Below are 72,089 nucleotides of genomic sequence, written 5' to 3'. Positions count from 1 at the left end.
AGGTAGTGTGGCCTGAATTCTGAGTACTGAGTTCACTGAAGTTCCTCCTGTTGACTCTCTTTTGGAACTTTCTCGTACAGCAGGCAGCCATAGCCTTTTCCTTCTGGCTCACACACGTCGCTGCTGGGGCCTCCAAGCCTTAGTTGGGAACAGAGCATTTACAGGTGCTACTTCCTCCGGTTTCTGCTGCAGGAACGTCAGTGTCCCTACAAACTTGGAGACCGGAATCCCGACCATGTGCTCCAGGTAGGAGTGAGCCTTAACTCTGCTCATCCTCCAGCTCCCCTTCTCATGTCCTCACACTTCACCTTCCCTTCATAGACTGCCCTAACTTACCTCCTCCCGACCACAGGGAGCAGCTCCTCAGCAGTCAGGTTCAGAGGTCTCCCTGCTGGCTTGGAGTGGGAACTGCGTTGTGTGTTGGTTTAACTGCTAGAGAGATCCTTCGTTGCTCCCAAGCATGACATCACAGTCCCTAGGAGGAAGGTAATGCCACTGTGGCGACCGTACTCCTGGGGGCGCCACAAGTGCACTGATGCCCAGCCACTGCTCGATGATTCTGCTTGTACATTGACCCAGACCACTACATTCCCCTCGCACTCTACGCAGCCAGAATCTGACCCTGATGAAACTCAGGTTCCCCTTCCCGCATACTATACCACCTTACACGGTGATAAAGAGGAAAGTGCAGATGAAAGTGCAGGTTCCTTGAGCAGGTGGGGGGCATACTCATGGGCGACGGCACTGGCACAGGGCCCCTCATAGCACGCAAAAGTGTCTCTGCCGGTGGGAGGGTGTCTCTGCCGGTGGGAGTGGGAGTGGGAGGGCCCACCCCCACCCACCCGCCGTCAGACACATCGCCGTACTATGAGGGGCCCTGTGCCAGAGCCATTGCCAACGAGTGGGCCCCCCTGCTTGCTCAGGATCACAGCACTTGCAAAGTTGAAATACTTACCTCTCTCTGCTCCATCGCCGTGACATCTTTCGCGTTTCCTGACAGTGACATTCTGGTCAGAGAGCGCGATGACATCACGTCTGTATGCCCTCTGCCTAAACAGTCCAAGTGCAGTGAGCTGGAAGATGGGGACGACGAGGAGTCCAGACTACTACAGGGATTCCCTAGCGAGGAGACTTATTTAATTGTTTTCAATGTTGGGACAGCTATTTTTTGGGAGCACTAAACTCTGGAGAATGATATATGAGGCCCACCATACACTGGAGCATTCCAAAGGTGGACATCAGACACTGGAGCAGCATTTACAGGGCCCATTATGCACTGGAGCATTAGAAATGGGGCCCATTATATATGGAGCATGATTTTGGCCCATAACACAGTGGAGCTTCATCCATGGGGACCAACATATACTGTAGCATTATGTGGAGCTGGATGGACGAATCATCGTTTACTCTATTTACGACCTCCGGCCGGATGTTCTGTGATGATCCGGGGTTCTATTTCGTGGAGATAAGCCAGACCAATGATATCCCTTAATTAAAGAAGTAACAGCAGCGATTATTTAAGCATTTTGGGCAACCAAGTGCATCCTGTGGCTCAAGCACTGTTCCTAGAATCATAGAATCGTAGAGTTGGAAGGGACCTCCTGGGCCATCTGGTCCAACCCCCTGCTCAAAGCAGGATTCGCTAAATCATCCCAGTCAGATGTCTGTCCAGCCTCTGTTTGAAGACTTCCATTGAAGGAGATCTCACCACTTCTCGTGGCAGCCTGTTCCACTCATTGATCACTCTAACTGTCAAAAAGTTTTTTCTAATATCTAATCTGTGTCTCCTCCCATTCAGTTTCATCCCATTGCTTCTAGTCTTTCCTTGTGCAAATGAGAATAAAGTTGATCCTTCTACAATGTGACAGCCCTTTAGATATTTGTAGACAGCTATTAAGTCTCCTCTCAGTCTTCTCTTTTGCAAACTAAACATTCCTAAATCCTGCAACCTTTCCTCATAAGACAGGGTTTGCAGACCGGTCACCATTCTGGTCGCTCTTTTCTGAACTTGCTCCAGTTTGTTGATGTCTTTTTTAAAATGTGGTGCCCAAAACTGGACACAATATTCCAGATGAGGTCTGACCAAAGAGGAGTAGAGGGAAATAATGACTTCACGTGATCTAGACTGTATCCTGGAGGGGAACGCCATCTTTCAGGATGATAATGCACCAATTCATACAGCACGAATCATTAAAGCATGGCACGAGTAACACTGTAATGGAGTTGAGCATCTCATCTGTCCCCCATAATCCCCAGACCTCCACATTATTGATCATTTATGGCAGATTTTCTAGATTCAAGTTAGACGTCGATTTCCGCCACCATTGTCGCTCAATGAACTGGATGGTGTTTTAACTAAAGAATGGGCTACAATTCCTTTGAAAACAATTCACACCTTGTATGAATCCATACCTCGGATAATTGAGGCTGTAATCGCTGCAAAAGGTGGACCTACACCATATTAACCTAAGTTTTGTTGATGTTTCCATGTGTTTCCATTAATTTTTCCAACCACCGGATTTCAGGAGTCAACCACACCCGCTCATTCAGTCAGTATGGATTTAGCTGTACTCAAACAAGTTGAAAAAAGGTACTGTATCAGCAGATACAAGGTGTATCCAGTCGAGGCGTAATTGGAAATATCCGTCTATATTTCCGGAGTCAGAAAAATACACTCCCAGGCTCAGTATGGATTAGACAAGAATATAAAAAGTCCAAAAAGGGTAATATATTACAAGCGTACAGCATACCGTGTTGGTGTCATTTTAAATCTCCTTATAGTTTTGCAGTCTGACACAAACTCTCACAGGCTCAGTACGGATTACACCAGAATATAAAAATTAGAAAAAGAGAAATGTATTCGAAGCGTACAACAGTATACAGTGTTGTGGTACTTTTAAATATTTGTATATATTTCAGTGTCAGTAAGCAAGTCCAGACTCTCCGTTACAGGAAACTAGATGGATACAAGTCCAGAAGGAAAGTCGAGTGATTGCCGAAATTTTGGAAATTGCTAATCACGGGAAAACCTCCCAGGATAATTCGCAGAGGCGATGCTGACCCTCAATTAATTTGTCTGTGGAGACTGCGAAAACTTTTCTTTGTGAATAAAGGGTTGCTGTATCGCAGTAGCGTGGATCCCATCACCGTTACTTGTCTCCATCAAATTGTGATCACAGGGAGAGATGTACACATGGTCCTCACTGCCTATCATGATCTGTCTGTTCACTTTGGAGTGCAAAAGACAGAAGCCACAGGCCATAGGCGATTCTATTGGATTGCCATGAGAAGAGACATTGAAAAATGGTGGCAGGAATGTCACACGTCTGTGACTAGTAAAACTGTGAAAGCTGATCATAAAGCACCCCTGCATCCGACTGTGAGTCGACGTCCATTAAAAATGGTAGCCATTGATCATCTGAAGGTAGAGCCCAGCAGGACTGGCCATAGATACGTTTTAACCATCATCGATCAGTTCAACAGAGTGGTAATGCCCGTCCCGGTGAAGGATTTAACTGGCCAGACTATACAGCGGTGGAACAGGGAGAGGTAAGTCTTGCAAGTGCTTGGGCACTGAGTAAGCGGGGGGGCACACTCATGGGCCGCGGTACTGGCACAGGGCCCTTCATAGTACGCCGGTGTGTCTGACGGCGAGTGGGCCCCCCACCGTCAGAGACACTTTATTGTACTACGAGGGGCCCTGTACCAGTGCCTTCACCCAAGAGTGGGCCCAGCCACCTGTTCAGGGCAACGGCACTTGCCTGGGTGCGCCAGCTGTGTGCTGGGAAAGCCTCAAACAAACGGTTTACCAGAGTTATTTAAAAAATTTTAATATTTGCGCTCAGAGATAGACCTTTATATATACTGAACTCACTCATCAATTAGAAAACTAAGTGGCCAACCTAAATTGCAACCTCCAAATAGCGATGAGGGTCAGGCACCGCCTACTTGACTCTTTAAGAAAGACTTCAAAAATAGAAAATAATAGAAAGTAAAATACTAAAGGAATTTGAAATTCAGATTATGCCCCATGTACAAAGTTCACCATGGGGCTAAAGAGAATAAAAATTGTCCATAAAAAGAGGAAAAAGTACCTTAAGGTTGGCTTCTTTGAACTGATGGTGCTTAGCAATCCAGGTCCTATGCATAGAAGGTTCCAATAGAACGGCAACGGTAATATTAATAGAATCCAAAATACTGACACCATGTAGGGAGAAGGGTTTGATGCTATAAATTGCGGACGCTTGTCCCGGCCGGAGACAGGCGTCCTCTCTGCAGTGCGCCCTCCTTGGCTTGAAGCGGTGGCGGTGCACGCCGAGAAGAGCTAACAAGGTCCGCAGGACCTTGTGTGACGTCACAGTCACGTGATCACTCACGTGACTAGCTATGGAGAGCGGTGAAGCTCAAAAACATCCGACGCGTTTCTGAATCCACGGATTCCTTCCTCAGGGATACTCCATAGCGGATAGATAGCATTTATATACCCTCCCCCTTCAGGGGTTCTAATTCAAACATTGAAAGCAAAAAGTTCAATTTCACTATTAAGCCCATTGGGCATCAGAGTGTCCATCATGAAAATCCATCTACTTTCTTCTTTTGACATCTGATGGATGAAGTTGCCTCTCCTCCAACTTCTATTAACCACTTTGATGCCTGTCACTAATGTACCTTTTATAAGACCCCCATGATTAATTAAAAAATGATTGGAGAGGGGGTGACCGCTAAATTTATTCTTAATATTCCTCAGATGTTCCGCTATCCTTATATGCAATGGACGTATAGTCCGGCCGATATATAATTTGCCACAAGGGCAGGTAATTCCATATATGACCCCCTTAGTTTCACAAGTTATGAAGTCCTTAATTTTGACCTCCCGAGATTTATTTGAAATGGACAATTGTTTTCTGAGACCTAATTTTCTACAAGGTCCACATTTGCTGCATGGAAAAAACCCTTTTGGGGGTGTGTGAACATGTACATGACTCGTCAGCATAGGTTTAGGAATAGAAGGGGCTATTGTGTTACCGAGATTATTTGCTTTCCTAAAAACAAACCTAGGATAAGCAGGTAGCTTTTCACCGATCACTTTATCATTTTTTAATATATTCCAGTGTCGGTTGACAATCTTTCTAAGGATTTTACTGTTAGCGTTGTACTGCGTAATAATAGGAATATCCTCCATAATAGAACACTCGGTGTTTTTCTTTTGTTGTATCAGTAGATCCTCTCTCGGCATTTTCCTAACAGTCTCCTTTATTTCAACCAGGGCCTTAATGTCATACCCCTTACGGACAAATTTATTAGTCAGAAACACCGCCTCCTTGTCAAAATCTTGTATTCTAGAGCAATTCCTGTGAGCCCTAATGAGCTGGCTTTTAGGTACATTCACAAGCCAGCTTGGAAGGTGGCAGCTATCCAGAGAAATGAAATTATTAGAATCTGTTGGTTTATGAAAAACCTGAGTCTCTATGTGATCATTTTCAATAAAAATTTTTAAATCTAAAAAGTTAATCTCTTTATGACTGGTGGTGGCTGTAAATTTTAAAAAATATTGATTTTAATTTAGTTCATTTAAAAATTCTCCCAATAAAATAGGCCCACCAGACCAGATAAAAACAATGTCGTCTATGAATCTCTGCCATAGGACCAGGTTCTTCCGTAGGGAACCTCCCGGATAGATAAATTCTTGTTCCCACTTGCCTACATACAGATTGGCATAACTCGGGGCGAACCTAGTCCCCATGGCAGTCCCCCACTGCTGGGAGTAGTAGTGCGCCCGAAATCGAAAAAAGTAGTGAGTTAAAATAAAATATATACAGTCTAAAATGAATTGAACCTGGTCGTCCGGTAAATCGCCATCCTTATTCATGAAGTATTTTACTGATTCACACCCTTTGTCATGTTGAATGACAGTATATAGAGAGGCAATATCTAGTGTCCCCAAAATGTAATGGTTTTGCCATTCAATGTTTTTCAAAACTCTTAAGATATGTGTACTATCTTTCAGATAGGCCGGAAGTTTAGGGACTAACTTCTGTAAATGGCAGTCAATACATTTTGATAAATTGGCCGTGAGACCCCCTATTGCCGATATAATTGGTCTACCGGGTGGGTTTGATGGATCCTTATGTACTTTTGGTAAATAATAGAAGTAAGGGATCCTGGGGTGCAAATTATTAATAAATTCCAATTCTTGTTTATTTAAAAAACCTCTTTCAAAACCACACTTCAAGAGAATTTGCATCTCAGCGAGATAAACATCAGATGGATCTTTCTCAAGTAGGAGATAGGTTCTCGTATCACCCAGTATACGCTGTGACTCCTTTTCATAGTCTCTATTATTCAAAATAACGATCCCACCCCCCTTGTCGGCTGGTCTAATAGTAATTTCCTGATTCTGTTGGAGCTGTCTGATAGCTTGACGTTCCTTATTTGACAGATTATATCTGAAATTGTTACATCTGCTCTCAGATATGTTTTTAATATCCCTTATCACATTATTCTGGAAAGCCTCAAAGGACTCCGAATACTCCTGAATAGGGTTAAAATTTGACTTCTTTTTCAACAAAGTGTGTTGATAAGGATCTATCAGCTCAACCGCACCTTCCACATTATCACTAGTACATTTTTTCTTCAGATAGTACTTTTTTATAGCCAATTTTCTCATAAATAGTTTGATACCCACAAAGGCCTGAAATTTGTCAAACTTAGTGCTAGGGGCATATTTCAATCCTTTATTCAATAAACTCAATTCGTTCTGATTCAGAGCGTAGTCACTTAAATTAAAAATCTTTTGGTCTAGAACCACTAATTCCCCTGCTTGGTGTGTTTGGTGGCTCTTTTTTTTGGTTGATTTCCCGCCCCTACATCCCCTTTTTCGTGTTTTTTTTGGCCTACCTGAAAAAAAGGAAGATGGCTCTGTTTAGTTTTCATTCTCAATGGCACTTTTCTCTGTTTATTCAGAGGTTTAGAACCCAAGCTTATACCTGGTTGTGAATGAATATGGTCAACTCTTGAGTTAAGGGGAGTAGTCCCTAAGTTGTCTAATACAATGAATCTATTCTGAGTTACAGTTGAAGGAAGTGGGGTAGAAATAGATGGTGATATTTCGTCAATATTAGATTGTGCAGTGTTGACCATCAGGCTATTGCTCTCAACAGTAGTGCCCTTGGTCTGAGAGTACTCGACGTCAGAAGTGAGATGGATTGAAAACCGCTCACTAGATGTTAATGAAGAGTTTTCCACCCCCTGCACTTCATCTATAGTAATCAGTGGACTTTGTGTCCTAGATGAATTTTGGTTCTCACTATGGAGGAGATCATCCTCCATTGTGTTTCTAGGCTGTGATGCTCCAGATCCTGTAGAGGGGTCACCCTTCAGAAGGGCAAAATCTCTCCCAAATTTCCTGCGTTTCTTATCCATAATCTCTTTTTCCTTTGACTGTATCCTCTTACGAATATTCGCTGACAAATGTAAGATCTCAGGATGCAGTTCATAGGGCTTGATTTCCTCAAAAATATCAGAAATCACTTTCCTGATTTTCATTAATTCATTCCTTCGTTTTTCAATGATAAAACCTACTGTTCGTTTAGAAAATTCCTTGAACATAGCATCCCACTCGGCCATAGTTTCACTATCGCCAATATCCCCTGTAAGGGGTTTATACACAACAAGACCCCTAGGTATACAGTCAAAAGATAAATACCTTTCCAGTGTGGCTATTTCCCATAAGTCTCTCATTTCTTTAATCAAATACTGTTCCAATTTCTTTAGAGATTGAAACACCACACTAAGATTTTCGGTACTAGCGACTTTAGAGGTCTGTGGGTGCGGTAAATTAAAGAACTTTTGAATGTTGTATATTCTTTCTTTCCTATCTGTCCAAAGACCACTCATGTTGAAAATAAATCAAGTAGCTAGATGAAAAACGATAAAAAAAAAAAAAAAAAAAAAAAGGGGGGAAGGGGGAGTGCTCCTAGAATAGCACAGCTGCTGAAAGGCAATAGTGGTAATGAAGGAATAAACAATAAATGTCTCAGCCACAGCGCTAGCGCTATAGTCTACTCAGCTGCAAGATATTAGGATAATACCACAAAATTACTCCAAATATATAAATAATTAAAAAATTTTAATATTTGCGCTCAGAGATAGACCTTTATATATACTGAACTCACTCATCAATTAGAAAACTAAGTGGCCAACCTAAATTGCAACCTCCAAATAGCGATGAGGGTCAGGCACCGCCTACTTGACTCTTTAAGAAAGACTTCAAAAATAGAAAATAATAGAAAGTAAAATACTAAAGGAATTTGAAATTCAGATTATGCCCCATGTACAAAGTTCACCATGGGGCTAAAGAGAATAAAAATTGTCCATAAAAAGAGGAAAAAGTACCTTAAGGTTGGCTTCTTTGAACTGATGGTGCTTAGCAATCCAGGTCCTATGCATAGAAGGTTCCAATAGAACGGCAACGGTAATATTAATAGAATCCAAAATACTGACACCATGTAGGGAGAAGGGTTTGATGCTATAAATTGCGGACGCTTGTCCCGGCCGGAGACAGGCGTCCTCTCTGCAGTGCGCCCTCCTTGGCTTGAAGCGGTGGCGGTGCACGCCGAGAAGAGCTAACAAGGTCCGCAGGACCTTGTGTGACGTCACAGTCACGTGATCACTCACGTGACTAGCTATGGAGAGCGGTGAAGCTCAAAAACATCCGACGTGTTTCTGAATCCACGGATTCCTTCCTCAGGGATACTCCATAGCGGATAGATAGCATTTATATACCCTCCCCCTTCAGGGGTTCTAATTCAAACATTGAAAGCAAAAAGTTCAATTTCACTATTAAGCCCATTGGGCATCAGAGTGTCCATCATGAAAATCCATCTACTTTCTTCTTTTGACATCTGATGGATGAAGTTGCCTCTCCTCCAACTTCTATTAACCACTTTGATGCCTGTCACTAATGTACCTTTTATAAGACCCCCATGATTAATTAAAAAATGATTGGAGAGGGGGTGACCGCTAAATTTATTCTTAATATTCCTCAGATGTTCCGCTATCCTTATATGCAATGGACGTATAGTCCGGCCGATATATAATTTGCCACAAGGGCAGGTAATTCCATATATGACCCCCTTAGTTTCACAAGTTATGAAGTCCTTAATTTTGACCTCCCGAGATTTATTTGAAATGGACAATTGTTTTCTGAGACCTAATTTTCTACAAGGTCCACATTTGCTGCATGGAAAAAACCCTTTTGGGGGTGTGTGAACATGTACATGACTCGTCAGCATAGGTTTAGGAATAGAAGGGGCTATTGTGTTACCGAGATTATTTGCTTTCCTAAAAACAAACCTAGGATAAGCAGGTAGCTTTTCACCGATCACTTTATCATTTTTTAATATATTCCAGTGTCGGTTGACAATCTTTCTAAGGATTTTACTGTTAGCGTTGTACTGCGTAATAATAGGAATATCCTCCATAATAGAACACTTGGTGTTTTTCTTTTGTTGTGCACCGCCACCGCTTCAAGCCAAGGAGGGCGCACTGCAGAGAGGACGCCTGTCTCCGGCCGGGACAAGCGTCCGCAATTTATAGCATCAAACCCTTCTCCCTACATGGTGTCAGTATTTTGGATTCTATTAATATTACCGTTGCCGTTCTATTGGAACCTTCTATGCATAGGACCTGGATTGCTAAGCACCATCAGTTCAAAGAAGCCAACCTTAAGGTACTTTTTCCTCTTTTTATGGACAATTTTTATTCTCTTTAGCCCCATGGTGAACTTTGTACATGGGGCATAATCTGAATTTCAAATTCCTTTAGTATTTTACTTTCTATTATTTTCTATTTTTGAAGTCTTTCTTAAAGAGTCAAGTAGGCGGTGCCTGACCCTCATCGCTATTTGGAGGTTGCAATTTAGGTTGGCCACTTAGTTTTCTAATTGATGAGTGAGTTCAGTATATATAAAGGTCTATCTCTGAGCGCAAATATTAAAATTTTTTAATTATTTATATATTTGGAGTAATTTTGTGGTATTATCCTAATATTTTGCAGCTGAGTAGACTATAGCGCTAGCGCTGTGGCTGAGACATTTATTGTTTATTCCTTTATTACCACTATTGCCTTTCAGCAGCTGTGCTATTCTAGGAGCACTCCCCCTTCCCCCCTTTTTTTTTTTTTTTTTTTTTATCGTTTTTCATCTAGCTACTTGATTTATTTTCAACATGAGTGGTCTTTGGACAGATAGGAAAGAAAGAATATACAACATTCAAAAGTTCTTTAATTTACCGCACCCACAGACCTCTAAAGTCGCTAGTACCGAAAATCTTAGTGTGGTGTTTCAATCTCTAAAGAAATTGGAACAGTATTTGATTAAAGAAATGAGAGACTTATGGGAAATAGCCACACTGGAAAGGTATTTATCTTTTGACTGTATACCTAGGGGTCTTGTTGTGTATAAACCCCTTACAGGGGATATTGGCGATAGTGAAACTATGGCCGAGTGGGATGCTATGTTCAAGGAATTTTCTAAACGAACAGTAGGTTTTATCATTGAAAAACGAAGGAATGAATTAATGAAAATCAGGAAAGTGATTTCTGATATTTTTGAGGAAATCAAGCCCTATGAACTGCATCCTGAGATCTTACATTTGTCAGCGAATATTCGTAAGAGGATACAGTCAAAGGAAAAAGAGATTATGGATAAGAAACGCAGGAAATTTGGGAGAGATTTTGCCCTTCTGAAGGGTGACCCCTCTACAGGATCTGGAGCATCACAGCCTAGAAACACAATGGAGGATGATCTCCTCCATAGTGAGAACCAAAATTCATCTAGGACACAAAGTCCACTGATTACTATAGATGAAGTGCAGGGGGTGGAAAACTCTTCATTAACATCTAGTGAGCGGTTTTCAATCCATCTCACTTCTGACGTCGAGTACTCTCAGACCAAGGGCACTACTGTTGAGAGCAATAGCCTGATGGTCAACACTGCACAATCTAATATTGACGAAATATCACCATCTATTTCTACCCCACTTCCTTCAACTGTAACTCAGAATAGATTCATTGTATTAGACAACTTAGGGACTACTCCCCTTAACTCAAGAGTTGACCATATTCATTCACAACCAGGTATAAGCTTGGGTTCTAAACCTCTGAATAAACAGAGAAAAGTGCCATTGAGAATGAAAACTAAACAGAGCCATCTTCCTTTTTTTCAGGTAGGCCAAAAAAAACACGAAAAAGGGGATGTAGGGGCGGGAAATCAACCAAAAAAAAGAGCCACCAAACACACCAAGCAGGGGAATTAGTGGTTCTAGACCAAAATATTTTTAATTTAAGTGACTACGCTCTGAATCAGAACGAATTGAGTTTATTGAATAAAGGATTGAAATATGCCCCTAGCACTAAGTTTGACAAATTTCAGGCCTTTGTGGGTATCAAACTATTTATGAGAAAATTGGCTATAAAAAAGTACTATCTGAAGAAAAAATGTACTAGTGATAATGTGGAAGGTGCGGTTGAGCTGATAGATCCTTATCAACACACTTTGTTGAAAAAGAAGTCAAATTTTAACCCTATTCAGGAGTATTCGGAGTCCTTTGAGGCTTTCCAGAATAATGTGATAAGGGATATTAAAAACATATCTGAGAGCAGATGTAACAATTTCAGATATAATCTGTCAAATAAGGAACGTCAAGCTATCAGACAGCTCCAACAGAATAAGGAAATTACTATTAGACCAGCCGACAAGGGGGGTGGGATCGTTATTTTGAATAATAGAGACTATGAAAAGGAGTCACAGCGTATACTGGGTGATACGAGAACCTATCTCCTACTTGAGAAAGATCCATCTGATGTTTATCTCGCTGAGATGCAAATTCTCTTGAAGTGTGGTTTTGAAAGAGGTTTTTTAAATAAACAAGAATTGGAATTTATTAATAATTTGCACCCCAGGATCCCTTACTTCTATTATTTACCAAAAGTACATAAGGATCCATCAAACCCACCCGGTAGACCAATTATATCGGCAATAGGGGGTCTCACGGCCAATTTATCAAAATTTATTGACTGCCATTTACAGAAGTTAGTCCCTAAACTTCCGGCCTATCTGAAAGATAGTACACATATCTTAAGAATTTTGAAAAACATTGAATGGCAAAACCATTACATTTGGGGGACACTAGATATTGCCTCTCTATATACTGTCATTCAACATGACAAAGGGTGTGAATCAGTAAAATACTTCATGAATAAGGATGGCGATTTACCGGACGACCAGGTTCAATTCATTTTAGACTGTATATATTTTATTTTAACTCACAACTTTTTTCGATTTCGGGCGCACTACTACTCCCAGCAGTGGGGGACTGCCATGGGGACTAGGTTCGCCCCGAGTTATGCCAATCTGTATGTAGGCAAGTGGGAACAAGAATTTATCTATCCGGGAGGTTCCCTACGGAAGAACCTGGTCCTATGGCAGAGATTCATAGACGACATTGTTTTTATCTGGTCTGGTGGGCCTATTTTATTGGGAGAATTTTTAAATGAACTAAATTAAAATCAATATTTTTTAAAATTTACAGCCACCACCAGTCATAAAGAGATTAACTTTTTAGATTTAAAAATTTTTATTGAAAATGATCACATAGAGACTCAGGTTTTTCATAAACCAACAGATTCTAATAATTTCATTTCTCTGGATAGCTGCCACCTTCCAAGCTGGCTTGTGAATGTACCTAAAAGCCAGCTCATTAGGGCTCACAGGAATTGCTCTAGAATACAAGATTTTGACAAGGAGGCGGTGTTTCTGACTAATAAATTTGTCCGTAAGGGGTATGACATTAAGGCCCTGGTTGAAATAAAGGAGACTGTTAGGAAAATGCCGAGAGAGGATCTACTGATACAACAAAAGAAAAACACCTAGTGTTCTATTATGGAGGATATTCCTATTATTAGTACAACGCTAACAGTAAAATCCTTAGAAAGATTGTCAACCGACACTGGAATATATTAAAAAATGATAAAGTGATCGGTGAAAAGCTACCTGCTTATCCTAGGTTTGTTTTTAGGAAAGCAAATAATCTCGGTAACACAATAGCCCCTTCTATTCCTAAACCTATGCTGACGAGTCATGTACATGTTCACACACCCCCAAAAGGGTTTTTTCCATGCAGCAAATGTGGACCTTGTAGAAAATTAGGTCTCAGAAAACAATTGTCCATTTCAAATAAATCTCGGGAGGTCAAAATTAAGGACTTCATAACTTGTGAAACTAAGGGGGTCATATATGGAATTACCTGCCCTTGTGGCAAATTATATATCGGCCGGACTATACGTCCATTGCATATAAGGATAGCGGAACATCTGAGGAATATTAAGAATAAATTTAGCGGTCACCCCCTCTCCAATCATTTTTTAATTAATCATGGGGGTCTTATAAAAGGTACATTAGTGACAGGCATCAAAGTGGTTAATAGAAGTTGGAGGAGAGGCAACTTCATCCATCAGATGTCAAAAGAAGAAAGTAGATGGATTTTCATGATGGACACTCTGATGCCCAATGGGCTTAATAGTGAAATTGAACTTTTTGCTTTCAATGTTTGAATTAGAACCCCTGAAGGGGGAGGGTATATAAATGCTATCTATCCGCTATGGAGTATCCCTGAGGAAGGAATCCGTGGATTCAGAAACGCGTCGGATGTTTTTGAGCTTCACCGCTCTCCATAGCTAGTCACGTGAGTGATCACGTGACTGTGACGTCACACAAGGTCCTGCGGACCTTGTTAGCTCTTCTCGGCGTGCACCGCCACCGCTTCAAGCCAAGGAGGGCGCACTGCAGAGAGGACGCCTGTCTCCGGCCGGGACAAGCGTCCGCAATTTATAGCATCAAACCCTTCTCCCTACATGGTGTCAGTATTTTGGATTCTATTAATATTACCGTTGCCGTTCTATTGGAACCTTCTATGCATAGGACCTGGATTGCTAAGCACCATCAGTTCAAAGAAGCCAACCTTAAGGTACTTTTTCCTCTTTTTATGGACAATTTTTATTCTCTTTAGCCCCATGGTGAACTTTGTACATGGGGCATAATCTGAATTTCAAATTCCTTTAGTATTTTACTTTCTATTATTTTCTATTTTTGAAGTCTTTCTTAAAGAGTCAAGTAGGCGGTGCCTGACCCTCATCGCTATTTGGAGGTTGCAATTTAGGTTGGCCACTTAGTTTTCTAATTGATGAGTGAGTTCAGTATATATAAAGGTCTATCTCTGAGCGCAAATATTAAAATTTTTTAATTATTTATATATTTGGAGTAATTTTGTGGTATTATCCTAATATTTTGCAGCTGAGTAGACTATAGCGCTAGCGCTGTGGCTGAGACATTTATGGTTTACCAGAGTTGCTTGTTTGTTAGCCAATATTATCTCTAGGTTCTCCTGTGGCATGATATTGTGTAATTTGCCTTTGTAGCGTGGATCGAGGATGCTGGCCAGCCAGTAGTCGTCATCCTACATCATTTTGGCAATGCGGGGGTCCCTTTTTAGTATGCGCAAGGCATAATCGCACATGTCGGCCAATGTTCCAGGTGTCAACAATGCACTGCCACTGGTGGGTGGAGGAGCACTTTCTGGCAAATCCACATCCCTACAGTCACGCACAAACACTGTACCTGACCTTGGACCGCCAACATTTTCTCTTGCCCCCTGAGAACCATCCTCCTGCCCAAAATAATCATCCCCTCATCCTCCTCCTCCTCTTCCCCTTCTTCCTCCACCTCGTCCAGGACAGTTCCCTTACCAGACAATGGCTGACTGTCAGCAACGCTTCCCTCCTCCTCTTCCAGTTACTCCTCCACTGCAGACGCAAGATCCTTAATGTGCGTTAAACTTTGCATGAGCAGACGCATAACTGGGATGCTCATGCTTATGATGGCTTCAACTGCGCTTACCAGCCTTGTGCATTCCTCAAAATATTGAAGGACTTTACAGAGGTCTTTCAGCTTTGACCACTGCACACCTGACAATTCCATGTGTTCCCTCAAACTGCCTGTCCGTGTATCCTCCCACAAATGCATTACAGCCTGCCTCTGTTCATACAGCCTCTCAACCATGTGCAGGGTGGAGTTCCACCTTGTTGCAACATCTATGATTAGGCGGTGCTTGGGGAGATGGAGCAATCGCTGCAGCTTCTGCATACGGGTGGAGTGAACGTTTGAGTGACGGATGTGCGAGCACAGTCTTCGCACCTTATGGAGCAAGGATATTAACTCCGGATAATTACTAAGGAAGCACTGCACCACACCAGGTTCAATGTGTGAGCCACGCAAGGTATGTGTGTGAGTTTTGCACGGGCTATGGCTGTCACAAAATTACGGCCATTATCACTGACTACCTTGCCTGGCTCCAGATGTAGACTGCACAGCCATGACTCAGTTTGTCGCTGCAAGTAGTCGGCCAGTACCTCGGCGGTGTGTCTGTTGTCGCCCAAAGACATCATCTATAACACAGCCTGCGGACGCTTTCCACTAGCTGTTTGATAGTGGGACACCTCGTGTGCAACACTGCCAGCTGCGGATGGAGTGCTCGTGCGACTGCGCTCTGTGGACGAGCTTTCCCTTATGGAGAAGGAGGAGGAGGGTTGAAAGCCTACAGCCAACTGTTTCCTATACCGTGGGCAAGGCAGCACTGTCCCACCCCCGCTGTCCCCTGTGGAGCCTGCATCCACCACATTAACCCAGTGCGCAGTGATGGACACATAATGGCCCTGGCCATGCCTACTGGTCCATGCATCCGTTGTGAGATGCACCTTTCCACTCACTGACTGTTTTAGTGTATGGACAATGCGGTCTTTCACATGCCGGTGGAGGGGAGGGATGGCTTTTCGCGAAAAGAAGTGCCGACTGGGTAGGTCATAGCATGGGACAGCGTAGACCGTGAGTTCGCAGAAAGCTTCGCTTTCAACCAAACGGTAGGGCATCATCTCTAATGAGATTAGTTTGGCAATGTAGGCGTTCAAACACAGTGTACGCAGATGAGAGGATGAGTGCTTTCTTGTCCTACTCAGTGTCTGGTAAGGTGAGCTGGACTGGAGAGCTGCATATGGGGGAAGTAGCGTTGGATCGGACGGAGTGAGAGGGGGTTGGTGATGGTATTGGTTGTGATGGCCTAGATTCAGTGTTGTGTTGCAAAACCATTGTGATTCCCTGAGTGCTTTGGCCTTACGACGACACCTCCACATTTAGTGCTGGTGGTGTTCTTAACGGTGGCGGTGGTCTTACAGTGGAGGAAGCGATGGGGCATTGCTGGCTACCTTCAGACGCAGCAGGTGCACATGTGCTACCTGAGGTTTTGTAGTCCGTCCACGCTTGCAAGTGCATGTTGATTAAATGTCTAAGCATGCAACTGGTATTCAAATTTCTGAGTTGTTTACCTTGGCTAAAGGTCCTTCCGCACTTCTGACAGGTAACCTTTGCCTCATCAGTAGGATTTTGGACAAAGAAGTGCCATACTGCACTCTTCCTACTATGGTATACTGGTATACATTTTCTGGCCTTGCACGCTGTGCTAAGTTGACCGTCTGGCCAAGCTGTCCTGCAACTCTTTTAGTTTTTGTTCCACGTTTCTGGACAGATACGGGCCTGCCAGATAAACACTGCTGCGATGTCAATGCCTGCTGCGGATCCTTCTCCTTATCTGAACTATTGCCAGCGCCACCCTCCTCCCCCAATGGATGCCAATCCGGGTCAAGAACTGGGTCATCCATCACCTCCTCTTCAAGGTCATCTGCACCTTCCTCTTTACCTTCCTCTGTGTCACCGTGTAAGGAGGTATAGTATGCAGGAAGGGGCACCTGAGTTTCATCAGGGTCAGATTCTGGCTCAGTAGACTGCGAGGGCAATGTAGTGCTCTGGGTCAATGTACAAGCAGAATCATCAAGCAGTGGCTGTGCCTCAGTGCACTCCATGCCAGATTCATCTTGGCCTGGGGAATTCAGTATTTGACTGGATAACCCAGGCATGGTATGTGAAAAGAGCTCCATAGAGTAATCTGAAGTGTGGGCTGCTGCATCCTTAACTTTTGGTGGGGGTGAAGGACACAAGGAAAGGTGTTTTTCCTGACCAGAACCCTGCACTGACGACTCCGTGCTTGCAGGTTTCGAACGTTCAGAAGAGGAGGCAATAGAGCTGGTGGCTGTTTCGGCAATGAACGCCAAAACCTGTTCCTGATGCTCCGGCTTTAAAAGCGGTTTTCCTACTACAAGAAAAGGGAACCTTTCAGGCCTTCTTGGGCCAGACGATGACACAGGCTCCACACCTCCTGCCTTAGCTGCTATTGTGCTTTTGCCAAAACCAGCCGATGCATCACCACCATCAGTACCAGCTGCGCCCCCCTGCCCATGTCCATGGACTCTTCCACCATACTTCCTCATGTTTTGGAAAATGTACCAAAAATACCAGCAGAGAGATGGCACTGTATGAGGAGCGTCCAGCTGTGTAAGGTGTATTAAAAAATTAAATCTTCGTATATATTTTGTTAGTCACAGACGCTCTCCCAGTATGTATTTGACCGTAATCCAACAAGCAGATATACAGAACTGTAACAGAAGTGTACAGCTGTATACATTTTTTGTGTAACTAACAATCTCCGTATATGTATTTACGGAGTGTCACACACACACACGCTGACTCTGTATAGATATGACTGTAATGCAAACGGCAGATATACAATACTGTTTGAGAATCGGACAGCTCTATACGGTGCCTGTATGGAAAATTGTCAATCTCTGTCTATTTTTATACGGAGTGACACACGCTGTATCTGTCTAGTTTTGACCGTTATCAAACAGCAGATCTACAAAACTGTTTGAAAAGCAGACAGCTCTATAAGGTGTAGATCTGGAAAAATGGAAAATCTCTTCGTCATATTTTTCCAGAGTCACACCCAGATAGTTTCTATTTGTCCATGATACCAGCCGGTACACAGTAGTGTGTGAGGAGCGTACACTGCTATACGGTGTCTGCATGGAGAATTGTCAATCTCTGTCTATTTTTATACTGAGTGACACACGCTGTCTCTGTCTAGTTTTGACCATTATCAAACAGCAGATATACGAAATTGTTTGAGAAGCGGACAGCTCTTTAAGGTGTAGGTCTGAAAAAATGGAAAATCTCCTCGGCTTGTTTTTCCAGAGTCACACCCAGATAGGTTCACCTCTGCAGTCACCTGATTCTCAGGTTTACGGCAAACGCAGCCCAATGGTAACGGAATTAACATAGTCTCCGGAGGCACAACATATCTCCAGAGTGACAACCTGTGGAATACGTTCTGTTCCTGCATTACTGGAGTAACACCACCTGGAAGGTCCTAGGGCTGAGAACAGCTGACACCCGATACTGCTCAATCACCCTAGAACTCCTTTGCTGGCCCAAAAGTAAAACCACATTTAAAATAAAGCAGAACCAGAGCTGTCACAACTCCAAAAATGAGTCGTGACAGCCACTATCCACAAATTGCAAAAACATGGAACAGTGGTGAAACTTCGCATGGGGGCTAGCAGACCAAAATTACCCCATGAGCACAGCAACAACTCATCCAAGAGCTAACAAAAGAACCCACAACAACATCCAAAGACCTGCATGCCTCACTTGCCTCAGTGAAGGTCAGTGTTCATAACTTCACTATAAAAAAGAGACTGGGCAAAAATGGCCTGCATGGCAGAGTAACAAGACAAAAAACACTGCGGAGCAATAAGAACTTAAAGACTCATCTCAGTTTTGGCAGAAAACATCTTGATGATCCCCAAGACTTTTGGGAGAATACTCTTTGGACTGACAAGACAAGAGTTGAACTTTTTGGAAGGTGTATGTCCCATTACATTACTCCCCAGCAACATGCCCGCTGTCTTGGGGTCATACTTGATTCCGAGCTTTCCTTTGCCCCCCACATTCGATCACTGGCTCGCTCTGGTCATCTGCACCTCAAAAACATTTCTAGAATTCGACCTTTTCTTACTTTTGACTCTGCAAAAACTCTTACTGTTTCTCTTATTCATTCTCGTCTCGACTATTGTAACTCTCTTCTAATCGGTCTCCCTCTTACCAAACTCTCCCCTCTCCAATCTGTCTTGAATGCTGCAGCCAGGATCATATTCCTCACCAATCGTTACACCGATGCCTCTACCTTGTGCCAGTCATTACACTGGCTACCCATCCACTCCAGAATTCAGTATAAACTTATTACCCTCACCCACAAAGCCCTCCATGGCTCAGCACCACCCTACATCTCCTCCCTTGTTTCAGTATACCACCCTACCCGCGCCCTCCGTTCTGCTGATGACCTGAGGTTAGTATCCTCAATAGTCAGAACCTCCCACTCCCGTCTCCAAAACTTTACACGTGCCGCTCCAATTCTTTGGAATGCACTTCCCAGGTCAATACGATTAGTCCCCAATCCCCACAATTTTAAGCGTGTCCTGAAAACGCATTTATTCAGACTGGCCTATCGCCTCAACACATTAACCTAACCTATCCCTGTGTGGCAGAGCCAAAAGTTTTACCATAACCAGGTTCCCAGCATCATGTTCCCACGTGCTTTATGCATCCATTAGCCCTCTGTGTCTGTACTGTTACACACTTAACATTATGGCTGGTCTATACAATCAGAGCAACTGTTACCACCCACCTTTCGTGTCTACCTCTTTCCTCATAGACTGTAAGCTTGCGAGCAGGGCCCTCACTCCTCTTGTTATTTGTTATAATCTACTGTATGTGATTATTGTTATGCTGTAATGTCTATTGTCTGTACAAATCCCCTCTGAAATGTAAAGTGCTGCGGAATATGTCGGCGCTATAAAAATAAAATTTATTATTATTATTTATTATTATTACATCTGTCATAAAAGTAGCAGAGCTTTTCATAAAAAGGAGCATCACACCAACAGTAAAATGTGGTGGTAGTGTGATGGTCTGGGGCTGTTTTACTGCTTGAGGACCTGGAAGACTTGCTGTGGTAAATGGAGCCATGAATTCTGCTTACTACCAAAAAATCCTGAAGGAGAATGTCCAGCCATCTGTTCGTATCCTCAAGCTCAAGAGCACTTGGGTTATACAGCAGGACAATGATCCAAAACATACCAGCAAGTTCATCTATGAATGGCTTAAAAAAGAAAATTAAGTCTTTGGAGTGACCTAGTCCAAATTCTGACCTTAATCCAATGGAGATGCTGCGGTATGACCTTAAATGCTCGGAAACCCTCCAAAGTGGCTGAATTACATCAACTTTGTAATGATGAGTGGGCCAAAATTCCTCTAGAACATTGTAAAAGACTCATTGAAAGTTTTCGCAAACACTTGATTGCAGTTGTTGCTGCTAAGGGTTTCCCAACCAGTTATTAGGTTTAGGGGGCAATCACTTTTTCACACAGTCCTCTGTAGCTTTGGAATTATTTTTCTCTTAATAATAAACACTTACATGTAAAAACTGCAATTTGTGTTTACTTGTGTTATCTTTGTCCAATATTTTATTTGTTTGGTTGACCTGAAACGTTTAAGTTTAAAAAACATGGAAAAGAACAGGGAAATAAGGAAGAGGGCAAACACTTTTTCACACAACTGTAGCACTGTGGACATACAATTGCTCATTTTTCCCTTCTACCCAGCTAATTCATCTATTTTCATTGCTTTATGTAGAAAAAGGATCTCTCTTGTCCTTGCAAAATTCATTCCCCTCTTCAACTTTTGGCCCTGCTGCTCTGCTTCTCCCCCCACCATTGACTTTTGCAGTGTCATGACTCATACAGGGACAATTTACATCTTGTTTCTACACATAGCTTAGAAGGATTCAGCTAGTCAGTTGTTAATCACCTGATGTCATAAATTGTCACACAGTTCATGGACCCATTGTGACACGGGGTCGGGCTTACCTAGGAAGGGTGAGGCTAAGCAGCTACCTGGTTTTCACTGGAGCTCCTGATGGTGGAATCAGGCTTGAGCTGAAGGTAGCTGCCAAATACCACTTCTAAGATGTCCATGGTACTGCCGCTGCTGACCACAGGGGTTAGTCTTGCAGACATAGACTGGACTCGGAGTAACTGGCAAGAAAGGGTTCGAACTCTGTTCAGACTACACTTCTGGAAAGTTGGACAGAATTAAAGCTGACACAGAGTCACAGACAAGGTTGGATTCGGATACTGGAACAGGCTCCAACAGCACAGAATCTTGAATACTAACTAGGACTAAGACTGGTGCAGACTCAAGTACTGCTGGAATGGTTACAGGTTCTGGTGTCGTTGATGCAGCTTCAGGAACTACAGGGGTTGCTCAGGTATTTCCCTACTGGGGATGGTGCCTTTTATACAAGATGCTTTCAAAATAATAGTTAAGGTCATTTTCAATGTATGTGTGGCGTCCCTAAGGCTCAGTCGCCACAGAGGTACTGCACCTCCTCCTGAGGTGTGGTGCCCCACCATCCAGGTAAGTTGGAGGCTCCTGACCACACTCCAACACTCGCACCCCACACAACAGAGTAGTTCAGCAAAGCCACATTGCAGTTCCCTGCTTGGAGTGTAGCAGAGAACCTTTGGTGGCTCACTGCTTGGATCACGAAACGTGCTGGGAGGCGGGTGGAGTTGAGAATACATGAAAGAGCAGGAATGTTTAAATTTACAGGTCAGTCTGGGAGAGGAAGCCACTCAGAGAGGAGTGAGGAAAGAAGATCCCTGAGAGAGGGATGGAGGAAGGAGGTGTTGCAGCAGACCTCAATGACCTGGGTCTGCTGGCACGGGAAAGGAAAGAAGGAGAAAGACATTGAACTGAAACCTGATCTTCCATAAGAGAGAGAGATTAGTACAGAATGAAGGAATAAAAGGGAACAGAGGATGTTGGTTAGGAGAGAACCCTGCCTAGAAGTTCTAAGCGCAAGGCCGGGGCCCGGTCCCCGAGGTTGTATGGATGCTAATGGTCCTGCAGCAGACACCGGTGGAGTAGTGGGCTGTAAATGCACTACTCCCATCTAAAACTTGGGGGCACAACAGCAACTTGGATAGTGAGCCGGGACTCAGGAGTGAGGAGTCCCCGAAGCAGGCTACAGCTGTCTGCCGTACAAGTAGAGTTCTTGGGAACATCTGTCAGGAGGAACTCCAGTATAACTCAGTACTAGGAGATCTTCACACTTAAAGGCGCTACAAGAGGAGACGTTCAGAAAGGTACATGTTGGCGGAGCGTTGGAAGGGAGCATTCCATCTGACCTGGAGGTTGATTGAGCTTCTGACCCGGAGGACACGGTACGGAGGCAGGCACTTGTGTGTACTACAGACTGTGAGTAAAGCTTTGGAACTACAAGCCCTGATGTCCTTCATTGATTCTGGCGTCAACACACCCAGCACTGCTACATCTGGGCACCAACTTCCACACTGCTTGTGCCTCTCCGCTAACTCCACATCTACACTTCCCTGGGGCTATAGCTTCACCTGTGGGGAGCTTCACCATCTTGGCTGCAACACACTACCAGCCCCAGAGGATCTGCAAGCAGCGTCGGCTTAACATCTCACTTGCCGAACACCACAGGTGGCGTCACAAACTATTCCATTAACTACATTCCACCATTCAAACTCCCCCCATTAATTGGGCCCCGAGGGCCACGGACCGGGTCACCGCTGCTGTGTCACATCCCGCCGACACCGGCCCGGTACCGAGTGCCCCACGGCCCTGGGAGGGCGACCCAACTTGGCGTCACAAACAGGATGACGAGACCCGATGCCATCGGGTTCTGTGTGCCTAAGATTTGTTGGACTTAAAACTTTTGAGAATGTGCAGAAGACCCAATTTAATAGACTGTAAAATGAACATTAAAAATGGCCGCTGGTGTGGAGAAGAAGGGCGTGACGATATGGGAGGTCCTAGGAAAAGACCGCGAACGGTCTTGGGCCTCCCCTGCCTGAATTACTATGTGACAGCAACATGGCCCACTCCCCGAGGGGTTCATATACTGGCTTGATATGGAGGCGCTGGAAGAAGATGCCGGGACTGACGAGTTTGCTGAGCAACCTCCTCTGCGGCTGGAGAGGAATGGGAGACCGTCGGAGGCAAGGCTCGGGATTCTCGCTGTGCCGCGACAGAAATCCGATGCCTAACACAGTCACTGACAGCTGAGCAGTACGGAAGAGGAGAAGGGACCTGCAATCGGTCCCCACACTCAGGATGCTATGATCATGCAGGTGGTGCTGAAATATCAGCACCTCCTGCATGATCACAGCAGGAACTCAGCACTGCTAATGGCTGAGCCTATGACTGTTTAACATCCTAAATGCTGTGATCAGGTTGGTGCCCTGAGACGTGGGGCCCAATCATTGTCATTACGATCCCTGGGGCACCAAGCTACGGAAAGCATCTTGAGGGGCCTTTACACATAGCGATATCGCTAAAGCGTCATCGATTTTGTGACATAGCAGCGATATCGCTAGCAATATCGCTATGTGTGATACTTACCTCCGACCGGCTCCCCCGCTGTCTGTTGCTGATCACGCAAGATCGTCCAGTTCCATTTCTCGTTGGGCGCTTCCTGCTGGCGCCGACGAGCGACGCGTGGATGACGGCGGGAGGACGTCAGGAACGCCGCGTCTGAAAGGTAAGTAACGACCGCTGCTGCATCGCTGTGAGATCTGCCTGTGTGACAGCTCACTAACGACCATTTAGCGATGCACCAGCGATCCTGACCGGGTTGTATCGTTGTCAGGATCACTGGTGCATCGCTAAATGTAAAGGGGCCTTTAGGCAATGCTCAGAGCATGGTCTAAGATGCTTCTGTCTGTGCAGCAACGACAGGTATAAAGCATTGCAATGTTGGTGCATTGGCAGATGGAGACACTGACTGTCTTTTTAGGTGTGATTGATCACAGTTTTGGGCATTTCAGAAAAGGAGGACACCTTTGAACATAGGCTAAATGGAGTCCAGAGTAACTCTGCTTCCTCATTTTAGTGAATCCATTAGGGTTTCATATGAATCATGTATTTTGTAGATTTAGATGGAAATCCCAAAGTAAGTGCTCAGCATAGATTACAGGATAAATGTGATCCAAAATGTTTTGTACCAAAAATACCACTAATAAAAGCTTCTACTCATTCCACAAAAGACAAGTCCCCACTCAGGTTCATCATCTGTTAATAGAAATATAGGTGGTGTGTCTATATTACTGATAGCAGAAAGGCTCTGGAAAAGTGATGTGGCTCCCACCAAAAGAAATCGAACAAAATCTTTGCTTCCAAATCCAAATACCCCCTCCTCCTGAGCACCACAGTGTGCCTAATCCTTAGTTAGCATCTACATGTTTGGCATTACTGTAACAGTGAGATCTTGGCTAATTCTGGCATTAAGGTCAACTATATATAGAGTATATGTTTTCATTTTTTCCTATTTTCCATTGTGTAAATGTAAAATCTGAAGCTAAAACAACATTATTGTGGTGAAAATGTAAGTTTTCTTATTCACTGCTCAATGATATCAAATTCTGTGAAACACATGTAGTGTCAATATACTCACTGCACCCCATTATCATTAAGAAGTGTAGTTTTTAAAATAGGGTAACTTCTGAGAGTCCTTCTGTCCTGACAACTCAGTGGCTCTGTCAATGTGACAAGGCACTCGCAAATCATTCCAGAAAAATCCATACTCCAGTATCTCCCCCTTCCATTCTGAGCTTTGCACTGTGCCTGCAAAGTAGTTTTGACCACATATGGAACACTGTTGTACACAGCAGACATTGATTAACAAATCTTGCGCTCCATTTTCTCTTATTAGCCCTTTTGAAAATTAAAAACTTGTGGCTAACACAACATTTTAGTGCAAAAAATGTAACTTTTCATTTTCACAGCACAATTTTTTTTACAATTCTATCAAATAGCTGTGGGTCTAAAATGCTCACTACTCCCCTAGAAGAATTCTTCAAAAGGTGTAGTTTCTAAGATGGGGTCACTTCTGGGGGTTTCCATTTTTTAAACACGTTGAGGGTTTTTCAAACGCGTCCATTCTCGATTCCAACCAAATTTGTGTTCTAAAAGTCAAACAATTCTCTGTTCCTTTCCAGCCCTGCCATGTGCCCAAACAGTAGTTTTCCCTTACATGTGGGGTATCAGAGCTCTCAAGAGAAATCGCACAACAAATTATGGGGTTCATTTTCTCCTGTTACCCTTGTAAAAATAAAAAAAATTGGGTCTAAAAGAACATTTTTTTGTGGCATACTTACTTGGCTCTACGTTATAAACTTCTGTAAAGTACCTGGAGCTTGAAGGTACTTACTACATTCCTTGAGGGGTATCGTTTTCAAAATAGGGCTACTTGTGAGGTGTTTCCACTGTTTATGCACATCGTTGGCTTTCCAAACATGGCATGGCATCCATCCATTCTCGAATCCAGACATTTTTGCATTCAAAAAGTCAAACAGTGCTCCTTCTATTCTGAGCCCTGCCATGCTCCAAACAGTAGTTTTGCCCAACATATGGTGTATGGGCGTACTCAGGAGATATTGCACAACAAATTTTATCATCTATTTTCTCCTGTTACGCTTGTGAAAATAAAAAAAGGGGGTAAAGGAATATTTTTGTGGGAAAACGTGATTTTTTTTATTTTCATGGCTCTATGTTATAAATTTCTGTGAAGCACCTGGGGTTCAAGATATTCACCAGAAATTAGATATATTCCTTGAGGGTCTAGCTTCCAAAATATTTTCACTTATGGGGAGTTTCCACTGTTTTCGCATATCAGGTCTTTTCAATCGTGTCATGGTGTCCACTATATATTCCAGCTAACTTTGCATTCAAAAACTCAAGAACTGTTCTCCTATATATGGGGTATCAGCATATTCATGAGAAATTGAGAAACTAATTTTGTGGTCCATTTTTTCATGTTACCTTTGTAAAAATAAAAAATGTGGGGCTTAATAACAATTTTGTGAAAAAAAGTTAAATGTTGATTTCTTCCTTCCACATTGCATTAATTCCTTGGAAGCACCTGATGGATTAATAAAATTCTTGTATGTGATTTTGAGTACTTTGGGTGGTGCAGTTTTTAGAGTGGTGTCTCTTCTGAGTATTTTCTGTCATATAGGCCCCCCAAAGTCACTTCAAATGTGATGTGATCCCTAAAGAAATGCAAATTTTGTTGGAAAAATAAGAAATTTCTGATCAACCCTTTTAACTTCCTAAAAACAAAAATTATGTTTCAAAATTTGTGTTGATGTAAAGCAAACAAGTTGGAAATGTTATTTATTAACTTCTTTTGTGACATAACATTTTCTCCATATTGTTAATATTTTTACAAATAAATGTAGGTTGCATGGTGGCTCAGTGATTACCACTGCAGCCATGCAGCGCTGGAGTCCTGGGTTCAAATAACACCAAGGACAACATCTGCAAGAAGTTTGTATGTTCTTCCCTTGTTTGTGTGGGTTTCCTCCAGGTTCTCCGCTTTCCTCCCACATTTCAAAGACATACTGATAGGGAATTTAGATTGTGAGCCCCATTGGGGACAGTGCCAATAATGTCTGTAAAGTGCTGTGGAATTAATGGCGCTATATAAATGAGTAAAATAATAATAATAAGTTGTACCAAACAAATATTACCACCATCAAGAAATACAATACGTCACATAGAAAATTCTCAGAATCTCTGGGATCCGTTGCAGATTTATTACTTCTTAAAGTTATACTGGTCAGATTTTAAAAATGAAGTCTGGCCACTAACGTATAAACGTATTTGTCCTTAAGGGGTTAAGAAATGTGCAAGTTTGTCCAAGCAAAAGAAAGGTTAGTCTTTAAAAAACTTGCAACTTTATATTTACCATTATATTTGCTGTTTTTTGTGCAAAAAAAATGGCATAAACACTTGAGAAAATGTATAAAACTTATAAACAGTTAGGTATACAGAAACCACACACACTTTTGAGACTTAAAAATAAAGCTGTCAAAGTGGGGTCTTAAAGAAAACATTATTTCTTGGGAGAATAAGTCATAATTAGCCTAAATAAAAGTTTGTTTTGTGTGAAATTAACTGTTATACTTTCAATGATAAATAAACCCCAATGTTTCTTTTATGCTGCACGATGTTCATTTGAAGTCTAAGGCCGGGGTCATACTTGTGAGTGTGATGCGAGAAACTCGCATAAGTTTCTCGCACCAATACCCGGCACTGCCGTCGGCACTTGGGACCGGAGTGTGCGGCTGCATAGAAATACTGTGCCAGGTATTGATGCGAGAGACTCGCGCGAGTTTCTCGCATCACACTCACAAGTGTGACCCCGGTCTAAGGCTTCTTTTACACGTCCTGTGAATTTTACTGCCCGTTTTTTGCGGGCCATTTTGTGGGCCCTATTGCCATGATTTTCATGGTCTCACGCAAAAACGGGCCGCAAAAAACCTTCTCGGATGGCTGTTTTTCCCTGTTTTAGCAAATTGGTGGGAAAAAATATGGCATTCCGCAAATACGTTGTACCGCAAAAACAGGCTACCGTTGTTTTTGTAGCACCATTGAAATCTATTGTGGCCATGTCCGTGAGCCGTGAAAAATATCGCTCGATATTTTTCACGGCCGTACGGTGTACAGCGCTCCGATGAATTTTTGCGGGCCATTTTTGCAGCCACATAGAAATCTATTGGAGCCGCAAAAACGGCCCGCAAAAACACGGCAAGTAAAAACACGGCAAGTGTAAAAGAACCCTAAGGGGAAACGTTTCTCCAAGACTAATTAAAGGGTCGATTGTGACTTGTAAGATCGTTACTTCCAACAGGTGGCGCCATAAAGTTCCACTCCTCTTTCTAACTGAAAAGGCAATTTGCATTTGATGTCTGTAATGCAATATAACACACAGGGTAGACAATATGTTTTCTTTTGAGGCATGCTGATGGCATTTTTCGGTCAGTGGAATTTATTTTTAAATGCAGCATGCTGTAGTTAGGGGTTTTTTTTATTGTATTTTTTCCTATTATATTCTCTGTAGGTTTGAACAATGCTAAAAAAACTTATGTACAAGGCGCCAGTAAAAAAAGCAACTAAAACGCTACTAAATTGGAGTTAATGTTGTTGGAACATAATTATGACATGGTGGGGATATCTGAGACATGGCTGGACAAGAGCCATGACTGGGCGGTTAATTAACAGGGCTATAGTCTGTTCAGAAATGACCGAACAAATAAGCGAGGGGGAAGCGTGTGTTTATATGTAAAATCATCCTTAAAACCCATCCTTCATGATAATATATATGAATCTAATGAAAATGTAGAGTGCCTGTGGGTGGAGATAAGGGGAGGGGGGAAAAATAATAAATTACTGATAGGGGTTTGTTATAAGTCTCCAAAAATAATGGACGCAACAGAGAATATCCTCATAAAGCAAATAGATGAAGCTGCGACTCAAGTAGAAGTCATTATTATGGGGGACTTCAACTACCCTGAAATACATTGGGGAACCAAAACCTGCAGTTCCAGCAAAGGTAATAGGTTTTTGACAACTATGAGAGACAATTACCTTTCACAACTGGTTCAGGACCCAACAAGACGGGGGGCACTGCTAGACCTAATATTAACCAACAGGCCAGACCGCATATCAAATGTAAGGGTTGGGGGTCACTTGGGTAATAGTGATCACAAATTAATAAATTTTCATGTATCCTTTAATAAGATGTGTAGTAGAGGGGTTACAAGGACACTAAACTTCAGGAAAGCAAATTTCCAACGGATGAGAGATGATCTTGGTGCAATTAACTGGGACGATATCATGAGACATAAAAATACACAAAGAAAATGGGAGACGTTTATTAGCATCCTGAATAGGACCTGTGCACAATATATAGCGTATGGGAATAAACATGCGAGAAATAGGAGAAGACCACTATGGCTAAATAGAGCTGTAAGGGGTTCAATAAGGGACAAAAATAAAGCATTTAGAGAATTAAAGCAAGTAGGTAGTGATGAGTCATTAACTAAATACAGAAGATTAAATAAATTCTGTAAAAAGCAAATCAAGACCGCAAAGGCTGAGACAGAGAGACTCATTGCCAGAGAAAGTAAAATTAATCCCAAAATATTCTTTAACTATATAAATAGTAAGAAACTAAAAAATGATAGTGTTGGTCCCCTTAAAAATAGTCTGGGTGAAATGGTGGATGAGGATGAGGAAAAAGCCAATATGTTAAATGACTTTTTTTAACAGTATTTACACAAGAAAATCCCATGACGGATAACATGATCAGGGATAAATATTCTCCATTAAATGTCACCTGCTTAACCCAGCAGGAAGTACGGCGGTGTCTAAAAATCACTAAAATTGACAAATCCCTGGGCCCGGATGGGATACACCCCCGAGTACTGCAGGAATTAAGCAGTCATAGATAGACCATTATTTTTAATCTTTAAAGATTCTATAACAGGGTCTGTACCACAGGACTGGCGTATAGCAAATGTGGTGCCAATATTCAAAAAGGGGACTAAAACTGAACTCGGAAATTATAGGCCAGTAAGTTTAACCTCAACTGTGGGTAAAATCCTGGAGGGTTTTCTAAGAGATACTATACTGGAGTATCTGGATAAGAATAACCTCATGACTAGTGTTGAGCATTCCGATATCGCAAGTATCGGGTATCGGCCGATATTCACTGTATCGGAATTCAGATAATGAGTTCCGATACTTTTAGCATATCGAATACCGGAATTGGAAGTTCCCATAATGCTATGAGCCAGTTTGATTTGATTCAGCCAATGACAATCCTCAGAAGTGTGTGCACATCCTGTTAGGCATGTCGGCATGTTAACTAATGGCATGGCTGTGATTGGCTGCTGAAATGATGTCATGATGCACTATAAAAGCCGCCACCGCCATTTCTGGTTCACTCTGCTGTGAATTCAGTTAGGGACAGGTTGCTGTTCAAGACTGTGAGGAACAGTTAGAGATAGCAATTTTCACAATCATAGTGTGCTTTACCCAGGCTACATAATCCACCACTGTAGCTTTCTTTTGCCTTGCAGCAGTGTTCACAGCTGTCTGCAAGGTCTGTGTGAGTGCAGCTCACGCTGAGTAGTGTGTCCTGCAGCCACGTCTGGTTGTAGGCCGCTCAGCGTATGTCACTGCCTCATACATATTTTTCTTTTTTGCTGCTCATTTTTCATTCTCCTATTAGTGTGCATCCATCCGTATCCATATACGTTGGTTGCAAACACTATAGGAGTAGACAGCGCAGCCTCTCTGCAGCCTTTCAGTGCTAGTGCCCAATTATCTGCACTGTTCACGGCTGTCTGAGAGGTCTCTGTGTGTGTGAGTGCAGCTCATGCTGAGTAGTGTGTCCTGCAGCTACGTCTGGTTGTAGGTCGCTCAGCGAGCGTCACTGCCTCACACATAATTTTCTTTTATTGCAGCTCCTTTTTTATTCTCCTATTAGTGTGCATCCATCCGTATCCATTTACATTGGTTGGTTGCAAACACTATATAGGAGTAGATAGAGGAGACTTTTTCTGGCTTGTGCCCTTCAGCTGCAGCCAGATCAGTATTACCCTATTTTTTGGAGCCTCATCTTTTGCATTGTAGGTTACCTTCCTGCACTGTAATAGCTCCAAAAACTTTGTGATACTATCGCTTTCAAATCTTTGGTCACATCCTTTTAGTTTTTTTGAAAGAAAATAAATAAATAAAGTTCACCAAACACTCCATTTGACAGTTGTGTAGGCCACATTAGCTCATATTAAAGTGTACTCCACACACACACTTCATAAAATTAGTGTTTCTTATACCTGTTACCACCTGTTCAGGAATAAGCACACTAAACCCCCTCTTTGTACTTTTCTGCCTATCTTTATCAGTCTACCAAGATGAAGAAGGCAGGGAGTAAGGCACATGGGCGTGGGCGTGGAGTTTCAGCTGGGAGAGGATGTGGGGATTCTGCAGGGAGAGGACGTGGGGATTCTGTGCCTGCTGCAGGCACCAGTGAGTCAGCAACCCCAGTTTTAGCAGGCAACAGTCCTTTATGCGCAGCTTTGTAGGACCTTGCCGTACCCCACTGCTGTGGGAGGAACAAACTGAAGCCTTTGTCGGATGGATGGCAGCTCACGCATCGACTTCAATGACTTCCACGTCTTCTCAGGGCCAGAGCACTAAAGGGCAACCATCTGTCTCTTCACCACCTGCCAAAGTGCCCAGGCAGTCAGAGAGCCCTGGACAGGAGCCATCACAGTCTCTACTTCTGTTCTCTGAATCTGTTGGCTTGGAAAGAGAGGGCCAGACAAGCAGCATTCAAGAATGTGAAGAAGAGGGAGTATGCAGTGATGCGCAACTTCTTTGTCCCTCTGAATCTGAAGAGGCGGGTGGGCCAGTGCCTATGGTCAGCACACCTCAGTACGCATGAGATGATGACGAGACTCAGGTGCCACTTTCTGGTGCGTACGGTGCTGGCGAGACAACCCAGGAGAAGCAGGTGTTTGAAGAGGGGAGTGTAGATGATGAGGTCCTTGACCCATCATGACGTGAGGAATAGGAAGGTGGTGGGAGCCGCTCTGAGGAACAGATTCCCCGAACGGCCAAAACAGGAGGGAGAGGGAGGGGGCAGACTTGGTTGCCTGTAGCCTCCCCTTCGGCACCCGTTAGGAGCATTCCTCTTCCAAAAGCCAAAACGGGCGTTCCCAAGACTTGCAGTGCGTGGTCCTTTTTTGACACAGTTGCAGATGACATTTGCTTTGTCAAATGCAAGCTGTGTCATCAGAAAGTCAAAAGAGGGAAAAATGTCAGCAACCTCATACCACAAATATGTGGAAACATGTGCGGACCAAGCACGAGGTGGAGTTACATAGTCACACTGAAGACGTAGGCCAACGTACAGCACCACCTACCACCTCTTCAGCTCGTGTTAGGGCCTCTTCCTCCAGCTCACACACAGCTGGTTAGGCTTCCTCACGGGATCGCCAAGGAAGAACCTCTGGCACTGTTGTCCGGAGACCCAGTGAAATTCCACCCACAGCACCACGTTCCCAGTCATCCTCACACTCCCAGGCCACTCTACAGCCATCGGTAGCACAGGCATGGGATAAAAGGCGGCCATACTCGGCAAACCATCCCCGAGCACAGGCTCTGAATGCTGGCATTGCCAAACTACTGGCCCTTGAAATGCTCTCATTCAGGCTGGTGGAGACTGACCCCTTCCGGAACTTCATGGCATTGGCAGTCCCAAAATACACTGTGCCCAGCCGCTTTTATTTCAGCAGGCAAGCCGTCCCTGCCCTCCAAAAGCATGTTGAGGGAAAAATAAAACATGCCCTACTAAACGCCGTCAGCAGCAAGGTCCACCTGACCACCGATGCGTGGACCAGTAACCATGGAAAGGGACGATACCTTTCCCTCACTGCCCATTGGGTCAATGTTGTGGAGCCGGGTACAGATCTGGAGAGTGGCGCTGTACGTGTTCTGCCAACTCCACGGATTGCAAGAATCCAGTCTGTACACATTGACTCCTCCTCCTACTCAAGTTCCTCAGAAACAGCACTGCAGGAGCCTGTTACGACCGATATGAGCACAGCCATGGCCAAACGTCAACAGGCTGTACTTAAATTAATTTATTTGGGGAATCGAAGCCACACAGCGCAGGAGCTCTGGAATGCCATCAAGCAGGAGAACGACGTGTGGTTTGTGCCAGCGAATCTCCAGCCAGGCTTGGTAGTGTGTGACAATGGCCGAAATCTGGTGGCAGCTCTTCTCCTAGGCAACCTCACTCACATCCCATGTCTGGCACATGTGCTGAACATGGTCGTGCAGAGCTTTCTGAGGGACTATCCTGATCTTGATGCACTACTGCACAAGGTCCACAAAGAGTGCGCTCACTTGCGGCGTTTCAGCACGGCAAGATCACGCCTTGCTGCTGTGCAGCGCCGATTACGCCTTCCGGAACATCGCATCATATGTGACCTACCCACCAGGTGGAATTCAACGTTACATATGTTGGAGCGGTTGTGTGAGCGGCAGCTAGCAATCATGGAGTACTAGCTGAATCAGGTGCAAACAAGTCGCACTGTGCGCTGGTCACACTTCAGCAGCACTGAGTGGGCATCTATGAAGGACTTCAGCCTTGTTTTGCGTGCCTTCGATGATTCCACGCGGATGGCGAGTGCAGATGATGCTCTAGTCACCATGACTGTCCCCCCTATCTGCCTGCTTTGAAAAAGCACTGCAAGCACTAAGGGAGGAGGTTTTGGAAGAGGTGGAGGATGAGGAGTCACAAATGCCATCTGCTTCTGGACAGTCTGCGCTACATGGTTCCTCACAAAGGCCTAGGCAGGGGACACTTTGTGAGGAGGATGAGGAGGAGTCAATGGAGGAGGAAGACATCTCTCCAGAGGAGGGAGGTACACAATGCTCTAGTCAGTATGTACAGCGAGGGTGGGGTGATGCAGAGCAGGCAGAGATGACGACTCAAGCAGGGGACAGTGTTTCTTTGGCAGTTGGGAGTCTGCAGCACATGGTTGTTTTCATGCTGCAGTGCCTGAGAAACGACCGCCGCATCGCCCACATTCTCAACACGGCTGATTATTGGGTGTACACCCTCCTAGATCCTCACTACCGGGACAACTTACAAAGCCTCATACCGCCATTGAACCGGGAGCGTAAAATGCGGGAGTACCAAGACACACTGGTGCAGTACATCATGTTCTCCATTCCACCCGACAGCAGTGCTGCTAGTGCTTTACAAAGCAGCTCTGTGCATCGAGGCAGTGGAGGAAGCTCTGCCCAAAGAGGGAGCAGAGGCAGCGCCTCAGCACAAGGCAAGACCACTATGGCCCAAATGTGGCAAAGTTTTGTGTGTCCGCCACAAATGTCTACACCATTACAGACAGTTCCAGTCAGCAGGAGGCAACATTTCCTTCAGATGATGACAGACTACATGTCTTGCCCTGTCAGTGTAATCCCAGACGGCTCTTCCCCCTTCAAGTTGTGGGTCTCTAAGCTGGATATATGGCCAGAGCTTAGCCAGTATACATTGGAGGTGCTGGCTTGCCCTGCTGCCAGGGTATTATCGGAAAGCGTCTTTAGTGCCGCAGGTGGTGTACTAACAGACCGTCGTACGCGACTATCCTCCGATAACGTTGACCGGCTTACTTTTCTGAAAATGAACAAGGCCTGGATCTCGCCAGAATTTGCCAGTCCTCTTCCAGAATAAATAATTGGTTGGCAACAGTATCCAGGTCTCCTGTTGTGTTCATGTTTCTACCACCTGAACTGTAATCCTTGGGCTTCGACACAGCCAGTTGTAGCTCAGAAGTGCCATCTGCTCAGAGAAAAACACTAGCTCCTGTGTTAGTGGGGTTCAGTAACGCCAGCTGCTCCCCTGCTGTGTGGACGGCAACGTCTCCTGTTCCCTCCACATTGACACAACATCCGATTTTCTTCTTGTTCCAAGTAGGCCTCAGCCTGCTGCATGATTGATCCTGGCTTCAACACAGCCAGTTGTCGCTCGGAAGTGCTGTCCACAAAGAGAAAAACACTAGCTCCTGTGTTAGTGGGGTTCAGTAACGCCAGCTGCTCCCCTGCTGTGTGGACGGCAAAGTCTCCTGCTCCCTCCACATTGACACAACATCCGATTTTCTACTTGTTCAAGTAGGCCTCCGCCTGCTGCATGATTGATCCTGGGCTTCAACAAAGCCAGTTGTCACTCGGAAGTCATGTCCGCACAGAGAAAAACACTAGCTCCTGTGCTAGTGGGGTTCAGTAACGCCAGCTGCTCCCCTGCTGTGTGGATGGCAAAGTCTCCTGCTCCCTCCACATTGACACAACATCCGATTTTCTACTTGTTCCAAGTAGGCCTCAGCCTGCTGCATGATTGATCCTGGGCTTCAACACAGCCAGTTGTGGCTCGGAAGTGCTGTCTGCACAGAGAGAAACACTAGCTCCAGTGTTAGTGTAGTTCAGTAATGCCAGCTGCTCCCCTGCTGTGTGGACGGCAATATCTCCTGCTGCCTCCACATTCACACTAGTACTGATTTTAAACGTGCTCCAACTAGGCCTCTGGCTCCACTCTGTCTCTAGTATTTCCCCTTGCCTCCAACCCCGCCAGTTACTGCTCAGAAGTGGCGTCTGCACAATCAACACTTGTTCCTGTGTTACTGGGGTTCAGTAACGTCAGCTGAACCCCAGATGTAGTGGGAATGTGGACAGAGCAGGAGACATTGCCGGACTCACATCAGGGGAACAGCTGACGTTACTGAACCCCAGTAACACAGGAACAAGTGTTGATTGTGCAGACGCCACTTCTGAGCAGCAACTCACGGGGTTTGAGGCCAGGGGAAATACTAGAGACAGAGTGGAGCCAGAGGCCTAGTTGGAGCACGTTTAAAATCATTAGTAGTCTACAACAGATATTAAACTTGATGAAATTAGGCCTCAGCCTACACCCTGATTGACCCTGGGCTCCAACATCGCCAGTTGTTCCTCAGAAGTGTCTTTGACACGGGTACTCCCTCCTGCCCATCCTGGTTCCAGCAACGTCACTTTGCCATCGACTCTATGTCCGGTCGTGCTGCGATCGGGTTAGCCGAGTCTATGGTGCCTGCAGTTTAGGTGCTTCCTATGCGGGCTGTGGGTTCTGGTAATAAAGGCTGGTTCCGTAGTGCCAATAGAACAAGCACGCCTGTTGGACTGTGGGTTTCGGTAACTGCGGCCTGCTCGCGGCCTTGCAACTTTGTTTATTATGGGTACCTTCTGATACCCATCCGGGCTCCAGCACCGTCAGCTGGTTCTCGGCAGTGCCTTTGGCCTAGGAGTCTCCTTCTCGGTTTCCGATCCGAGTTCCAGCAACGTCTGCTGGTCCTTGGTGGTGCTTTGTAGCACAGGTACCTCCTGCTTAGTAGCCGTGTTCCAGCACTGTCAGCTGGTCCACGGTTGTGCCATTGGCTCTTCTTCCTTCTGCTGCCCCTCCGGGTTTCAGCACAGTCAGCTGGTCCTCGCTAGTTCCATTTGCTCTTGCAGCTATTGCTACCCATCCGGGTTCCAGCACCGTCAGCTGGTTCTCGGCAGTGACTTTGGCCTAGGTGCCTCCTTCTCGGTATCCGAGTTCCAGCAACGTCTGCTGGTCCTTGGTAGTGCTTTGTAGCACAGGTACCTCCTGCTTAGTAACCATGTTCCAGCACCGTCAGCTGGTCCACGGTTGTGCCATTGGCTCTTCTTCCTTCTGCTGCCCCTCCGGGTTTCAGCACCGTCAGCTGGTTCTCAGCAGTGCCTTTGGCCTAGGTGCCTCCTTCTCAGTATCAGAGTTCCAGCAACGTCTGCTGGTCCTTGGTAGTGCTTTGTAGCACAGGTACCTCCTGCTTAGTAACCGTGTTCCAGCACCGTCAGCTGGTCCACGGTTGTGCCATTGGCTGTTGTTCCATCTGCTGCCCCTCTAGGTTCCAGCACCGTCAGCTGGTTCTCGCTAGTTCCATTTGCTCTTGCAGCTTCTGCTACCCATCCGTGTTCCAGCACCGTCAGCTGGTTCTCAGCAGTGCCTTTGGCCTAGGTGCTTCCTTCTCGGTATCCGAGTTCCAGCAACATCTGCTGGTCCTTGGTAGTGCTTTGTAGCACAGGTACCTCCTGCTTAGTAACTGTGTTCCAGCACCGTCAGCTGGTCCACGGTTGTGCCATTGGCTCTTGTAGCTACTGCTACCCATCTGGGTTCCAGCACTGTTAGTTGGTTCTCGGCAGTGTCTTTGGCACGGGTACTCCCTACTGCCCAGCCTGGTTCCAGCACGCCTGCTGTTTCCGGGGAGTGTCATCGTCACATTGCCACCAATACGTTGTCCTGTCGTGTTGCAGTTGGGTTAGCCGAGTCTATGGTGCCTGCAGTTTAGGTACTTCCTCTGTGGGCTGCGGGTTCTGGCAATAAAGGCTGATTCCTTAGTGCCAATAGGACAAGAACCCCCTGTTGGACTGTGGGTTTCGGCAACTGCGGCCTGCTCGCGGCCTTGCAACTTCGCTTATTATGAGTACCTTCTGCTACCCATCCGGGTTCCAGCACCGTCAGCTGGTTCTCGGCAGTACCTTTGGCCTAGGTGCCTCCTTCTCAGTGTCTGAGTTCCAGCAACGTTTGCTGATCCTTGGTAGTGCTTTGCAGCACAGGTACCTCCTGCTTAGTAACCGTGTTCCAGCACCGTCAGCTGGTCCACGGTTGTGCCATTAGCTCTTGATCCTTCTGCTGCCCCTCCGGGTTCCAGCACCGTCAGCTGGTCCTCGCTAGTTCCATTTGTTCTTGCAGCTTCTGCTACCCATTTGGGTTCCAGCACAGTCAGCTGGTTCTCGGCAGTGCCTTTGGCCTAGGTGCCTCCTCGGTATTCGTGTTCCAGCAACGTCTGCTGGTCCTTGGTAGTGCTTTGTAGCACAGGTACCTCCTGCTTAGTAACCATGTTCCATCATCGTCAGCTGGTCCACGGTTGTGCCATTGGCTCTTGTTCCTTCTGCTGCCACTCTGGGTTCCAGCACCGTCAGCTGGTTCTCGGTAGTTCCATTGTCTTTTGTAGCTTCTGCTACCCATCCGGGTTCCAGCACCGTCAGCTCGTTCTCGGCAGTGTTTTTGGCCTAGGTGCCTCCTTTTCGGTATCCAAGTTCCAGCAACATCTGCTGGTCCTTGGTAGTGCTTTGCAGCACAGGTATCTCCTGCTTAGTAACCGTGTTCCAGCACTGTCAGCTTGTCTACGGTTGTGCCATTGGCTCTTGTTCCTTCTGCTGCCACTCTGGGTTCTAGCACGTCAGCTGGCTCTCGGTAGTTCCATTTGCTGTTGCAGCTTCTGCTACCCATCCGGGTTCCAGCACCGTCAGCTGGTTCTCGGCAGTGCCTTTGGCCTAGGTGCCTCCTTCTCAGTATCCGTGTTCCAGCAACGTCTGCTGGTCCTTGGTAGTGCTTTGCAGCACAGGTACCTCCTGCTTAATAACCGTGTTCCAGCACCGTCAGCTGGTCCACGGTTGTGCCATTGGCTCTTGTTCCTTCTGCTCCCCTCCGGGTTCCAGCAGCGTCAGCTGGTTCTCGGTAGTTCCATTGACTCTTGCAGCTTCTGCTACCCATCCGGATTTCAGCACCGTCAGCTGGTTCTCGGCAGTGTCTTTGGCATGGGTACTCCCTCGTGCCCAGCCTGGTTCCAGCACGCCTGCTGTTTCCGGGGAGTGTCAACGTCACTTTGCCACCAATACCTTGTCCTGTTGTGTTGCGGTCGGGTTAGCCGAGTCTATGGTGCCTGCTGTTTAGGTGCTTCCTATGTGGGCTGTGGGTTCAGGTAATAAAGGCTGGTTCAGTTGTGCCAATAGGACAAGCACCCCCTGTTGGACTGTGGGTTTCAGTAACTGCGGTGTTGTGAGTTCATTTTCCCCTTCACCGTCGATGTCTGATGAACTCCCTCTTCTGGTGAAGGAAGGTAGTTAGGCTGATTACCAAACACCTGATCTGGTAGATGATGACTGGGTAACAGGAAATTCTGACTGGATATAAGGCAGCCGATGCCCTTCTGAGTCGCTGGTGATTCCTCTGCTGGATTCTTGGAGACCAGTCTCATTCCTGCTTCCCAAAGATAAGTTTTTGCTCTGCTATTGAATTTATTAGTTTTGTTTTGTTTACCTTGTTTTTTGGAGTTCAGCCATCCCCGGTCGGGGGTGTGCTGAGTTCCATTTTTGTCTCTGATCAGTTTGTCTCTTTGCTCTGTCTTCAGAATTTACCTGAGTGCTGATATAGTCTTTTTGAAGTCCTAGCGACTTCAGGGCCTGTTTTTCCTATCAGACGGTTGGGACATTTTTTGGTAGGGTTTTTTGCAGATTACAGACAGCAGCTTTTCTATCCTGTCCTTTTTAGTTAGCTTGGGCCCCATCGTTTGCTCAACCTATCTTTCTATCTGTGTTAGTGTTTTCATCTTGCTTCACCGTCATTATAGGTTGGGGGCTGCCTATTGCTTTGGGGTCTGCTCTGGGGCAGTTTAGATTTCCCCTTTCTTTCTTTAGGCCTATTTAGTTCTCCGGCTGTGATCGAGGGGTCTAGGGCATCGTAGGAACCCTCCACGGCTACTGTTAGTTGTTGTGGATAGGATCAGGGGTCTGCAATCCAATAGCTCCCAACCTCTCCGGTTTTCTGGACTTAGCATGTATTTTTGTTTTTTCCTCCTTCGGTGACTCATTCATAACACTGCGGCCTGCTCGTGTCCTTGCAAATTTGTTTATTATGGGTACCTTCTACTACCCATCCAGGTTCCAGCACCGTCAGCAGGTACTCGGCAGTGCCTTTGGCCTAGGTGCCTCCTTCTCGGTATCCGCGTTCCAGCAACGTCTGCTGGTCCTTGGTAGTGCTTTGTAGCACAGGTACCTCCTGCTTAGTAACCATGTTCCAGCATCGTCAGCTGGTCCACGGTTGTGCCATTGGCTCTTGTTCCTTCTGCTGCCCCTCCGGGTTCCAGCACCATCTGCTGGTCGGTCCTCGCTAGTTCCATTTGCTCTTGCAGCTTCTGCTACCCATCCGGGTTCCAGCCCCGTCAGCTGGTTCTCGGCAGTGCTTTTGTCCTAGGTGCCTCCTTCTCGGTATCCGAGTTCCAGCAACGTCTGCTGGTCCCTTGATAGTGCTTTGTAGCACAGGTACCTCCTGCTTAGTAACCGTGTTCCAGCACCATCAGCTGGTCCACAGTTGTTCCATTGGCTCTTGTTCCTTATGCTGCCCCTCCGGGTTCCAGCACCGTCAGCTGGTCCTCGCTAGTTCCATTTGCTCTTGTTCCTTCTGCTCACCATCCGGGTTCCAGTGCTGTCAGCTGGTTCTCAGCAGTTCCTCAGCCTTCTTGTACCTTCTGCTACTTTTCCAAGTTCGAGCTTGTGGAAATAGTTTTTGGTTCTCACTCTGGATCTCCCTGACGATGACCCTGAAGACGACGATCCTGAAGACCACACCGAAGAAGACCAAAAAGATGACCCTGAAGAAGATGACCAAGAGGACAAAGAACATGAAGACAACCACCAAGATGCAGAACAACAAGAGACAGAAGACCAAGAAGCAGAAAAACCAAAAGCTGAAGAACATTAAGCATAAGACTAAAAATCAGAGCAAATGATTTTATCTAAATTATAAGCAGAAGAAGACTAAGCAGTGTATGGGGGTGAGTCCGTTCCTCCTCATGGTGCCCCTGGAAAATGCCTGCTGCTGCAGGCCAAACTGAACGCGGACAAATCCTGTTGTAAATCTTTTGTGACAGGCAGAACGGAAGGTGTAATCTTCAAACTTTTATAGATAACAACCACAGGAATGCCTGTCACATATAAGAATATGATGAAGAAGAAGAATAGGAAGAAGATGAAGAAGTAGAATATGAAGAATAATTGTGGAATAAGAAAAATATGAAGAATGTAAAAAAAAAAGAATAATAGGAAGAAGTGAAGAAGAAGAAGATGAATAAGGTGAAGAAAAAGTTGATGAAAAAGATGCTGCTGTTGAGGATGATGAAGGAGAAAGTGTGGGAGAAGTAAAAAGTAGGTGAAGAGCTTGGAAGTAGTGAAACATACACATCTGACAAAATATAAAAGAGGTTAACATAGTCAATATCTTTGTAACTCCGAACGTCTTTAAAATAAAAAATAATTCCTGCTATTCCATTTGATTGAGCTAAATCTCTATGGCTTTAATGTCTCCTACACCTCCCACAATACATTCTACATTATTATTAGTTGTTTTTCTTCAAGTAGAATTAACCTACAAGGAAAGAAAGGGTTTTTTTTAATTCCGATATTTCTGTTCCATTGAATTGAATGGGACTTCCGGGATCGGAATCGGCGATACCCGATACTCTTTGGATATCGGCCGATCCAATCCGATCTGATATTTTTCAATATCGGGTGGTATCGCTCAACACTACTCATGACCCAATATCAACATGGGTTTACAAGGGACCGTTCCTGTCAGACTAAGCTGATAAGCTTTTATGAAGAGGTAAGTTCCGGACTGGACCAAGGGAATGCAGTGGACGTGGTGTACATGGACTTTTCAAAAGCTTTTGATACTGTGCCACACAAAAGGTTGATACATAAAATGAGAACAATGGGGATAGGGGATAATATGTGTAGGTGGGTTAAGAGCTGGCTCAGGGATAGGAAACAAAGGGTGGTTATTAATGGCGCACACTCGGACTGGGTAACGGTTAGCAGTGGGGTACCACAGGGGTTAGTTTTGGGCCCACTTCTTTTTAACATATTTATTAATGACCTTGTAGGGGGCATAGAGAGTGGAATTTCAATATTTGCAGATGACACTAAACTCTGCAGGGTAATCAATACAGAGGAGGACAATTTTATATTACAGGAGGATTTATGTAAACTAGAAGCTTGGGCTGATAAATGGCAAATGAGCTTTAATGGAGATAAATGTAAGGTCATGCACTTGGGTAGAATGAATAAGATGTATAATTATGTGCTTAATTGTAAAACACTGGGCAAAACTGTCACTGAAAAAGACCTGGGTGTATGGGTGGACGACAAACTCACATTTCATTTAGTGGCCAGTATCAGGCAGCTGCTGCAAAGGCAAATAAAATAATGGGATGCATTAAAAGAGGCATAGATGCTCACGAGGAGAGCATAATTTTACCTCTATATACTGTAAGTCACTAGTGCGACCACACTTAGAATACTGTGCACAGTTCTGGCCTCCGTTGTATAAGAAAGACATAGCTGAACTGGAGCGGGTGCAGCGAAGAGAGACCAAGGTTATTAGGGAACTAGGGGGTCTGCAATACCAAGACAGGTTATTACACTTGGGGTTATTTAGTTTGGAGAATTGAAGGCTTAGAGGTGATCTTATTACAATGTATAAATATATGCGGGGACAGTACAAAGACCTTTCTAATGATCATTTTACTCTTAGACCTGTGACGGGGACAAGGGGGCATCTTCTACATCTGGAGGAAAGAAGGTTTAAGCATACTCACAGACGCGGATTCTTTACTGTAAGAGCAGTGAGACTATGGAACTCTCTGCCATATGATGCTGTAATGAGTGATTCCCTACTAAAATTTATGAAGGGACAGGATGCCTTTCTTGAATAGCATAATATTAAAGGGTATATACACTAGTTTCCTTAATATTGCGTTGATCCAGAGAGCTAGTCTGATTGCCGTATGTGGAGTCGGGAAGGCATTTTTTTCCCCAATGTGAAGCTTACTGTTTGCCACATGGGTTTTTTTTGCCTTCCTCTGGATCAACAGGTTAGGACAGGACATGGGTTGAACTAGATGGACTTAAAGTCTCCCTTCAACCTTACTAACTATGTTACTATGTAAAGAGTCTTCAAAAAAATTACTTGCTGCATATAGAAACACGCCGACACTTTAATATATTATTTTTTTATGCACCTTTAGGCAGGGGTAGGATTCAAATTTTTAACAACAGGTTTTGTGTTTGTGTGTAGGAAAACCACACCCATTTTTAAACCACACGCATTTTTAAGCCACACCCATTTACACACACCTTTTCCTCAAACATATACAAGTAGGGGCGCAGCCAAACAGTTGAAAAAAATTAATTAGAATGGGATCAGAACAGTGCACATTCTGGCCAGCGGCTCTCCTGACCCGAGTGTGACAGCTGCATATATTTCTATGCAGCTGTCTCACTTGACTGACCGGCTGGCCAGGCTGTGCACTACATTCTACAGTATAATGGCCCCATATGATGATGCATACGGTGTAATGGCCCCACATGATGCTCCATACTGTATAATGGCCTCACATGATGCTGCATACAGTATAATGGCCCCACATGATGCTCCATACTGTATAATGGCCCCACATGATGCTGCATACAGTATAATGGCCCCCATATACTGCTTCATACAGTATAATGGCCCCACATGATGCTCCATACTGTACAATGGCCCCACATGATGCTCCATACTGTACAATGGCCTCACTTGATGCTCCATACTGTACAATGGCCCCACATGATGCTGCAAACAGTATAATGGCCCCACATGATGCTCCATACTGTATAATGGCCTCACATGATGCTGCATACAGTATAATTGCCCCACATGATGCTCCATACTGTATAATGGCCTCACATGATGCTCCATACTGTATAACAGCCTCACATGATGCTCCATACTGTATAATGGCCTCACATGATGCTGCATACAGTATAATTGCCCCACATGATGCTGCATACAGTATAATGGCCCCACATGATTCTCCATACTGTATAACAGCCTCACATGATGCTCCATACTGTATAATGGCCCCACATGATGCTGCATACAGTATAATGGCTCCACATGATGCTTCATACTGTAAAATGGCCTCACATGATGCTGCACACAGTATAATGTCCCACATGATGCTCCATACTGTATAATGGCCCCACATGATGCTGCATACAGTATAATGGCCCCATATACTGCTTCATTCAGTATAATGTCCCCACATGATGCTCCATACTGTACAATGGCCTCACATGATGCTCCATACAGTATAATGGCCACACATTATGCTGCATTCAGTATAATGGCCCCATATGATGCTCCATACTGTATAATGGCATCACATGATGCTGCATGCAGTATATTGGCCCCACATAATGCTCCATACTGTATAATGGCCTCACATGATGCTCCATATAGTATAATGGCCCCACATGATGCTCCATACAGTGTAATGGCCCCACATGATGCTCCATACTGTATAATGGCCACACATGATGCTGCATACAGTATAATGGCCCCACATGATCCTGCATACAGTATAATGGCCCCACATGATGCTCCATACAGTATAATGGCCCCACATGATGCTGCGTACAGTATAATGGCCTCACATGATGCTCCATTCTGTATAATGGCCACAGTGCTCCATACTGTATAATGGCCCCACATTATGCTGCATACAGTATAATGGCCCCACATGATGCTCCATACTGTATAATGGCCCCACATGATGCTCCATACTGTATAATGGCCACACATGATACTCCATACAGTATAATTGCCCCACATGATGCTCCATACTGTATAATGGTCCCACATGATGCTCCATTCTGTATAATGGCCACACATGATGCTCCATATTGTATAATGGTCCCACATGATGCTGCATACTGTATAATGGCCCCACATGATGCTCCATACTGTATAATGGCCACACATGATGCTCTATACAGTATAATGGCCCCACATGATGCTCCATTCTGTATAATGGCCACACATGATGCTCCATACTGTATAATGGTCCCAGATGATGCTGCATACTGTATAATGGCCCCACATGATGCTGCATACAGTATAATGGTCCCACATGATGCTCCATTCTGTATTATGGCCCCATATACTGCTCCATACTGTGTAATGGCCCTACATCTCATCCTCTTCCCTGTCCCTCTGGGTTCATTCTCATCCTCCCTCGTCCCCCTGGACTCATTCTCATCCTCCTCCTGTCCCCTGAGCTCATTCTCAACCTCCCCCCATCCCCCTGGGCTCATTCTCATCCTCCCCCCGTCCCCCTGGGCTCATTCTCATCCTCCTACCATCCCCCAGGGCTCATTCTCATCCTCCTCCCGTTCCCCTGGGCTCATTCTCATCCTCCTCCCATCCCCCTGGGCTCATACTCATCCTCCTCCCATCCGACTGGGCTCATTCTCATCCTCCCCCTGTCCCCCTGGGCTCATTCTCATCCTGCTCCCGTCCCCCTGGGCGCATTCTCATCCTCCTCCCATCCCCCTGGGCTCATTCTCATCCTCCTCCCATCCCCATGGGCTCATTCTCATCCTCCCCCATGCCCCTAGGCTCATTCTCATCCCCCCGTCCCCCTGGGCTCATTCTCATCCTCCTCCCGTCCCCCTGGGCTCATTCTCATCCTCCCCCCGTTCCCCTGAGCTCATTCTCATCCTCCCCCCCCGTTCCCCTGAGCTCAATCTCATCCTCCTCCTGTCCCCCTGGGCTCATTCTCATCCTCCTCCCCCCTTTGTATGCATGGCTGGGCTCACCTGAGTTCTCCTACGGTCCCTGCATGTAAATCCAGACGCCTGTATCCTCTTCCTGTTTCGAGCAGCCACATTGTACTGCTCATTAAGGTCATGAATATGGATGCCACGCCTATGGGAGGGGAGTTGCATCCATATTCATTAGTGTAATGAGCGGTACCACGTGACCGCTCGCAAAGGAAGATTAGATGATACCAGCGTACGGAGCTGCAGGCACTGCTGGAGGAAGTGAGTATGATGTCTCCAGGAGGGGGAGGAGGGACCGACCCGGACTCATATTAAAAAAAAACTTGCCCCTCTGCCACCCGGCCCAGCCCGCCCCTGGTGGCAGTACCGGATCGCAGCTCTGAGTCTCCCCGGTTCGGGGAACCTGCTGCTTTTTTAACAAGTGGTTCCATCGAACCGGGGAGAACAGGCTGAATCCCACCCCTGTCTTTAGGTTGTAATTCCACATTGAGTATTTGGTGAGTTTTTGTTGTCGCAGATTTTCTGCAGTATTTCGTCAGCTACTAGCTAAATTAGTTTACTTCAGTTTTTTTTTTAATTTTGAGTGCGTTTTTCTTTCTGTATTTTTATAGCATTTTTGCCGCTTTTAGAAACGTCATATTTTATGTTAAACTGCTTTTTTTTCTATACTTCCCAGTATTTAGCTTTGGCAAAAATTATTTGATCCAGTCAAGTATGGATTACATACGTTTTAGTGCGTAGTGCAGAAGAAAAGCATTAAAAACACACATGCATTTTTTACCTGCAGATTTTCCTCATCTAATGCCATTGTTTGGAGAAAATCTGCACATAAAACTATAAAACTCAGTGTACTCATAAGAGGAATCGACGTGATGCGGATTTAAAAAAACAAACTGCAGCTTGGAGAGTTTTCTGTTAATCCAATACACTTTGCTAAAACTGTAAGGCACTGCAATTTTTTGTGCAGCGAAAAAATGCAGCATCAATAACTCTACATGGGAACTTAACCTAAAATGCCAGAAATTACGATTTTGTGAAGCTTACCCTTAGAAAACAAAATATACACTTTGCAAAAAAAAAAGTAAAGAGTAGAAACCATGCTACTTAGACGGTACCTATTCCTTTGTGCTTAAAGTGTAGCATTAGGAGCAACATTTGAAGAAGCCAGACAAAAGAGAAGGAAATATATTATTTCCATTATAGTTAATTGTCTCTTCTTATGTGGTCACCTAACATGTTTGAATAGGTCGAAAATACCCTCAAAAGGAAATGTGTGAATAATCTTATTATTTTAGCCTGAAGTGAGAGACAGTGTTGACACAGCCTATGTCTGCCACCATCCACATTAGCTATGCTTTTCTAAAGGATTCTTATTACTGGATGTTTGAAACCTTTTAGGAAGACTCCAGTAATGGGAATTGAAAGATGAACACATGATAATGAATAGACCCATGAAGAAAGAGATGATCATACTGCATAGTACAGATAAAATTGCTAGACTATATAAAGGGTTTGGGACCAGTGCTGAAGAGGCCACATATACAGTGGGTACAGAAAGTATTCAGACCCCTTTAAATTTTTCACTCTTTGTTTCATTGCAGCCAGTTGGTAAATTCAAAAAAGTTCATGTTTTTCCCATTAATGTACACTCTGCACCCCATCTTCACTGAAAAAAAACAAACGTAGAAATTTTTGCAAATTTATTAAAAAAGAAAAACTGAAATATCACATGGTCATAAGTATTCAGGCCCTTTGCTCAGACACTCATACTTAAGCCACAAGCTGTTCCTTTCCTTTCCGTATCCACTGTAGTTAAACACATATGATTTGTTTGCTGCCTGTCATACTGGTTTTACAGGTGCTTTCTTCCTTATTCCGATGTTCTATACAATTAAAAGATCAAAGAAATCTGACATGGTTTAGATGACCTATTAACCTATGGTGAAACTGTGTAACCAGTAACTAAGAAAATGCTTAATTTTAAGTTCAGAATGTTTTTTTTTGTTTGTTTGAAGTCAATTGTCACTTTTGCAATTGTTTTAAGGATCAACATTCCATTATGATGTATTTTATAAACATATATATTTACTGGATTTTGGAGTTCAATGTTTCTATTGCTGAACTCCAAATTCTGTTTCACTTAACACAGAAAAAAATGAGTAATTATAAAAATCTGTCTTCATCAGCCAAGAAGTTGAGCCTTGGAGATTACTGTACATTTGAATGGCTGTCCACTTCGTTGATTATTTGGAATGACAACTGTGCAGTAGATGGAGCTATTCTAAAGGGCCTGTCACACGAAGCGATATCGCTAGCAATATCGCTATAACGTCACTGGTTTTGTGACGTTATAGCGATATTGCTAGCGATATCGCTATGTCTGATACTTACCTCCGACCGCTCCCCCGCTGGTTATCGCTGATCGCGCGAGAACGTCCTGGACCGTTTCTCGTCTTCAGCTTCCTGCTGGGCTTCCTGCTGTGGAGACGAGCGACGCGCAGACGTGGGCGGGAGAACGTCAGGATCGCCTCGTCTGACAGGTAAGTAGCGACCCCCGACCACTGCTATGTCGCTGGTGAGATCTGCCTGTGTGGCTGCTCACTAGCGACCACTTAGCGATGCACCAGCGTTCCTGACTGGGTCGGGATCGCTGGTGCATCGCTAAGTGTGACAGTACCTTTAGGATAGGTCATCCATATCAAAGCAGTGGATAACTCTTTTAAGAGATTACTTTGCTTACTTTGAACTGTGTAAATATATGTGTACTTAGCTCCTCTTAGTGGTAGCTGCCTGTAGCAAGAATTTTCTTTTTTGACTTTACAAGTGAACTGTAGAATAATATTGGAGTCCAAAAGAAATAATTTCTAATATGTATGAAACTCAGGGGGTAAAGCAAACATCAAGGTGCATTGAGTCCCGCATAGTATCTCTCTCGGACACATTGCATCATGTCTACAGGTATTCACTGATTGAATTGGATTGTTTAATATATAGCTCTGGCAAAAATGAAGAGACCACCACAACAAAACCCTGTCATGGGCAGCCCATTCTACAGAACTGAACCCCATTGAAAACCTCTGCAATGTAATCAAATAATCAAGAGGATGATGGATAGTCACAAGCCATCAAACAAAGAAGCAGCATGCATGACTGGTGGAAAGCATGCCAAGACGCATGAAAGCTGTGATTAAAAATCATGGTTATTCCACAAAATATTTATTTCTGAACTCTTCCTGAGTTAAAACATTAATATTGTTGTTTCTAAATGATTATGAACTTGTTTTCTTTGCATTATTTGAGGTCTGAAGGCACTGGGTTTTTTTAATTTTGACCATTTTTCTTTGACAGAAAAAAATACAAAATTTATTGCTTGGAAATTCCGTGACATGTCAGAAGTTTATAGATTGAAAGAAATATTTATATTTTTTTCAAAAATATACCTATAAAGAGAACAAACAGACAAACAACATTTGAAAATGGTCTCTTAATTTTTGCCAAAGCTGTAGATCTATTTAGTAGCCAATGTGAACATGCACTTACACACTACATGCACACCAACTTATATCCCAGTTCATTCCTTTAGGCTTTCTTTCAGTTTGTTTTGTATCCTTTGCTTATAAAGGTACAGCATGCCCTTTTTTAGAGCTGGACATTACGTATATTCATGTGGTTCCCCGTGGCTGTGTGTTTACTAGCCAGGTTCAGTCCTTCTCTGCCCTTATCCACATGTATGTCACTTGACAAATGGTAAGGTTTTAGTTTTTGAGGTTAGGACAGTTCAGTTTAGGGTCAACGTGAAGTGGTGGGATGACTTTTGCATTTTTCTGCAAAAATATTACTGCAGGGTGTTTGCTTATTATGTTTTGTCTATTTAGTGGCCAGTGTGAACATTCACTTACATGCAAACAACTTGTTATTCCCCCTCTGCACAGCCCCTCATTTTATTCCCCCATCTGCACAGACCCGCATTTTATTCCCCTCTCATCTGCACAGCCCCTCATCTTATTCCCCCAATTAACACAGCCTCTCATTTTATTCCCCCTTTATCTGCTCAGCCACTCATGTTATTCCCCCATCAGCATAGCCACATACCCCATTTTATTCCCCCATCACCATAGACCCTCCCCTCATTTTATTCCCTCCATCAGCACAACCCCATCTATTAATTTTATTCCCCCCATTTGCACAGCCCCTCATTTTATTCTCCCATCTGCACTGCCCCTCATTTTACTTTTGACCCTTTGCATAGCTCCTCATTGTATTCCTTCATCTCTATGACCTCTAATTTTATTCCCCCAATCAGCACAGCTCATCATTTTACTCTCCCCCTCTGCACAGCCCCTCATTTTATTCCACCCTTTCAACTCAGCCCCTCCCCTCCTTTTAATTCCACCTCATCAGCACATCCCCTCTACTCATTTTATTCTCCCCATCTGCACAGCCCCTCATTTTATTCCCCTCATCAGCACAGCACCTTATTTTATTCCACCCCCTCTGCCTCATTTTATTACTTTGCATCAGTACAGCCTCTCCCCTCATATTATTCCCGACTCTGCCCAGCCCCTCATTTTATTCCACCCTATCAACTCAGCCCCTCCCCTCATTTTATTCCACCACATCAGCATAGCCCCTCTACTGATTTTATTCTCCCCATCTGCACAGCCCCTCATTTTACTCCTCCCTCTGCATAGCCTCTCATTTATTCCCCCATCTGTACGGCCCCTCATTTTATCCCTCATCTGCATAGCCCCTCATTTTATCCTCCCCTTATCAGCACAGCCCCTCAGCTCATTTTATTCCCCTCATCAGCACAGCCCCTTATTTTATTCCACCCCCTCTGCCTCATTTTATTGCTTTGCATCAGCACAGCCTCTAACCTTATATTATTCCCCACTCTGCACAGCCCCTCAATTTATGTCCCTCTGCACAGTAATATAAGAAATTTAAAAAAAAAAACTTATACTCACCTGTTCACTATCTCGTCTTCTGTGAAATGCAGCAGTGGACGCTGGACGGTGTAATGACGTCACTCCATTGTGCCATCCAACAATCCCTTGAATGCTCCTTCTCCAACAATTCGCACATGTTGCTGTATATTCTGGCAGAGCAGGGGTGACTAAAACTCCTCTGCTGCTGTGCTGGGAAAAGCACACAGCAATTGTATTAGCGACTGACAGAGGCAATTACAATCGAATGCAGGGAGGAACCCTTAGCCGAGTGCAGGGAAACAGAGGGGTGAGCGGTGTCAGTGACTGACATTGCTCACCTCTGTGCCCACGCCACAGCCGTCACTCTGCTTAATCTCTGCGGCTGGAGGAAGGTACCAAGTGGCGGCTGGCATTAAGCACTTTTTTTAAAGTGTGCCCCCTTTGGGTAGGCAGGATGTAGCACCCTAGGCAGGTGCCTACCCTGCCTACACCTTGTGCCTGCCCTGTTTGCTTGTTACAGCAAGGACCTGCCTGTGGCCAGTCTTCAAAGGAGACTGATTTCACTTTATACAGCATTGCTGTGTATAGCAAACGTGATCAGATGATCGAAGGTTAAAGTCCCTTAGGGGGACTAACAAGTACAGTGAAAAGTAAAAAAAATTGTTTTAAAAATAGAAAAAAAAAACACAATGCCTAAAAGTTCAAATCACCTCCCTTTTCCTCATTGCAAATAAAGATAATAACAAATATAAAAAAAACACATGTCGTATTGCTGGATTCAGAAAAGTCTGATCTATCAATATTTTAAAATAATCAACTCAAACAATAGAGACAATGTAAATGAAAAAAACTTCAAGAACGACAAAATTAAGTTGTTTTGTCGCAGCAATACCACAAAAAATGCTGTAACAAGCGATAAAAATTTTATATCCATCCCAAAATGGTATCAATAAAAACATTATCTTGTCCCGCAAAAAATAAGAAAAAATAAGCCATAATACAACACCATTGACTGAAAAATAAAAATGTGAAGGAACTCGGAAAATGGTGACGTAACTCAGAAAATTCTATTTTTCAAACTTGTGATTTTTTTACTACTAAAATAATTAAAAAAAATTGACATGTTGGGTATCGCCGCACTTGAAATTTTTTCTAGTTTTCCAGTACACTTTTTGGTAAAATGAATGATGTCATTCAAAAGTACAACTCGTCCCACAAAAAAACAAGCCTGCATAAGTCTATGTGGACAAAAAAAATAAAAAAGTGATAGCTCTGGGAAAAAGAGGAGGAAATAACGAAAGCATAGAAGCAGAAATTGGCTGTGACGGGAAGGGGTTAAAAGTCCTAAAGATCTCATTTTGAAAATATTGGCAGAGTTTGTGTATTTGGCACCAGAAAGATCGCTGTCTTGGGGTCATATTTGACACAGAAATTTCCTTTATTCCCCATATCCAATCACTCTCTTGTTACACCTGCACCTTAAAAACATCTCCAGAATTCGACCTTTTCTCACCTTTGAAACTGCAAAAACTCTTACTGTTGCTCTTCTTCACTTTCACTCTCATTTGGACTACTGCAACTCTCTTCTGATCTTTTTCTCTCTAGCCAAACTTTCTCCTCTTCAGTCTGTCCTGAATGCTGAAGCCAGGGTAGTATTTCTATCAGGTTGTGTCACTGAGTTTTGCACTGCCCTTTATCTCATCCCTCATTTCAGTCTATCACCCTTCCTGTTCCCTCCATTTTGCAACTGATCTAAGACTAACATCCTCTGTAATTTGAACTTCGGACCCCCATGTCCAAGACTTCTCCTGTGCTGCACGAGTTTTCTGGAATGCACTACCCTAAACAATCCAGCTAATATCTGTTTTTAAGCATGCTTTAAAAACACATCTTTTTAGATAAGCCTATCTTCAACTCACTAACCTAAAGGGGGTTTTACACATAGCGATATCGCTAGCGATATCGCTATGTGTGATACTTACCTCCGACCGGCTCCCCCGCTGTCCATCGCTGATCGCACGAGAATGTCCGGCTCCATTTCTCGTCGGGCGCTTCCTGCTGGGCTTCCTGCTGTGACGACGAGCGACGCGTGGAGACGGGCGGGAGGACGTCAGGATCGCTGTGTGTGAAAGCTGAGAATCGTGTGCTGCGTCGCTGCTGCATCGCTGTGAGATCTTCCTGTTTGGCAGCTCACTAGCGATCATTTAGCGATGCACCAGCGATCCTGACCAGGTCGGATCACTGGTGCATCGCTAAATGTAAAGGGGCTTTAACTCTCCCCTGTTCCCTTCTAAATTTTAATCATAGTTTGCTCCTGCTTTTTTATCTGTCTCCACATCCTCCGTGCACCAAAGAGCACCCAGTTACTGCTCTAAGACAGATCCTGGCTGATGACCGGATGATGCAACTTAGTATGAAAACTTTTATTTATTATATTGAAGGATGGACCATACACAACAAGAATGTTCTACCAATTGCGTCCCCCTATTCCCTTATGTATTGTAAACTTGCGAGCACTGCCCTCACTCCTCCTGTAACTGTTGAAAGATGTTACATTTTCTGTACATGTACCTGCTTAATTGTAAAGTGCTGCAGAATATGTTGGCCATATATTAATAAAAATTACTATACCATTACTATTCAAATACACACACATGTCAACTTTTGTTTTAATACAAAATCAACCTATTTTTAACATATAAATATCACCAGGCTTCTGATAACCCACAGTTTAAAAAAATAATAATAATAAAAGTGCATGGCGCTCACAGTAGAAGGAGGAACATTTATGGTCACATAACTTTGTGTGTAGTTTACTGCAAAGGGGGAAAGGTAGAGTATGACAGACCCCACACCACACATGGAGAGAGTAATTGACCAAACACTACACATGGGGAACAGGCATGGAATGACAAACCCTGTATTACACATTAAGAGCAGACAGAGAATGGCAAACACTAGTGTACACATGGAGGGTAGGTAGAGAGTGACTGCATAGAGTCAGAGAGATAGAGCCCACACTACACAGGAAGAGCAAGTAGAGCGAGACAGGCCCTGCATGACACACGGTGGGAAAGTAGAGAGTTAAAGATTTGCACTACACTTGAAAAGCATGTAAAGAATGACAGACCCTGCACTACAAATGGAGCGCAGGCAGAGAGTGACAGACCCTACACTACACATTGAGGCCAGGTAGAGAGTGACAGACCCAACACTACACATGGATTACAGATAGAGAGTGACAGACCCCACACTGTAGTGAATTCACTTTCTGGTCTGCCTCTGGTTGCTGGTGAGGGTGGTGGAGCTGGTTGTATTGACAGAGGAGTCGTGAGTTCTCTTTCCGGGCTCCCTCTGGTGGTTGCAGGAGGTAATGAAGCTGATCTAATTAACAGAGATCTGCCACCTGATAATGAGGACGACGATTGGACATCTGGAGTCTCTGACTGGATTTAATACAGCCGACTCCCTCTATCCCTACTGGTGATTTTTCCTGTCTCCTGAGGTTTTAGTTTCCAGTTCAGTCCCTGCATTCTCAAGCTAAGTGTTCTTTGCTATTGTTCACATTTGATTTGGTTTTGTCCATTCAGTTTTGTGTGGTCAGCCAGTCCCGGCTGGGGCTGTGCTGAATTTCCATTTTACTGTTTGTGCCAGTTTGTTTTTTGTCCCTCATTAGATTTGCCTCTTTTTGCTCTGTTTTCAGAATATGCCAGAGTGCTGATATAGTGGGTGAAGTCTAGTGACTTCAGGGTTTTTTTTGCTATCAGAAGTGTTGGATATTTTTGCAGGGTTTTTTGGTGTGATTGCAGACAGTATCTTTCCTTTCCTGTCCTGTCCTTTCTAGTTAGTGTGGGCCCCATCGTTTGCACAGCCTATTTTCCTACCTGAGTTTGTGTTTTCATCTTGTCTCACCGACAATATATGTTTGGGAGCTATCTATTCCTTTGGGGTCTGCTCTGGGGCAGTTTAGATTTCCCCTTTTCTTGCTTTAGGCTTATTTAGTCCTCCGGCTGTGTCGAGGCATCTAGAATCATCATAGGTACGCTCCACGGCTACAGATAGTTGTCTGGATAGGATTAGGGGTCTGCAATCCACTTAGTTACCAACCTCTCTGGTTTTCTGTGGCTTAGCTTGGTCTTGTTTTCCTCCTCGGTGACCCAATCATAACACCACACTACACATAGAGGCCAGGTATAGAGTGACAGACCTTGTATTATACATGGATGACAGAGAGTGAAAGACCCCACACTAGACACTAAGGACAGGTAGAGAGTGACAGACACCACACTACATATAGAGGCCAGGTATAGAGTGATAGACCTTGTATTACACATGGATGACAGAGAGTGAAAGACCCCACACTAGACACTAAGGACAGGTAGAGAGTGACAGACACCACACTACATATAGAGGCCAGGTATAGAGTGATAGACCTTGTACTACCACTCATGGATGACGGATCCCACACTACACATTGGAGTAAAGCCCTTGCAATAGTGCACCACAGATTAATGTAATAAACTCCTTTAACCTTAAGTTAGACTGTAATTGAAGAAAGTCATGTGACTTCTACCAGACTGAAATCATTATTTTATATGTGAAAAGGTACATATGGATGCGATGGATGGAGTGAGAGTTGGGAACATGGAGGGTTAGTACACTATATAATCAGGTCTGGAGTACAATTTAAAGCAGTATTCTCATCTCCAAAATCCTGTCCCAATATGTGGTACATTTAATAATAATATTAGCAGATACCTCCAATTAGAGATGTAGTATAGTTCTTCTGATTAGCTGTGTCCCTTGCCCCTGGTCTTATACACACCAGCCACCATCTTCTTCTGTTCCCGATGCCGCTCTGGTCTGAATACAACTGTTTGTGACCTGCTGGATCACTCAAGTGTTTGCTTCAGTCATTCCGAAGTCACAACTCAAAGAAACAAGGGATCGGAGCAGCTCCAGGGACAGATGAAGACGTCCGGTGGTAAGTATAAGAATAGGGAGAGTGAACTTAGATTAGTAGCATCACTCCAGGGCTGCAGTAAAAGAAATGCTTGAGTAGTGCTTTAAAGAGCACACTTTTGGCCTCCGACTCATGAATGGGGGTCTATGGGCACGGTACATTGTGTGTCAAGAAAAGTTTACAATGTATGCTGTAGGCTAAATGCAGAGATGAAATGAGCACCTAGCCTTACTACATTATATGCCCCCAGATGGAGGGGACACAGATGGAGGTAAATATCTGCACAACCATGAAGAATATGTGAGAACTACATAAGTAAAAGGAAATGAACCCCTTCGTGACCTTGCAATTTTTCATTTTTTCATTTTCATTTTTTCCTCCCTTTCTGCCAAGGGCCATCACTTTTTAGCCATATAAGGATTGTTATTTTTTTATTTTTAACGGGGCAAAGAACTTTTTTTCCTTACTTATTACTGTATTTAATAGTCTCCTTATGAGACTTGAAGGCCCGATCATCTGATTGCTTGTACTATACATAGCAGGGCATCAGCACTGTTATGTATAGCCAAAATCGTGATCTGCTATGAACACAAGCCACAGACTGGAGGATCCTAATGACAGGCATGGGAGTCTTCAGGAGAACCCTGGCTCTCATGCCAGCCCATCAACGCCCTGCAATCACGTCACTGGCTGACCGATGGGCAGGTGAAATGATGTGCCCCAAATGGCGTGTGCTAAATGCCGCTGTCAAAGATTGACACTGGGGTTTAACAGGTTAACAGCCGCTGGCAGAGCTATGATTCTCCCATAGCTGGAAAAGACACATGATGGCTGATTAAACCATGTCATGTGCGGAGAAAGGTGTGGGACACTAATTTTTGTGGACAAGTATGTCAAAGGTTGTGAAGGGGTTATGAAATACATTTTTCAAACATTTAAGGAGCTGGTGAATTCCACAGAGGTTGATGTATTATAACTATGATACAAAAATGTATGTTTTGTATAAACAATCTGTCATGTTTGGTTTACAATCATTTATATTCATTAGGACAGAATGATTAGATTTCCTATTGGGAAAAAAAGGTATTTAGCAATTAATTTTGGTACTACTGTGAAATGTCTCTCTTTTCTTATCTCTCCTCGGAACCTTTGAACTTAATGTATTTACTTAAATTCACTCATGTCTTCCTTTTATTCCTTTTCTTATTCCTTTGTGTCTAAGGACATTTTAATGGGCAAGGATAAAGTTACTAATCATTTCAATAAAACAAAAAGGAACTAATGAATGGAGGAGCTTGGCTGAAGAATAGAGATTCTGCATGTAAAAAGCTTTGTGTTTGCTAACAGGACAGCACTTTTATCTCACAGCTGAAGTCTTCCCACTTATTGTTTGCTGCTACCAAAGCTGTAAAGGGTGTTAGTCTTCAGTAGAAATGCCAAGACTTTGAAGAACTTGGGTTACTCTGTGTCACCTACTGTTCCTATCAGAAAGCTGAGATAAACCTGATGGACTCAAGGTGTCTGGTCTAATTCTTTTATTGACACATAGTCTTGTCTTCAAACACTTGTGTAAATGAATCCGCGTTGAGATAGTAATGTCAGTAATGGCACACTAGATAACTAGTAATGTTTATATAGTGTGCCTTGTTTTGTAAGGTCCTCACACCACACAAAAATCCTACAAATTAACACCTCACCGAGATCAAAGTGCTTTCTTTCTGCAATTAACTGCTTGTATGACTGAGCAAACAAGATCCCCCTGTAAGGTGCTCTTTTTTTCATGGTAGAGGTCAATGCACCTAAAATGGACTCTATTCTCATAGGAGATTTTTAGCCTTGGGAAAAGACTAAGGATGCGTCTATACTGGCTAATTATCAAGAAAAAATGTTCTTAGGAAGACTCATTCCTTGATAATCGGTCCGTCTAAATAACTTGCCAATCACCCAATGAATGAGCAAAAAGACCTTGTTCGTTGGGTGAAATGATTGTTAATATTGCTTAAAAATCATCTTTTTCAGCAACACATCATCCTGTGTAAACAGGACGTGCTGCAAAGCACAATGGTATATTAGGTATACAGAACGATCATGCATCTGATAGTTCTGTGTGCATGGAAGTGTAGTTGGCCTGTCTATATAGGCTGCTGAACAACCACCAATCGGCTCCCATATAGTTGAGTTTAAAAATCACATGACGAACATGTATTTTGCTTATTCATGTTGTGATTGGGAGCCTATTAGATAAGTCACTAATTGGGAAATGAGCATTCCTATGAATGTTTAAGGCCAATTATTGCAAAATAGTAAATGGGGCACAAACTGGTGTAAGGGTACTTGTCACACTTAGCGATGTACCAGCGATCCCGACCAGCGATATGACGCGGTCAGGATCGCTGGTACATCGCTAAGTGGTCGCTAGTGAGCTGCCACACAGGCAGATCTCACTAGCGACATCGCTGGGGTCAGGGGTCGCTACTTACCTGTTACACCAGGCGATCCTGCATCCTCCCGCCCGGCTCCACGCTCGTCGCTCGTCGTCACAGCAGGAAGTGCCGCAGGAAGCAGACTACAAGAAACAGTCATGGACGTTCTCGCGCGATCAGCGATAACCAGCGGGGGAGCGTGTCATAGGTAAGTATCAGACACAGCGATATCGCTAGCAATATCGCTATAACGTCACTAGTTATAGCGATATTGCTAGTGATATCTCTTAGTGTGACAGGCCCTTAAGAGCATAAGTATAAAAGGATATGTACTGATAGCACACTGCTTAACGCCAAAAGTTGTGCGCAGACAGGCACAACTCTGTTGAGAGCATGCATTGTATGGAATAGCCTCACTGCCTCTCCACCCCTGAGTCAGGAAGTTGATACAAGGTGAAATAGAATCACGATTCAGTCAATGATTATTTATAATTTTTTTATTTCTACAGTGATACAGGCTATGCTCATATGTGTACTATCACAATTGTTTCTGATCAGGTGATGCATCTTCATCATCATAATCACAGAGCTGTTGGAGAGATCAGCGCAAAAATAGAGTCTTATCCGATAGATATATCAGGTGGTATGATCAGATTAAACTCACCTGTTCGAAATATTTTGAAAGCATGTCATAGGAAAAATCAGCATCAGTTGGTCCACAGGTCAGCAAATGACCAAGAGACATCAAAGGGTGAAAGAGAGGTTTGTGGATGGTTTCTGCGCTTGCTGATGGTTAATATATGCCAGAAGGTAAAACAAAATGGTGGTTTATTCAACGCATTTCAAAGTACAAATGACTTTTTCATCAGGAAAGACCACCATTGGTCTTGAAGAAGTCATTTGTACTTTGAAACGCCTTGAACAACCTACCATTTTGTTTAACCTCCTAAGATATCATCAGCAAGAGCGGAAACTGTCCACAAACCCCATTTTCACTCTTTGATGCATCATCATCATGTGATACTTAAATCGTTGTGATTAACCCTCTTTTTATGTGTACCTAAATATCTAAAGAAGAAATAAGACTGATTTTGAAATGTGTTGTCCAATAAACACTCCATCCATCTATTCTGCCTTGATATGTCTTTTCTTATATTGTGCTGGCAGTGACCAATACAAGCCAGTATTGTTTTTTCTGTGATCCTATTTCAAAGTCAATTATTGGCCTTTATAAACACAAATACAGCTCTGGCAAAAATTAAGAGACAGACCACTTTCAAATGTTCAGTTTGTCTGATTTTTCTCTTTATAGGTATATTTTTGAGTATAATGAAAATTGTTACATGTCTCCGAATTTCCAAAGCAATAAATTTTGTATTTTTTTTCTGACAAAGAAAAATGGTCAAAATTTAATTTAAAAAACAGTGCTTTCAGGCCTTCAAATAATGCAAAGAAAACAAGCTCATAATCATTTCGAAACAACAATACTAATGTTTTAACTCAGGAAGAGTTCAGAAATCAATATTTTGTGGAATAACCATGATTTTTAAAAACAGCTTTCATGCGTCTTGGCATGCTTTCCTCCAGTCTTTCACACTGCTTCTGGTGCAAAAATTTAAGCAGTTCTTCTTTGTTTGATGGCTTGTGACTATCCATCATCTTCTTGATTACAGATAGATACAGTGGGGAAAAAAAGTATTTAGTCAGCCATCAATTCTCCTTCTTAGAAAGATGAGATGGGCCTGTAATTGACATCATAGGTAGACAACAACTGTGAGAGTCAAAATGATAAAACAAATCCAGAAAAACACCTTGTCTGATTTGGCAAGATTTATTTTCCAAATTATGGTGGAAAATAAGTATTTGGTCATTAACAAAAGTTCATCTCAATATTTTGTTATATATCCTTTGTTGGCAATGACAGAGGTCAAACGTTTTCTGTAAGTCTTCACAAGGTTGGCACACACTGTTGGTGGTATGTTGGCCCATTCTTCCATGCAAATCTCCTCTTGAGCAGTGAGGTTTTGGGCCTGTCGCTGGGCAACACAGACTTTCAAATCACTCCAAAGGTTTTCTATGGGGTTGAGATCTAGAGACTGACTAGGCCACTTCAGGACCTTCATATGCTTCTTACGAAGCCACTCCTTCTTTGCCCTGGTGGTGTGCTTGGGTCATTATCATGCTGAAAGACCTATCTACGTTTCATCTTCAATGCCCTTGCTGATGGAAGGAGTTTTGCTCTCAAAATCTCACGATACATGGCCCCATTCATTCCTTCATGTGGACGGATCAGTCGTCCTGGTCACTTTGCAGAGAAACAGCCCCAAAGCATGACGTTTACACTCCCATGTTTCATACTATGTATGGTGTTCTTTGGATGCAATTCAGCATTCTGGCTTCTCCAAACATGCTGGGTTTTGTTTCTACCAAACAGTTCTACTTTGGTTTCAGACAGGACCGGACATGTACTGGCTTAAGTAGGGGGACATGTCTGGCAGTGCAGGACCTGAGTCCCTGGCAGCATAGTGTGTTACTGATGGTAGCCTTTGGTACTGTGGTCCCAGCTGTATGTAGATCATTCACGGTCCCCCGTGTGGTCCTTGGATTTTTGCTCACTGTTCTTGTGATCATTTTGACCTCACAGGGTGAGATCTTGCGTGGAGCCCCAGATCAAGGGAGATTATCACTGTTCTTGTGTGTCTTCCATTTTCTTATTATTGCTCCCACAGTTGATTTCATCACACCAAGCTGCTTGCCTATTGCAGATTCAGTTTTCCCAGCCTGGTGCAAGGCTACAATTTTGCTTCTGGTGTCCTTCGACAACTCTTTGGTTTTCACCATAGTGGAGTTTGGAGTGAGACTGTATGAGATTGTGGACAGGTGTCTTTTATACTGATAACAAGTTCAACTGAGCTGTGTAGTTCATTTAGTCCCTCTGAAGCTGGGTGTCCATTTGGGACCCAGAGACTCTGCCACTATTCACACTAGAATAAAAAACGAACATGTGCACAAAGAAATTAATAAAAAATGAATCTGAACTGAGAAAGTAAGTTAATGTGTATGCACAATGTAAGTGCATATTAACACATGACCATTTCTGAGCTGGGAAAACCATCCTATCTGGCCAAAGCTTTACTAGTGGTTCAGCTGCTCGATCCTTGTTCACATTCACGTCACTTGGCAAGTGAAAAGGTTTTAAATTCTAGAGTAGGGACTGTCCCACAAGGGTTGCAGTGATGTGGCGGGATGGCTTGTACATTATTTTGACCAAAATTATGTTTACTAAAGACTAGAGTTGAGCGAAACGGGTCGAAAAAATTCAAAAGTCGCCGACTTTTGGCAAAGTCGGGTTTCATGAAACGAAACCGGACCCTAGGATGAGGTCGGCCACGAGGTCGGCGACTTACGCGCCAAAGTCGCGTTTCAAAAGTTTGTTTTGCGCTCTTTTTCAGCCAATCAGGATCCACGGACACTGTGGGCAACGTGATGACCTAGGCACGGGTCACCACCATCTTTCAGAAGGGCATGCAAGTGATTGGCTTGCTTTGGTGGCCGTCACAGGGGGTATAAAAGGGCGTACACGCCGACCGCCATCTTACTTCTGCCGATCTTAGTATAGGGAGAGGTTGCTGCTGATTCTGTAGGGAGAGCGTTAGGCAGGGAAGAAGACAAAAAAACTGCTTCTGCTGCTAGCGATTTGGCCTGCACAACACACAAGTCACTGTGTGTGCAGTGCAAGGGGAGGCTATATAGTGGTGTATCAGTGGTGTTGGTTGTTGGGCTGCCTTCTAAGGCTTCCTGACACGCTGGCATTGCTGTTTACCCACTGCTCCGCAAACTGCTTTTTTAAAAGCAATCCAATCTCCCTTATCCTCTAGTCACTTTTGTCACAGCTGTGCCATCGAGCCTGTCACATAGCTCTCAGATATCAGTGGGCCTCACACAATCCACAAGTGTCCAGTGTCAAAAAAAGTGCACGCAGAGATTCAAAATCTCCATTATCCTCTCGTCACTTTTGTCACAGGCAGCTGTGCCATAGAGCCTGTCACATAGCGCTCAGATATCAGTGTGCCTCACACAATCCACAAGTGTCCAGTGTCCAAAAGTGTGCGCAGAGATTCAAAATCTCCATTATCCTCTCGTCACTTTTGTCACAGGCAGCTGTGCCATCGAGCCTGTCACATAGCGCTCAGATATCAGTGGGCCTCACACAATCCACAAGTGTCCAGTGTCCAAAAGTGTGCGCAGAGATTCAAAATCTCCATTATCCTCTCGTCACTTTTGTCACAGGCAGCTGTGCCATCGAGCCTGTCACATAGCGCTCAGATATCAGTGGGCCTCGCACAATCCACAAGTGTCCAGTGTCCAAAAGTGTGCGCAGAGATTCAAAATCTCCATTATCCTCTCGTCACTTTTGTCACAGGCAGCTGTGCCATCGAGCCTGTCACATAGCGCTCAGATATCAGTGGGCCTCACACAATCCACAAGTGTCCAAAAGTGTGCGCAGAGATTCAAAATCTCCATTATCCTCTCGTCACTTTTGTCACAGGCAGCTGTGCCATCGAGCCTGTCACATAGCGCTCAGATATCAGTGGGCCTCACACAATCCACAAGTGTCCAGTGTCCAAAAGTGTGCGCAGAGATTCAAAATCTCCATTATCCTCTCGTCACTTTTGTCACAGGCAGCTGTGCCATCGAGCCTGTCACATAGCGCTCAGATATCAGTGGGCCTCACACAATCCACAAGTGTCCAGTGTCCAAAAGTGTGCGCAGAGATTCAAAATCTCCATTATCCTCTCGTCACTTTTGTCACAGGCAGCTGTGCCATCGAGCCTGTCACATAGCGCTCAGATATCAGTGGGCCTCACACAATCCACAAGTGTCCAGTGTCCAAAAGTGTGCGCAGAGATTCAAAATCTCCATTATCCTCTCGTCACTTTTGTCACAGGCAGCTGTGCCATCGAGCCTGTCACATAGCGCTCAGATATCAGTGGGCCTCACACAATCCACAAGTGTCCAGTGTCCAAAAGTGTGCGCAGAGATTCAAAATCTCCATTATCCTCTCATCACTTTTGTCACAGGCAGCTGTGCCATCGAGCCTGTCACATAGCGCTCAGATATCAGTGGGCCTCACACAATCCACAAGTGTCCAGTGTCCAAAAGTGTGCGCAGAGATTCAAAATCTCCATTATCCTCTCGTCACTTTTGTCACAGGCAGCTGTGCCATCGAGCCTGTCACATAGCGCTCAGATATCAGTGGGCCTCACACAATCCACAAGTGTCCAGTGTCCAAAGTGTGCGCAGAGATTCAAAATCTCCATTATCCTCTCGTCACTTTGGTCACAGCTGTGCCATCGAGCCTGTCACATAGCGCTCAGATATCAGTGGGCCTCACACAATCCAAAAGTGTCCACTGTCCACAAGTGTGTGCAGAAATTCTAAATCTCCCCTGTCCTATAGACACCTTGTACCTTGTTTTACATTATTATATAGTTTGTTGGATTTTGTCTACATTTCTACCAAAAATGAGGAAGGCTGGTGGAACAGGCCGTGGAATTGGGCGGGGGTTGGCAGCTGGTAATGATGGTGTTGGTGGTGGATCTGATGGTAGTGGCAAGAGCAAAATAGGACCGAATACAGGAGGTGCTGACCCTGCGTCATCGTCTGGCTACATAAGGCCTCGAACGCTTAGTTTTCTAGGAGTTGACAAACCGCTTTTAAAGCCAGAGCATCAGGAAAAAGTTTTGTCTTACATTGCTGACTCAGCCTCCAGCTCTATCGCCTCCTCTTCTTCAGTTGTAAAAAGTAAAAGCACTGAGTCGTCATTGGAGGCTCATGTTCATGAACCACACCTTTCCTTGTGTCCTTCACCCCAACCAAGATTGAAGGATGACGCAGGCCATACTACTGATTACTCCATGGAGCTGTTTTCACATACCATGCCTGGATTATCAAGTCAAATGGTGAATTACCCAGGCCAAGATGAATCTGACATGGAGTGCACTGATGCACAGCCGCTGATGGATGATTCTGCTGGTACATTCACTCAGAGCACTACATTGTCCTCGCAGTGTACAGAGCCAGATTCTGACCCTGATGAGACTCAGGTGCCCCTTCCCGCACACTATACCACCATACACGGTGACACAGAGGAAGGTGCACATGACATAGAAGAGGAGGTGATGGATGACCCAGTTGTTGACCCAGATTGGCATCCATTGGGGGAAGAGGATGCTGCTTCCAATAGCTCAGATGAGGAGCATCCACAGCAGACATCGACATCGCAACAGCTGTTATCTGGCAGGCCCGGAGCACTCCAAAGACAGGTTCCAAACATCAAAAGAGTTGCTGGACAGCTTGTCCAGAGGGTCAAAAGATCACAGCGTGCTAGGCCGCAAAATGTCTGCCAAAGTAGGAAGAGTGCAGTGTGGCACTTTTTTGAACAAAATCCTCATGATCAGGCCAAGGTTATCTGTAAGAAGTGCACAAAGACCTTTAGCCGAGGGAAAAATCTGAAAAATTTGAATACCAGTTGCATGCTTAGACATTTAACCAGCATGCACTTGCAAGCGTGGACACAACACCAAACCTCAAGTGCCACATGTGCAACTGATCACAACGAAGGTAGTCAGCAACGCTACATTGTTTCCCCCACTGTAAGCCCACCGGTTAGCACAGCAGCAAATGTTGAGGTGTCGTTGCAAGACCACAGCAGTCAGGGAATCCCACTGTTATATCAACGAAAGACTGATTCTAGGCCATCAGAAAGAACACCAACTCCATCACCATCATCAACCCTCTCTCAGTCCGCCCTGTCCACCGCTACTTCCACCATATGCAGCTCTCAAGTCCAGCTCACCCTCCCAGACACTATGAGTAGGTCAAGAAAGTACTCAGTCTCTCATCCGCGTACACTGGGTTTGAACGCCCACATTGCCAAACTAATCTCGTTTGAGATGATGCCCTTTCGGTTGGTGGAAAGCACAGCTTTCCGCGAACTCATGGCCTATGCAGTACCACGCTATGACCTACCCAGTCGCCACTTCTTCTCTCGCAAAGCCATCCCAGCCCTCCACCATCATGTGAAAGACCGCATTGTCCATGCACTCAAGCAGTCAGTGAGCGGAAAGGTGCACCTCACAACTGAAGCATGGTCCAGTCGGCATGGCCAGGGCCGTTACGTGTCCATCACTGCGCACTGGGTTAATGTGGTGGATGCAGGGTCCACAGGTGACAGCGGTGGTGGGACAGTGCTGCCTAGCCCACGGTATAGGAAACAGTTGGCTGTAGGCGTTCGACCCTCCTCCTCCTCCTCCTCCAGAAGCGAAAGCTCGTCCACAGAGCGCAGTCGTATGAGCACTCCATCTGCAGCTGCCACTGTTGCACACGATGTGTCCCCCTATCGAGCAGCTAGTGGAAAGCGTCAGCAGGCTGTGTTGCAGATGATGTGTTTGGGCGACAGACACACCGCCGAGGTGCTGGCCGAGTACTTGAAGCGACAAACTGAGTCATGGCTGGGCAGTGTACATCTTGAGGCAGGCAAGGTAGTTAGTGATAACGGCCATAATTTTGTGGCAGCCATAGCCCTTTCAAAACTCAGCCACATACCTTGCTTGGCTCACACCTTGAACCTGGTGGTGCAGTGCTTCCTCAAAAATTATCCGGAGTTAACAGCCCTGCTCCAGAAGGTGCGAAGACTGTGCGCGCACATCCGCCGGTCGCCTGTACACTCCGTTCGTATGCAGAAGCTGCAGCGATTGCTCCACCTTCCCAACCACCGCCTCATTATCGACATTGCAACAAGGTGGAACTCCACCCTGCACATGGTGGAGCGGCTGTGCGAGCAGAGGCAGGCCATAATGCATTTGTGGGAGAATACACGGCCAGGCACTTTGAGAGCAGACATGGAGTTGACAGGCGTGCAGTGGTCAAAGCTGAAAGACCTTTGTAAAGTCCTTCAGTGTTTTGAGGAATGCACATGGCTGGTAAGCGCAGACGACGCCATCCTAAGCATGAGCATCCCACTTATGCGTCTGCTCATGCAAACTTTGACGCACCTTAAGGAGCAGGCGTCTGCAGCCAATGTTGATGAGGAGGGAATCCTTGATGACATTCAGCCATTGTCTGCTCAGGGACCTCTCCTGGACGAGGTGGAGGAAGAAGAGGAGGAGGAGGAGGATGATGGGGATGATTACTTAGGGGAGGAGGATGCATCTCTTGGGGCAAGTGAAAATGTTGGCGTGGCAAGGTCTGGTACAGGGTTTGTGCGTGACTGGAGGGATGTGGATTTGCCAGAAAGTGCTCCTCCACCCAGCACTCGCAGTGCATCATTGACACCGGGAACATTGGCCCACATGTCAGATTATGCCTTGCGGATCCTAAAAAGGGACCCCCGCATTGCCAAAATGATGAACGATGACGACTACTGGTTGGCCAGCATCCTGGATCCACGCTATAAAGGCAAATTACAAAACATCATGCCACAGGAGAACCTTGACCTAATATTGGCTAATAAACAAGCAACTCTGGTAAATCGGTTGCTTGAGGCATTCCCAGCACACAGCAGCGGTGATGGTTCTCACACGAGCTGTACGGGCCGGGGGCAGCTTGGCAGAGGTGTTCGTGGTGCACACAGCAGAAGTGGCATTGGAGACAGGGGTTTCATGACAATGTTGTGGACTGATTTTTCAAATACCGCTCACACAACTGGTAATACTGCATCGATGGAAAGTGACAGGAGACAGCAGTTGTCAACTATGGTTACAAACTACTTTTCCTCCCATATCGATGTTCTCCCACACAGGTCATTCCCCTTTGACTATTGGGCCGCTAAACTGGACACCTGGCCTGAATTGGCCCAATATGCCTTACAGGAGCTCGCTTGCCCAGCTGCAAGTGTGCTATCGGAAAGAGTCTTCAGTGCAGCTGGATCAATCCTGACAGAAAAAAAGACCCGTCTGTCAACCCAAAATGTGGATGATCTAACCTTCATTAAAATGAACCACGCATGGGTTTCCAAGGATTTTGTCCCACCTTCCCCTGATGACACATAGGGTGACAGAAAAATGGCTTGCTTTGGTCCACCTCTTCCTGGTACTTCACTTATTTCGCCTTTTGCATCAGCTGAATGTCCAACATCAACATATGCCACTTTCTAAAACTCCCTAACTGTGCTGCCTCCCCCCCATGGCCGGGGTCAACACCTAGCGCACGACAACGTGCGAGTGCCGTTGCCCTGGACAGGTGGGTAGGCCGACTCTTGGGCGCGGGCACTGGCACAGGGTCCCTCATAGTGCAATCAAGTGTCTCTGACGGTGGTGGTGCACACCCGCCGTCAGACACACCGCTGTACTATGAGGGGCCCAGTGCCAGTACCGACGCCCACGAGTGGGCCCCCCTTGCTTGGGCAAGGCCCCAGCATTTGCAATCTTTACCTCTCCCTGCTCCTCCGCTGTGTAATCTGGGCAGTCAAATCCATACTGGGCCTAACACCGTCTGAGCCTGCCTCCTGAGACATATATTTTGAATGTGTACGCTATCCATACATGTTATCCAGGGATACGGTACCCTTTCTAACCTTTGTGCAATCACGTGCAATCCATACTGGGCCTAACACCGTCTGAGCCTGCCTCATGCTGTATAGACATATATTTTGAATGTGTACGCTATCCATACATGTTATCCAGGGATACGGTACCCTTTCTAACCTTTGTGCAATCATGTGCAATCCATACTGGGCCTAACACCGTCTGAGCCTGCCTCCTGAGACATATATTTTGAATGTGTACGCTATCCATACATGTTATCCAGGGATACGGTACCCTTTCTAACCTTTGTGCAATCACGTGCAATCCATACTGGGCCTAACACCGTCTGAGCCTGCCTCCTGAGACATATATTTTGAATGTGTACGCTATCCATACATGTTATCCAGGGATACGGTACCCTTTCTAACCTTTGTGCAATCACGTGCAATCCATACTGGGCCTAACACCGTCTGAGCCTGCCTCATGCTGTATAGACATATATTTTGAATGTGTACGCTATCCATACATGTTATCCAGGGATACGGTACCCTTTCTAACCTTTGTGCAATCACGTGCAATCCATACTGGGCCTAACACCATCTGAGCCTGCCTCCTGAGACATATATTTTGAATGTGTACGCTATCCATACATGTTATCCAGGGATACGGTACCCTTTCTAACCTTTGTGCAATCACGTGCAATCCATACTGGGCCTAACACCGTCTGAGCCTGCCTCCTGAGACATATATTTTGAATGTGTACGCTATCCATACATGTTATCCAGGGATACGGTACCCTTTCTAACCTTTGTGCAATCACGTGCAATCCATACTGGGCCTAACACCGTCTGAGCCTGCCTCCTGAGACATATATTTTGAATGTGTACGCTATCCATACATGTTATCCAGGGATACGGTACCCTTTCTAACCTTTGTGCAATCACGTGCAATCCATACTGGGCCTAACACCGTCTGAGCCTGCCTCCTGAGACATATATTTTGAATGTGTACGCTATCCATACATGTTATCCAGGGATACGATACCCTTTCTAACCTTTGTGCAATCACGTGCAATCCATACTGGGCCTAACACCATCTGAGCCTGCCTCCTGAGACATATATTTTGAATGTGTACGCTATCCATACATGTTATCCAGGGATACGGTACCCTTTCTAACCTTTGTGCAATCACGTGCAATCCATACTGGGCCTAACACCGTCTGAGCCTGCCTCCTGAGACATATATTTTGAATGTGTACGCTATCCATACATGTTATCCAGGGATACGGTACCCTTTCTAACCTTTGTGCAATCACGTGCAATCCATACTGGGCCTAACACCGTCTGAGCCTGCCTCATGCTGTATAGACATATATTTTGAATGTGTACGCTATCCATACATGTTATCCAGGGATACGGTACCCTTTCTAACCTTTGTGCAATCACGTGCAATCCATACTGGGCCTAACACCGTCTGAGCCTGCCTCATGCTGTATAGACATATATTTTGAATGTGTACGCTATCCATACATGTTATCCAGGGACACAGTACCCTTTCTAACCTTTGTGAAATCACGTGCAATCCATACTGGGAATAACACCGTCTGAGCCTGCCTCCTGAGACATATATTTTGAATGTGTACGCTATCCATACATGTTATCCAGGGATACGGTACCCTTTCTAGCCTTTGTGCAATCACGTGCAATCCATACTGGGCCTAACACCGTCTGAGCCTGCCTCATGCTGTATAGACATATATTTTGAATGTGTACGCTATCCATACATGTTATCCAGGGATACGGTACCCTTTCTAACCTTTGTGCAATCACGTGCAATCCATACTGGGCCTAACACCGTCTGAGCCTGCCTCCTGAGACATATATTTTGAATGTGTACGCTATCCATACATGTTATCCAGGGATACGGTACCCTTTCTAACCTTTGTGCAATCACGTGCAATCCATACTGGGCCTAACACCGTCTGAGCCTGCCTCCTGAGACATATATTTTGAATGTGTACGCTATCCATACATGTTATCCAGGGATACGGTACCCTTTCTAACCTTTGTGCAATCACGTGCAATCCATACTGGGCCTAACACCGTCTGAGCCTGCCTCCTGAGACATATATTTTGAATGTGTACGCTATCCATACATGTTATCCAGGGATACGGTACCCTTTCTAACCTTTGTGCAATCACGTGCAATCCATACTGGGCCTAACACCGTCTGAGCCTGCCTCCTGAGACATATATTTTGAATGTGTACGCTATCCATACATGTTATCCAGGGATACGGTACCCTTTCTAACCTTTGTGCAATCACGTGCAATGCATACTGGGCCTAACACCGTCTGAGCCTGCCTCATGCTGTATAGACATATATTTTGAATGTGTACGCTATCCATACATGTTATCCAGGGATACGGTACCCTTTCTAACCTTTGTGCAATCACGTGCAATCCATACTGGGCCTAACACCGTCTGAGCCTGCCTCCTGAGACATATATTTTGAATGTGTACGCTATCCATACATGTTATCCAGGGATACGGTACCCTTTCTAACCTTTGTGCAATCACGTGCAATCCATACTGGGCCTAACACCGTCTGAGCCTGCCTCCTGAGACATATATTTTGAATGTGTACGCTATCCATACATGTTATCCAGGGATACGGTACCCTTTCTAACCTTTGTGCAATCACGTGCAATGCATACTGGGCCTAACACCGTCTGAGCCTGCCTCATGCTGTATAGACATATATTTTGAATGTGTACGCTATCCATACATGTTATCCAGGGATACGGTACCCTTTCTAACCTTTGTGCAATCACGTGCAATCCATACTGGGCCTAACACCGTCTGAGCCTGCCTCCTGAGACATATATTTTGAATGTGTACGCTATCCATACATGTTATCCAGGGATACGGTACCCTTTCTAACCTTTGTGCAATCACGTGCAATCCATACTGGGCCTAACACCGTCTGAGCCTGCCTCATGCTGTATAGACATATATTTTGAATGTGTACGCTATCCATACATGCTATCCAGGGATACGCTACCCTTTCTAACCTTTGTGCAATCACGTGCAATCCATACTGGGCCTAACACCGTCTGAGCCTGCCTCCTGAGACATATATTTTGAATGTGTACGCTATCCATACATGTTATCCAGGGATACGGTACCCTTTCTAACCTTTGTGCAATCACGTGCAATCCATACTGGGCCTAACACCGTCTGAGCCTGCCTCCTGAGACATATATTTTGAATGTGTACGCTATCCATACATGTTATCCGGGGATACGGTACCCTTTCTAACCTTTGTGCAATCACGTGCAATCCATACTGGGCCTAACACCGTCTGAGCCTGCCTCCTGAGACATATATTTTGAATGTGTACGCTATCCATACATGTTATCCAGGGATACGGTACCCTTTCTAACCTTTGTGCAATCACGTGCAATGCATACTGGGCCTAACACCGTCTGAGCCTGCCTCCTGAGACATATATTTTGAATGTGTACGCTATCCATACATGTTATCCAGGGATACGGTACCCTTTCTAACCTTTGTGCAATCACGTGCAATGCATACTGGGCCTAACACCGTCTGAGCCTGCCTCATGCTGTATAGACATATATTTTGAATGTGTACGCTATCCATACATGTTATCCAGGGATACGGTACCCTTTCTAACCTTTGTGCAATCACGTGCAATCCATACTGGGCCTAACACCGTCTGAGCCTGCCTCCTGAGACATATATTTTGAATGTGTACGCTATCCATACATGTTATCCAGGGATACGGTACCCTTTCTAACCTTTGTGCAATCACGTGCAATCCATACTGGGCCTAACACCGTCTGAGCCTGCCTCCTGAGACATATATTTTGAATGTGTACGCTATCCATACATGCTATCCAGGGATACGCTACCCTTTCTAACCTTTGTGCAATCACGTGCAATCCATACTGGGCCTAACACCGTCTGAGCCTGCCTCCTGAGACATATATTTTGAATGTGTACGCTATCCATACATGTTATCCAGGGATACGGTACCCTTTCTAACCTTTTGTGCAATCACGTGCAATCCATACTGGGCCTAACACCGTCTGAGCCTGCCTCCTGAGACATATATTTTGAATGTGTACGCTATCCATACATGTTATCCAGGGATACGGTACCCTTTCTAACCTTTGTGCAATCACGTGCAATCCATACTGGGCCTAACACCGTCTGAGCCTGCCTCATGCTGTATAGACATATATTTTGAATGTGTACGATATCCATACATGTTATCCAGGGATACGGTACCCTTTCTAACCTTTGTGCAATCATGTGCAATCCATACTGGGCCTAACACCGTCTGAGCCTGCCTCCTGAGACATATATTTTGAATGTGTACGCTATCCATACATGTTATCCAGGGATACGGTACCCTTTCTAACCTTTGTGCAATCACGTGCAATCCATACTGGGCCTAACACCGTCTGAGCCTGCCTCCTGAGACATATATTTTGAATGTGTACGCTATCCATACATGTTATCCAGGGATACGGTACCCTTTCTAACCTTTGTGCAATCACGTGCAATCCATACTGGGCCTAACACCGTCTGAGCCTGCCTCCTGAGACATATATTTTGAATGTGTACGCTATCCATACATGTTATCCAGGGATACGGTACCCTTTCTAACCTTTGTGCAATCACGTGCAATCCATACTGGGCCTAACACCGTCTGAGCCTGCCTCATGCTGTATAGACATATATTTTGAATGTGTACGCTATCCATACATGTTATCCAGGGATACGGTACCCTTTCTAACCTTTGTGCAATCACGTGCAATCCATACTGGGCCTAACACCGTCTGAGCCTGCCTCCTGAGACATTTATTTTGAATGTGTACGCTATCCATACATGTTATCCAGGGATACGGTACCCTTTCTAACCTTTGTGCAATCACGTGCAATCCATACTGGGCGTGAGAACGGCTGGCGAGCTGTTTAGCAAGCTACAGCACCTGTCCAGACAAAAACAGGGATTCCCTAGCGAGGAGACTTATTTGATTGTTTTCAATGTTGGGACAGCAATTTTTGGGGAGCACTATACTCTGGAGAATGATAGATGGGGCCCACCATACACTGGAACATTCCAAAGGTGGACATCAGACACTGGAGCAGCATTTACAGGGCCCATTATACACTAGAGCATTAGAAATGGGGCCCATTATGTTTGGAGCATTATTTGGGCCCATAAGACAGTGGAGCTTCATCCATGGGGACCAACATATACTGTAGCATTATGTG

Source organism: Dendrobates tinctorius, unplaced genomic scaffold (genome assembly GCF_039654945.1).
Source record: "Dendrobates tinctorius isolate UK_male_01 unplaced genomic scaffold, ASM3965494v1 ptg000156l, whole genome shotgun sequence".
Taxonomy (NCBI): domain Eukaryota; kingdom Metazoa; phylum Chordata; class Amphibia; order Anura; family Dendrobatidae; genus Dendrobates; species Dendrobates tinctorius.
The sequence above is the reverse complement of the archived record's forward strand: the minus strand, read 5'-3'. Positions refer to the sequence as shown.